Source organism: Hevea brasiliensis, unplaced genomic scaffold (genome assembly GCF_030052815.1).
Source record: "Hevea brasiliensis isolate MT/VB/25A 57/8 unplaced genomic scaffold, ASM3005281v1 Scaf1, whole genome shotgun sequence".
In the NCBI taxonomy this organism is placed as follows: domain Eukaryota; kingdom Viridiplantae; phylum Streptophyta; class Magnoliopsida; order Malpighiales; family Euphorbiaceae; genus Hevea; species Hevea brasiliensis.
Genome location: NW_026614585.1, coordinates 10,045,544 through 10,117,632, shown reverse-complemented (window position 1 = coordinate 10,117,632; position 72,089 = coordinate 10,045,544). Strand labels below are relative to the sequence as shown.

Below are 72,089 nucleotides of genomic sequence, written 5' to 3'. Positions count from 1 at the left end.
TCTCCTGTGGGGTAGCTTGTTTAGCAGTAGTTCTCTATTGAGGGTTGTTGTTCCTTCCCTAATCGGGTCATGGTATTCAGGTTGAATACCCGTTGCAGTCTAGGGTTGTTGTTTCTAATCTTGGGCCTGCCCTTGGATGAGTTTAGTGAGGCTAATTGTATGTACACTTTTTACTGTAATAGGCCTCAGGCCCTTTTAATCAATGAAATAGATCTACCTTCCAATAAAAAAAATTAAGAATACAAATCATATCTATTTAATAGTATAAATCCTATGCTAAATAGAAATATAACTAAATACAAATATTGACTTTTCATAACTCCCCCTTAAAATGAAGCAAGGAATCTCATCAATTCCAACACTCCCCCTTGATGAGATTATAAATTTGGTACAGGTCTTGTTTCTAAATTTTTTTTTTATGAGATTCTTCTTAGACGACTGTAGCAGGTCTAGTGATCCCTCAGGTTCAACCACAAAGTAACAGTACTGTACCAAATTTAGAAACACCAACATAAAGGCTCGAACACCCAAAAAAAAAAAAAACTCTCCAAAAGCAATGCCAGCAAGGAAACATCAACACAAAGCAGCTCATAGGGTTGCCCTTACCTCTCCAAAAGCGATAACGATGAGGAAACACCAAAACAATAGGTGAATCTTTACCCAAACAACCCATATGGCTGCAATACAGTAGCTGTCCAAACTTCAACAAACCTTCAAAGGGAGTTTCAAAATGGGGCAGTAGCTTACAGGGCTTGAATCCCTTCTTCAAGATGACCCAAAACTCTAGAAACTGTCTGAGAGACACCAGCTAGCCTCAATAACTAACAGAGCCCCAAAGTGAGCACTAATAAAATTCAAAAGCAAAACACAAACAGACTTGGGAATACACCCTCAAAATTACTCCAAATACACACTAGAACCTTCAAAGGATTACCGACAGAAGCTCACCTACACAAACGAGGATCAACAATTTCCTTAGAAGTTGCAGCAATAGGAAACAAAATACTGACCTCAATCAATAAACAAGCATAACTAAGACAGAGGCAATGATACCCAAAACAGCGCACAGGACTACAACACCCACTCCAACACCAACGCCAGTACCAAAACAACACAACAAAAACAAGTACCTGAAAACAAAAGTGTACCAATTCTCAAAGTACCAACAAAAGTGTAACCAACCAAAATAGAACTTAAATAGAGAGCTAGAAAGTCCCGAGGGAGAACCTGTGTTGGACCAGAAAATTCCAAAACTAGAAATTGGGCAATGCACCAATAGAACCCAAAAAAAAAATAAATAAATAAATATTGAAGCTTATCCAAGTCCCACAAATAGAAAATTGGAAATACCACCACTGAACCAAGAAATTATTACTGTAGCTGGCCAGACCCTTTAAAACAGGACCTTGTCGCAGCAAAGTAGAAAAAAACAGACCCAAGACTTAAAACCCTCACCAAACTGCACCAAATCAACCAGTAGCTTATAGGAATGCTGCACAAACTCCGAGGCGATGTCAGGAAGACAAGCCAAAGGACAGGAGGTGCATTACCCAATCTCAGTCGCCAGGGAGTGAAATAGTGAAGAAAAACAAAAGTGGCGTGTGAGGGCCACTCGCCGGACGTCCGATGACCAGATCTTGATGGCAGGCTGATCGACGGCCTAGAGGTCCTTTGGGACAGGCAGTGAGACAAACAACTAACCCTAGGTACGTGATATAAACAACCCAGTAGGTATGAACTCAAAAAATTGATGAGAAGACTTGAAACAGGGCAGAGACTTAAGGGGGAAATATGTGGATAACAGAATGCGGGGGAGAAAATTCAAAAATAAAATTTCCAAAATTTTATCTAGGCTCTGATACCATATTGAGAATTATGGACCCATGAGTGTGAACATCAAATTGGTAGGCTATATGTTTAACTGGGCTTGAAATTGGGCTCCCCATCACCAAAATGACCTAAGCCATTTTGGTTTGGTTTGCCAACACTTATATGACCTTTAGTTTTCTTGTACATTGCCGATGTGGGACTTATTGCCACAATTGATATTCCAACACAAAATAACAATTCTCCTAGTACTAGGTGTTGAAAACTTTTATGAATGAGGGGGAAAAAAAAGCTGGCAGCCAGTAAGAACTAAGAATGAATCAGTCCATAAGTTGGCAAGAGAGATACAGACAATGACAATGAAAATTGTTTGAAGATGGCCATATAAACCACAACTAACTCAACCAAATGCCCTAGGATGAAAGTAGTAACCTAGAAAGAAGTAGATCTTCTCTCCTTTAACCTTGAACCATCTTTTGAGTATATGGAACCATGAGCTGTTGGCCCTAAAAACAGCATAATTAATAGGGCATATTTCCCACAGAACTTGTGGAGACATGGAGCAATTTTAAGAGCCCAATGACAGATTTAAGAAAGCTCAATGAAAGCAGAAAGCACTAACCTTTGGAAACAGAAGGCCTCTGGACGGATGATTGCTTTTTCCAACCACCATCAACAGCTTTGTCAACCATAGGAACATATTCATCATACCCTGAGAATTTACCAACATAGCTTGCCTTTCCAACCACCTTACCCTGGAAATGCAAGAAAGCAGAGTAAAATGAAAAACTTCCACAAAAAAAAGGGACTGACTGAACTGACTTGGTTAGTTAATTACTGTAATTTAAATACTTATTTTACACAATTCTCTTTCCTTCTTTCTTTCTTTTTTTTTTTTTTAATTTTTTTAGTATTGTCACTGTATCCATATATATATATATATATTGCAAATATGCTTTGTCAATTTGCAACTGACTGAAGTAGAAATGTCTAAAAGAGAGTGCACCAGCTATTAGCAAGAAAAAATAGTGCATGAGAAATTTTACTAAATAATTGTTCTCATATTAGTTGAATTCATTCAAAAAGTGAAATTTAAGGAGCAAAAGGGAAGGGATGCATCTTTTTTCAGATAATTCAATATTTGATCCTTCAAATTACTAATGCAAATTAAATTTTGAATCACAACAGCATAAATGGCTAACACATTTAGCATAAAGAATGTATTAAGAATTTAAAACATCAAACATACTTCTTCACGAACAGGAGTCAGTCGAAGATGAGAAAAACTCTTCAGTGCTTTTGGGGAGGCAATATCTTCGGCTTCAGATCCTGACTCAGCAGTGGATGTATCACTACCTCTGACATGCTACAAAATATCCAGTGAAGCTAATCATAAGGAAACAGAAGATTTCCACGTCCATATGAAACTGATGAACATGGAGAATGTCTTACCACAGGATAACGTGGCTTAGCATAAGCAATGACCTTCCCCTCACTGTTTAGAACTTTTACAACCTGATGAGCACGACGTGCTTCACCATTAAGAACCATCTACAACAAAATAAAAGCAAGCAACTGACTGTTTCTTGATTTCAAAGGTATAAATCATGTTATAAAATAAAATAAAATAAATAGAGTGCAGAGCATGTAACACATCACGTATAGAAAATATCAGGCTAATAACCTTCAATACTTCTGGGTTTTTCCATGGTCCCTTATCTGACCGAAGGCAACCTCCCTGATCTGCACACGCACAGGTACCACCAAGAAATTCTGGCAACTCACTGCAGGAATTGTAAACTTCTTGTAATATTTGAATAATTAGAAAGTCTGACCACTGGAAGCAGGGGGAAAAGTTGAAGAAGAATTTTACAGATGTATTTATATTAAAACGCATGTATGATGTATTATCGCCATATCTAGCTCCTTTTACCTGGCATCAATTATCTCAAGCAATTTACTCTGATACTTGTTCCCAAGAACCTAAATGAATTCCACCAAAAAGAATATTTAATAAATTATCAACAAGCAGACAACAGCAATGCTTTCAATTTACAGAAAAGAAAAATTTTACATACATGAATCTTGGAGGTGGTTTTGGGATCTAGAAAAGTCTTTACAGTGTTCCATAGCAGTCTAAATCCAGGACCAGCATTGATAATGAACATTTGGTGGAGTGTCTGCATTGATTAAAGAAGAACAAAAATTCAGATTGATAATGTTCCATGATTATCTCTCTCCCTGATAATGATACCAGAATTTGTGCCTGCACAACTTTAAGAATTTATCACTTCGTGTAAAATGAGATATCAAACCTCAGGGTAATTGTCACCATCAATTTTCTGCAGTCGCATAATGAGGTCCCGTGCGTTCTTGGTGAAGTTCTTAAGACCCTGAACGATTAATGATGAAAAAAAGAGAAATGAAGAATCATATATTTTGAAAACCCAGCTATGCACTCTGTAATAAGATATGCTACATACCACTCCTTGAACGTCTAAAATTGTTGTGCTTGAATCTATATGCCTCTTTGCAGCAATGGTACAAGCAGGAAACTTTATTGCAAAGCTTTTCTCAAACTCCCGCACATGGTATTTTATATACCGATCCATAGTTGTAGCATGCATAAGTTTATGCGGATCAACTTTTCCCAATCTTTCAATGTAAACAGGTCTCCCTTCTTTATCCACACCATGATTACCATGGGGGTAATACATCAAAACTTCATTTAACTCTTTAAATTCAAAATCCTGAAAACAACAAACACAATGAAATAAGAAAAAGGTTCGAGAGGATCAAGGGCCACAGCAATTCAATGAAATGGTCAAGTATATAACCTCCATAATAGTATCAGCACCAAATTCCTTCCTCCATTGAAGCATGTCGGCCCACATGTGTTTTGCTTTTTCAATGTCAAACTTCCTTGCTTTCAAGAACCTGCGACATTAGAAGACTTGAAGTTGTTACTATCTACTGACAAGAAGTAATACAAGGCAGGGGTCTCATATCTGCTTACCTCAACAACATATGATAATTGTCATGTCTTTCTGGTAGTAATTCTTCCATGATCAATGTCTGACGGAATTCATCAACAGCCCGCAGTTCCTCAACATCCCGAACATCCTCAATTGAAACAGAGCTGACTCTACCATCACTCTTTCTTCTACTGCTCTTTTTCTTCAGAGAATGCCTGAATTTAGTGGATGCATTAATTGCTTTCTTTTTCAATGATCCAATTCTAGTTCGCCTCTCATCCTCAGAGTTTTCAAAATCAGATTTTCTCTCTCTTCTTTCATCACTTCCTGAGAATCCCTCAAAGCCTGGCATATAAAAATTAAACAAATAACATAGTGTTATCATCAGAACTGAATCAACAAACTACAACAAAATACAAAGTGCATTGATATAGACAGTTTATGGTGATTGAAACTTGGAAGACAAACACCAGTAGTAACTACCAAGTCCCAACACATTAAAAATTTTCGACTTTTTCTATGCCATATCAAAATTGATGGCAATAAAGTTTACAAAAGTTCTAGTTCTACTTAGTATAGTAACCAAAATTTCCTTTGGGAATTGAATCAATTAACCAAAAAAAAAAAAAAAGGACAGCACTAAAATTTTTATTAAAAAAATCCCAAATTGAGCTAAAAATGGTGATAATCCCAACATTCTAAAAAAAACCTACGAAAATACAGTTCAGTTTTTTTTTTTTTGAAAAAAAAAACTTAAAAAAAAAGGAGAACCAAACTGAGGTTCTTATTTCTTTCTGCAAACTTTCTCAGCAACCGAACAGTAACAGAGTACAGTGAAACCCTAGTATGAGCCAAATTAGCGAATAAACAAACAAAATCTCAATTACAAATGACCAAAACAGAATAAACAATGAGTCATGAAAAGTAAAACGCATCACTCACAAGGTCTCGCGAAGCGATCCAGTGGGCCCGACATCTCCCCGGCTTCAGCACGCAATTGGAGGCACCAAACTACTTCTCTCTGTCTATCCGTTCAATTCCACTCGAACAAACACTCAATTGCGCCTCAACAACAACAATGCACCCTACAAAAACACCACATTTCTCATGAAAAACCCGAATTCAACTCAAAATCAATAGAACTAAAAATAAACAAAATTTAAGAAAAAGAAAAAAAAGGGACCTGGCGGGTAAGATAAAAGTCGACGCGAATCACGAGGGAGATCGGATGATCAGAAATGCATATCGTCGGGAATATTAAGAGAGGTCGAAGCAACGGAAATAGAGTAGAGCCAGAGATGATTGTTGAAATTAAATTAAAATAGAATAAATTAAATTCGCAGAGGAAACGACGGCTAACGCGATCGTTTCTGGGGAGAGAAGTAGACAGAGGCAGTGAGAGCGGGTTTATAGAAGGAGACCTAATTGGGTGGATGTGGGGTCCAGAATTTTTTCGGGTTTTGGGCCGGAAGTTCCACGTGGCGAATGGACGTATTAGATGAAGAATTCGCCGGCGGTAGATTTTGAAATGGATATACTACAATAAATACATTTTCCTATGAACACAAGATGACGTTGTTAGAAAGAATAAAAATTATTATCCACCACAGTAATAGTCTTTTAAAGTAAGCAATACCCCCAACATGAGCCACGGACACGTAATCTCTCATGTAGATGGATGATCTTTCCATATCTCATGTCAATTATATATAAATAATTTATATTAATAAATATATTTTAATAATTTTAAATACATTATAATATTATTACATATAAATATATAATTAATTATATAATATTTTAAAAAAAAAAATAATTAATATAAATATCCATCTAATTAATTAATATATTAATATTTCTCTTTTATTAATGCAAGATATTGCTTTATAGGCAGTATAAAGTTAGTTATATGGTAGAAATTTTTAAAAAGGTCATAATTATAAAATAAAAGTAAAATATAGATTTACATGGAAATAAATTAAAATTTAGATTTAGTTGTGATTAATGATTTTTCTTAGTGTTGATATGCAATAAAAATTACCTAAAATCCCTTATATGTTGTACATTTACTTAGTTTTTAAAATTAATATTTATCAATTATTTTTTTTATTGAAGATAAATACATATACACAGAATTCAGAAAAGGGACATATTTTTCAATTAATTTATATTACTCATCTTTTTTTTTTCATAATTCAGTTGTTAAAAAAATTAATTTTATTTAACATTTGTCTGATGTTGTAATTGATTTCTTTAATTTATTCATATTTTAATTATACTTTTTGTCACGACCCAAAATTCTGAATCGTGACCGGCGCATAATTTAAGTATTCTTAAATCATGCAAGCCTTATCAGAGTATCTTGAATGAATATATTGTCACTTACTAATATCAAAAATAGACAAAATGCTGAATAAACATCATAAATATCCCATAAGTAAACTGCGAAGTCTCTACAGATTTCAAATAAAAACTTAAACTGTTCAATAAACTAAACTAATTATTAGCCCGAGAAAATATGAATTCGGGCATACCATGAGAACAAATCAAAGTTGTCCCTCTCCAGAAAATGGACTGCATATTTGGATCACCGCAGAATTCAACCGATCCAAAACAGGATGCATGACAGAAAACGTGGTTTGAGCTAGATGCTCAGTGAATGATAATTATAACACACAACGAAATAGGAACAGGCAGACGCTTGATTAATTTCACAATAAATTTTCTATTCAATAAAATCATGCTCATGCTGTCAAAATCATTAATAAAATAACTTCATAAAACATATATATAAAATAAATTCATTCAATAAAAATTTTATGGTATAGTGCACCAGGGTGATGATACCCCACATCACCAAAGGCCAGATGGTAAGCGCTACCAGATATCAGATACCTTCCTCCTCCTTCACAGATATCAATGCATATGATACTAATGCAAACCATAAACTGCAATGATGCATGACTCGACAATGCAACCTAATACCGTGATAGTCCACACGGCGGGGCCAGATAACAGAAACAGATACTGGGCACAGGTACCAATTCAAAACAGAAAATCAATTTATACAAATCAATCAAAATCAATAAAAAATTTCAAATAGCAAATAATAACTGATAGTGCAATTCCAATAGTGTATTTCAATAGTTTCAGAGAGTTAATAAAATCAAATCAATCTCAAATCAATTCAATAAAATCAAATCAATCTCAAATCAATTTAGTAACACATCGATAAATTTTATAGTCAAATATCAATCAATATAAATACATTAAAGGCCTGTTCCCGGAATCCTAATGGGTCTAATGCAGAGATAGTTGGCAAAATCAATTATTTAATCACAATCGAGATAAAATTCAATAACAAAATAAAATTCTAGAAAATCACATATAAAATCATTGTTAAAATATTGATTTAAAATTTCATTTAATAACAACTTAATGCTAAGAAATTTTAAAAGGGACAAAAACGGTGCCATGTACTATAATTGCCACTCACCTGGATCCTTCAAGACAATAATTATTTTCAATGGAAGAGAGACAATTTTAACTGACTGATTGAATATTTGAATCTCCTACATACCCAAAATATAAAAGAAAAATATTAAATAATAATAAAATAAAATAACTTATATATATATATAATCTAAATTTAAAGATATTATCTCACAGTAATTATGATCAATCCAATTCAATACTAATGATCAAAGAAAAAAAAAATAAATTTCTAGGGTAGTTGTAACAAATCAATGAAAGAAAATAAAATCAAATCCATCCATTATTGAATAAAAATGAGAATTTTTACCTTGAAAACAGAATCGAATGTGATAAATAGAGAAGGAAAAACTTAGGGATTCTTTGTTTGAGAGTATTTGATAGAAAAAAGGGGTGACAAACAGGTTTTGAGAGCAAAGTTTACCAGAAGAGATGATTAGGGTATATATATATTTCAAGAGTTCTATTAGGTGTAGAATGGGATAAGAGTTATTATTGAACTGGGTTGTTCAGATTGCAGGTATATATTTAATTTCAAAAATAATATATATATCTAAAAATAAATAAGCAGACCATCTAATAAAATATATATATTTTTATAAATATATTAAATTATTGTTAGCTAATTAAAATAAAATAATAATAAATAATAAATATATATGGGTTTTCACATACTTCTCCCCTTAAAAAAAATTCGGTCCCCGAATTTGAATAGACAAAATTCTAACCTGAAGAATCAAATAAGTGAGGATATTTGGCTTGCATTTTAGATTCTGCCTCTCATGTGGCGTCACTACTTGAATGATTATGCCACAAGACTTTGACCAAAGCCACTTCTTTATACATGAGTTTCCTAATTAGTCGATCTAAAATCTTTACTGGTTGCTCCTCATATGACATATCATCCCTAAATTGCATGGTTTGAGGTTGTAAAACATGAGATGGGTCTGGTACATACTTCCTAAGCATCGAAATATGGAAAACTGGATGTACATGTGCAAAACCAGGTGGAAGGGCTAAACGGTAAGCAACTGCTCCAATTCTCTCCAAAATTTCAAATGGACCAACAAAACGAGGGCTAAGCTTCCCTTTCTTCCCAAACCTCATGATTCCTTTCATAGGGGAAACTCTCAGAAATACATGATCACCAATCATAAATTCTACATCTTTACGCTTAGGGTCAGCATAACTTCTCTGTCGACTTTGAGCAGTCAAAAGTCGATCACGAATTAGTCGAACCTTCTCTGAAGTTAATTGTATCAACTTTGGTCTAGTAAGCCTTTTTTCTCCAGCTTCATCCCAACAAACCGGTGACCTACACTTTCGACCATATAATGCCTCATATGGAGCCATCTCTATACTTGCCTGATAACTGTTATTATAAGCAAACTCCACTAAAGGCAAGTGATGATCCCAACAGCCACCAAAATCCATAACGCATGCACGAAGCATGTCCTCTAATGTCTGTATGGTCTTTTCTGACTGTCCATCCGTCTGAGGTAAAAAGCAGTACTAAAGTCTACTCGTGTTCCTAAACCTTCTTGGAATTTCTTCCAAAATCGAGAAGTAAACTGAGTACTACGATCAGAGACAATGGAAACTGGAACTCCATGAAGACTAACAATCTTGTTTATATACAACTGTGCAAGTTTAGCAAAGTCATATGTAGTCTTCACAGGAAGGAAATGAGCAGATTTTGTCAATCTGTCCACTATCACCCAAATTGCATTGTAACCACCTCGTGTACTAGGTAAACCCACAACAAAGTCCATGGCAATATGCTCCCACTTCCACTCGGGAATAGGCAATGGTTGAAGTAACCTGATGGTCTCGATGTTCGCCTTAACTCACGACAAGTCAAACATTTAGCAACAAATTCTGCAATATCCCTCTTCATGCCACCCCACCAATAATGCTCCCTTAAATCACGGTACATCTTAGTTGAACCTGGGTGTACTGTGTAAGCAGAATGGTGTGCCTCCTCCATGATTTCTCTTCTCAACTTATCAACATTGGGGACACAAAGTCTAGTGCCATAACTAAGAACTCCATCATTATTCAACATGAACCCTTGAGCTTGGCCTTGATGAATACTATCTATAATCACACACAGCTGAGAATCCCTCTTCTGGGCAGCCTTAATTTGATCAATCAAGATAGGCCTAACTCGAAAATGTGCTAAGAATGATCCAGCTATGATTTTAAACTCTACTCCCTGATCTAGCAACCCATGTAATTCACCAATCAGAGGACTCATCTTGGTAGATATATGGGCTAAACTACCAGAAGACTTCCTGCTTAGAGCATCAGCCACTACATTAGCTTTTCCAGGATGATACTGTATGGTGCAATCATAATCCTTCAGCAATTCTACCCATCTCCTTTGCCTAAGATTAAGATCACGTTGGTCAAATATGTATTTGAGACTTTTGTGGTCAGTGAAGATTTCACAAGTCTCACCATACAGATAGTGCCTCTAGATTTTCAAAGCAAAAATTACTGCAGCCATTTCCAAATCATGAGTTGGATAATTCTGCTCGTGCCTTTTCAACTGACGAGAAGCATATGCAATAACCCGTCCATGTTGCATCAAAACACATCCTAAACCAATCCTAGAAGCATCACAATATACTACATAACCCCCTGATCCAGACGGAAGGGCTAACACTGGTGTTGTAGTTAAACGAGTCTTAAGCTCCTAAAAACTCTTTCCACAAGCCTTAGACCACTGAAATTTCACATTCTTCTGTGTCAACTTAGTTAAAGATGCTGTAATAAGAGAGAAGTCTTGAATAAACCATCTATAATACCCTGCTAAATCCAAGAAACTAGGAATCTCTGACACAATTGTGGGTCTAAGCCAATGAAGCACTGCTTCAATTTTTTTCTTATCAACGCACGCCCCATCCTTAGATACTGTATGACCTAGGAAGGCCACACTATCTAACCAAAATATACATTTTGAGAACTTGGCATATCGCTTGTGTTCCTATAAGGTCTGAAGGATAATTCTTAAATGCTGCTCATGCTCCTCTTTACTCTTTGAGTACACTAGAATGTCATCGATGAACACTATAACAAATTGATCTAAGAAAGGCTTGAAAACTCTATTCATGAGATCTATAAATGCAACCAGAGCATTGGTAAGACCAAAAGACACTACATGAAATTCATAGTATCCATACCTAGTCCTAAAGGCCGTCTTGAGTATGTCTTCTTTCTTGACCCTTAATTGATGATACCCAGATCGAAGATCAATCTTGGAAAAATACGTTGCACCTTGAAGTTGGTCAAACAGGTCATCTATGCGTGGAAGAGGATACTTATTACACACAGTTACCTTATTCAATTATCTATAATTAATGCACATTCTCAAAGACCCATCCTTCTTCCGTACAAATAACACAGGAGCACCCCATGGAGAAACACTAGGGCAAATAAACCCCTTATCTAGTAGGTCCTGTAGTTGCTCCTTCAACTCCTTAAGTTCTGCGGGTGCCATACGATAAGGTGGCATAGATATGGGCTCAGTTCCAGGAACTAAGTCTATATCAAACTCTACCTCTCGCTCCGGGGGTAAACCTGATAAATCTTCTGGAAACACATCAGGAAACTCCTTAACCACTGTAACATTCTCCAAACCTGCACCTTCTACCTGAACATCTCTAACATAAGCTAGATACTCCTTACACCTCTTTTGCAATAATCGTCTAGCACTCACTACTGAGATAAGATTACTAGAGGCTATACTGCGATCTCCCTGAAATTGAAATTCTGCCTCCCCAGGAATTTTAAAGAGTACAACTTTATTATGACAATCCAATGAAACGTGATAAGTGGCTAACCAATCCATGCCCAAAATCACATCAAACTCAAATATATCTAAAGAAACAAGATCTGTAGCTAATTTCCTATCTCCAATGTGAACTATACATCCCCTATACACCATATCAGTGTCTATTGCATTCCTCATAGGTGTTGATACAGATAAAGGATACTCTAACAAATTAGGTGGTGTACTAAATATCATGGAAAAGTATGGGGAAACAAAGGAATGGTTGTGTCCTAGTCTTAGCCATAAGCGTATGTTCAGATGTCTGATTAATAGTTTGAAGTGGTACCTACCTTGTTGGATCAAGGTTTGCACCATTAAGACCCTTGGCCCTAGCTCTCCTCTTACGTTTAACAGACTCAGGCACCTATTCATTTTAATAAACAAGTATTAAATATGAAAATGTGAGCCAAATTAAGACAGGTGAAAAAGTACGAAGGACGCAGACATCTAAAGCAATGATAAACTGAAAAGACGTTAAGGATCCTATGCTCCGCAAGTTTACTAGACCTCAACCGAGCTCTGATACCAACTTTGTCACGGCCCAAAAATTCTGAATCGTGACCGGCGCATAATTTAAGTATTCTTAAATCATGCAAGCCTTATCAGAGTATCTTGAATAAATATATTGTCACTTATTAATCCCAAAAATAGACAAAATGCTGAATAAACATCATAAATATCCCATAAATAAACTGCGAAGTCTCTACAGATTTCAAATAAAAACTTAAACTGTTCAATAAACTAAACTAATTATTAGCCCGAGAAAATATGAATTCGGGCATACCATGAGAACAAATCAAAGTTGTCCCTCTCCAGAAAATGGACTGAATATTTGGATCAGCTGCAGAATTCAACTGATCTGAAACAGATAACAGACAGAGAAAACGTAGTTTGAGCTAGATGCTCAGTGAATGATAATTATAGCACACAACGAAATAGGAACAGGCAGACGCTTGATTAATTTCACAATAAATTTTCTATTCAATAAAATCATGCTCATGCTGTCAAAATCATTAATAAAATAACTTCATAAAACATATATATAAAATAAATTCATTCAATAAAAATTTTATGGTATAGTGCACCAGGGTGATGATACCCCACATCACCAAAGGCTAGATGGTAAGCGCGCTACCAGATATCAGATACCTTCCTCCTCCTTCACAGATATCAATGCATATGATACTAATGCAAACCATAAACTGCAATGATGCATGACTCGACAATGCAACCTAATACCGTGATAGTCCACACGGCGGGGCCAGATAACAGAAACAAATACTGGGCACAGGTACCAATTCAAAACAGAAAATCAATTTATACAAATCAATCAAAATCAATAAAAAATTTCAAATAGCAAATAATAACTGATAGTGCAATTCCAATAGTGTATTTCAATAGTTTCAGAGAGTCAATAAAATCAAATCAATCTCAAATCAATTCAATAAAATCAAATCAATCTCAAATCAATTTAGTAACACATCGATAAATTTTATAGTCAAATATCAATCAATATAAATACATTAAAGGCCTGTTCCCGGAATCCTAATGGGTCTAATGCAGAGATAGTTGGCAAAATCAATTATTTAATCACAATCGAGATAAAATTCAATAACAAAATAAAATTCTAGAAAATCACATATAAAATCATTGTTAAAATATTGATTTAAAATTTCATTTAATAACAACTTAATGCTAAGAAATTTTAAAAGGGACAAAAACGGTGCCATGTACTATAATTGCCACTCACCTGGATCCTTCAAGACAATAATTATTTTCAATGGAAGAGAGACAATTTTAACTGACTGATTGAATATTTGAATCTCCTACATACCCAAAATATAAAAGAAAAATATTAAATAATAATAAAATAAAATAACTTATATATATATATATATATATAAAATCTATATTTAAAGATATTATCTCACAATAATTATGATCAATCCAATTCAATACTAATGATCAAAGAAAAAAATAAATAAATTTCTAGGGTAGTTGTAACAAATCAATGAAAGAAAATAAAATAAAATCCATCTATTATTGAATAAAAATGAGAATTTTTACCTTGAAAACAGAATCGAATGTGATGAATAGAGAAGGAAAAACTTAGGGATTCTCTGTTTGAGATTATTTGATAGAAAAAGGGGGTGACAAACAGGTTTTGAGAGCAAAGTTTAGCAGAAGAGATGATTAGGGTATATATATATTTCAAGAGTTCTATTAGGTGTAGAATGGGATAAGAGTTATTATTGAACTGGGTTGTTCAGATTGCAGGTATATATTTAATTTCAAAAATAATATATATATCTAAAAATAAATAAGCAGACCATCTAATAAAATATATATATTTTTATAAATATATTAAATTATTGTTAGCTAATTAAAATAAAATAATAATAAATAATAAATGTATATGGGTTTTCACACTTTTGCATTTATTTATTTACAAACTTTCATATTATCTCCTCTATTATTTTTTTTTTTATCCCAAAAGTTTTTATTCTTATATATTTATCACTTCTATTATAAGAAAATATATTAATATTTTAATAATTTTAAGAATTTGAGTTTTAATTGGTTTTTACCTTTTTATACTTACTTAATAAAATTGTCCAAATTTTAACGAAAATTGAACTAAAAATATTATTTTTTTGAGAGAGGACTAATAATGATATAATAGTTTGAGAAGAATTTGGTAAGAATTGTGTAATAATCATTTTATAATATTATATTATTATTTTTGTAATAGTTATACCTTATAACTATTAAATTAAAATAAAATAAAAATTTTATAAAAAAAATTATTAAAATCAAAATATACTTATTAAATTTGAATTAGAATATGATTTTTTTTAACATTTATTAAATAAAGTGTAGTATTCATGCTTATTCAAAAAATTAAGTTTAATATTCCAATTTTAAAAACGATTTATACTTTCTTTTTCGTCAATAATTGATCATCTTTTTTTTAATTTATAAATAAAAAAATAGTTAACTTTTGCTTTTTTTTATAATCAAATTAAATTTTTATAATCTTAATTTTATTAAAATTTTAGAACTAGGGGTGCAAGTGAGGGCCTTAGGACCCTTAATCATTTATAAAATTTTTTTAGTAGGGGTAAAAGATTTTTTTTTTTATTAATTGATCTCTTAAATTTTTTATTAGCCTCTCTAAATATTTATAATAAAGATTTTAATATATATAATAAATTTTATTTATTCATTAATCGGCCCCTCAAATTTTGTATTGATCTTTAATAATTTTATAATTTATTATGATTTAAATTAAAAAATTTATTATTAAATTAGTTCAAAATTTATATATATTTTATTGACGTATTATTATTGGCCTCTAATAAAAATTTTATGGTTCTGCCTCTACTAATACTATTCAACATTCATTTTTTTTTTTTAAATTAGTAAAAATCTAAGTAAAATTTATGGAAAGGAGATAATCTCTTTTAATTATAAAGTTGTTTGCTCGATTTTTATTTTATTTTTATTTTTGTAATTTTTAAATTTAAATTACAAAAAATTATAGAGAGTTAGGAATATTTTATATTATTATTAATAGATTACTTTATGAGTATTAATATGTCTAAATTCTCTCATTATTTATATTTTTATATATTACAATGATAATATAACATTATAAATTAAATAAAGAAATAATATATTAATAAAAAAAATAAAGTATGTAATTAGTTTATTAATTTTATAAATAATTACAAGAATCATATATTATTTTTTTCTACTAATATGCACTCTTATAATTTATGTAGTTTATATATTATAATAAAGTAATAAATTTTAATAATTAATTAAAAAAATATCATAAAAGAAAAAGGGCCATTGAAAAATAAAATTCAATCACTTAATTAATGGTCCTTAAATTTAGGGTAAATTACATTAATGGTCCTTAAATTTTAGTAATTATTTTATTTCAATCACTTAATTTTAATTTATTAAAATAAAATATTTCAATTTTAAAGTTATTTCAGAAAAAAATTCCTTTAACTTTCAATAGCAAATTTTCAGGTTGATTTTTCTTTTTTTTAATTAACACTAAATTAGTATTTAACTAAAATAAATCTATTGTTTATTATTTTTTTATTTTATGTATAAAAGCTAAAATAATGAAAAATATCATATACTAATAAAATATTATTTTAAAATTATTTATTTATTATTATTAATTTTCCAAATTATTACAAATTAAATTTTAATGAATAATAAATAATATATATATATATATAATTAATAATTTTATCAATAAATTTAATTAAAATAAAATAATTTTATTGGTAACAATTATTAATTAATTTAATTATAAAATTAAGAAAAAAATAATAAAAGAGCAATTTTTTTTACTTTAGAAACTTATTATTGAAATTCAAAAAATTTCTTTTTAAATAAAATTAAAATTAAAAAATTTTACTTTAACAAATTAATTAAAATAAAATAATCTAACAAGTAAAGAGATGACTGGTGTAATTTACCTAAACAGCGTGTCATCTTATTATTGTTAACAATAGCCCACATTTATATTTCGAGCTGTATAAAAAAATTTTGTTTTACAGCAAAGTATAGTTCCTAATTAGTTTGTTTTTTAAAATAATTTAAAATATTCAATTTATAAAATAATTCTTTGATAATAAAAAAATATATAATATAATTTAATAAAATAATGTAAGGCTAATGGACGACAAGTGGAGCATTTAATTAATAATAGCACAAAAGCACCGAAAAATGATCACCATAGCCGACCTCAAGAAAAGGGTCTGTGTCTTCCTTGCAAAACAATCACTCATTATTGTGAATAGAAACAATTTTGTGGATCCCATTTGATAACATACTTTATAGTTTTAAAATGGTTGGCAATGGCAAATCTTAACTGAGAGATTAGAATTCTAAAGTAAATTTGCACAGGAGATAACATAGTAAACTAATGTCTTGTAGAGTTGGCAAAAAAATATTCCCAATTAATTTGGTATCAAAATTTAGGGTCTGCTCATTGTTATTGAAGTTATTGTTGAGAAAATTATATTTTAAAATATATTAATGATATTACAATTTTATATTTTAACTCTCAAACCACAATGTCAAATAGTCATGATATTGTTGTTTATGGCAGGAAGTAAAATTCATTGCAGCTACTTCCCAGAAGTCCATGATAAATGAGAAAAATCTGGCTCTATAGTCAAAGACAGGCTTGCCATGGAATAGAAAAGCTTCTTAATCATTGCCAACCAGAGAGGCAACTGCTTGACAAAATGAATGGTCGGAACTAAGAAATGATTAGGTCACTTGCCAAGTTATAAATGAAGATAAAGATAACAGACAATATAGATGCCACCCTTTCTATATTTTATAATGATAAACTATTCAATATTGAAGGGTGCTTGCTTTTTCAATTGCAAGATGATATCCCGATGTGCATGCTTCCACCAAAATCCCAACACAACATATCTTTTAATTCATTTCTAAAATATATTCAAAGAGGCAGTTATGGGCAGAGTCCAATGATAGTTGCACACATGTTGAATCTGAAAGATCCAGGTTTATTACCACTTCCCTTTACATATGTAACAAAAAAAAAGGCATTTTCAAAGATAAACCGTTAATAATGAATTTGGAAAATATTTACAAGAGCCAGTAAAATTTGACTATGCACTAATTAAATAAGTAAAAAATCTCTACAACCAGTGAAAAATATGGAATTTTTCCCTCACATTAAGGGAAAACAAGGGCAATATACACAAAAATGCCCTCTTCAATCTGATAATTAAAATTCACTTTTGTATGAGCTCCATATATCGTAGTCATCATCATCTTCATCATACTTCAGAGGGTCTCCACCCTGATCTTCAACTGTTGCATCCTTATCCCGTTAATCAGATTTTGCCACTTCTTCCTGCCAGCACAGTGCAAATGGATTAGTAAATGTTATTTTTTACTCTTTTTATAAAGCAGGAAAATTCAAATATAGCATATATGAATCCTAGTCCCTAGTGGCTGCATCTCTCCTCTCCTTGGCGGCACCCACCGGTTTCAAATTAGACTGCCAATAGCAGTAAATGATGTATAGATTTAATCAAAGAAGGTTGTTACCTTCAAAAGCTAATCACTACGGCCATATCCAGGCATTGCATTTGAACTATCCTAAGCTTCTAAATCAAGTTTTGTTACTTGCTTGTCTGGCTTAAATTAGTATAAAAGGTTAATATAATAATATTAAGGTTCTATATTTTCACAGTATATCATTACTAACAACAATAAGCTGTGACCTTATTTGAGTTATGTAGAATTTCTGTGACCTTATTTGAGTTATGTAGAATTTTATCAAGAAAATGCAGAAGTCAGTGAGACAGTTGAAAAGATTCAATTAAATATTGCCATATAATTGACATGTGCGCAAACATTTTAATGTAGAAACTACATAATCATGGACATGAGGATACAGTCAGAGGCCATGAATGTACAGTAATCAATCAAATACCACATCAATACTTCAAAAGTTAGAGCATATTAAAAGATTAAGACCAAAACTTAAGAAGACTAGATCTTTTGGAACAGTTAATACAATTTCTTCTGACATTTTTCCCAAGTGATTTGAATACTCCATGTAAACGCATAGACTGGTGGATATATAATTTTTCTCCAGAAATATAATAGTAAATAGCATATATATCATCCCTTAGGAATGTAGGGGAAGGAACAAGATGTTTACATTAGTTTCAGGATTCAACTCAGCCTCCTCATCTGTCAAACTGACTGAGTTGCCTCTGTTAGACTCCTGCTCTGCCAGGGCAGCAACTTGTTGCAGCTGCTCAATCACTTTTTCAAAATATGAATGATCTGCAACAGAAAATCAGGTCACAACACCATAACTTTCAACATGCCACATTTCACAACAATCAACTTGATTGTAACTTAAATTTTCCAATAACTTGCTTTAAAACAAAGTCCAACATAAGCCACAAACATTAGTGCACTTTATGTTCCCAACTTTTGCTATATGTGTGGATGCACTGATGAGACTGAGTTTACCCAGTTAGTGCATACTGAAAAGGACAACACTTTCAGGAAATCTAATTCCAATATCAAATCATATCAATAAAGTTAGAAACATTAGTTTGAGATGCACTAGAAAATATGACACAAGGCCCATGGCGTGTCAACAACCACCATTGATGACAAAGCCAAAAACCTCTCTAGAGAAAGAAACCCCATTCCAGAATTTTACTTCTACTTCTCACTTCACTAAACCTCCACTAATGCAGGAAAATAAGGCATAAAGAACTACATGTACATTTATCCAAACTAAAGCTGAATGTGTTCATCTTTGAAGAATACAGAAATAATTATGTTCAACTAAACTTTGATAATAAATTAGAAAGGGTAAGAATAAGAATGGTTTTACCTTTAGCACGACTGCTCAGAGCTTCAGAGAGCCTTAATGGATGTTGACGCTCCTCCTTCTTAAACTTCAACTTGATTTGATGACGCGTTCGTCCAGGGAATAGTTGTTGTATCATTGATAGATCAGTCCCAAATTGCCAAATTCCCTAAAAAAAACGATGCATATTTCAATTCAATTCTTAAACATGCGTAATGGATTATATGAAGAGGAAAAAATATACACAGATCAGTAACTCTTCAACTTCAACCCCTAAATATGCCAATTTCCTTTATTATCTAAGACATAAAATAGATAAAGCATTTTGTGAAATAATTTTTTTATCTGATCTCTTCGATGATAATAATAATAATAATAATAATAATAATAATAATAATAAAGGATCCATATAGCTGACCTCAACTAATTTGAAATTAAGGCTTAGTTGTTGTTGTTGTTGACCTGTTCCATAATCTATAATTTAGAAATTCTTAGGAAAAAGGAAAAACAATATTCAAAATTTATATCTTTCCTCCTACAGTCTTTCTCAAATGCTTCAATTTTAACTCAACAGCAAGGTTTCTATTTCCCAGTAAATCTCTGCATTTTGTATTTAACCAAATTATGTGTGATACAAAGAAAGGATTCAAGGCCCACCGTAACTGTAAGTCATACCAAACAGTAAAGACACAAATTCAGTTCAATCAACTTTGCCACAAGTAGACATGGAAAATGCAATTCCTCAAATAAATTAAAAAGCATTGGCATTTAAATTTGTATAATGAAAGTTGCTTAGCAACAGGTAGTTAATCTCGAGTTAGTGATGCAGCCAAGGAATTCAAGAAAATTCATAGTCAAATACTCAAGAAGCTTAGGATTATAATTCAGTTTTAATATAGAGTTTATAGGGAAAATTATAGAATACTTTCTAGTTCTTTTAGAGTTTTAGTTAAGTGTCTATTTAAATATATTTCATATTCACTGGAAAGAACTAGATTTCTATTGGAGTCTTTATTTAGAGTCCTTGTTGGTTAAGGATTAATTTTTGAAATTACTTAAAAGTCGAGGTTTACTTTTAGGGTCCAAAACCTTCAGGATTAATGATTCTTTTCCAAGTTCATAAATACCTATGCTTGTAATGTTGTTTCAAAGTTTTGATTGATACAAATTCTTGCAATTACGCTTCGAGCAGTGTGATGCAATTCAACCATAGGCGTGATGCATAAGGAACCATGGGTGTGATGCTTAAGTAAGTTTATTAAGCCTAAAAATTTTATTTTACTGTTCATAGCCCACGCGTCTTCTCTTCTTGTTTAAATTTGCTTTTCAATTCAATCCTTTCACAAACCTTAATTCTCCAAAATTCCTGCTCTCTTTAGCCTTCACAAATCCTCAAATTTCAACACTAATTCTAAGACCTGCAGGCTGTCCTGCATCAGTTAGATCTAAATGTTTGAAGGTGACAGCTACTAAATAGAATGGTGTTAAATAAACAAAATTATTAGAAGCAATTTGATTATCATATATCTTCAGAATAACAAAAGGACAGAAAATTACTGAGATAGTCTTTCAATATCCGGAACAAAACAAAGCCTTTACCAAACTGGTCACATCTATCCATAGTCATGTACTGTGTCTCTTCAGAGCTGCAGTTATTAACAATCAATAACATGTATCCGACTCTAGAAACGGGTACATATCCTTTTCCTTTCTCCTACCACACAGTACCTTGTTTTAATTGAGACATTATCAATATGGAGAATTAGAAAATTATCTAAAATCCCCAAAATAATTAGAACCGCAAGTTGTGAAAATTTTCCATTTAACTGGAGAAAGAAAAAAGGTATAGACACAAATGAACCCAGTCACTTGACCAATGTAGGAGCCCACCAACATCTCCCTTGCACCACACCTGTACTTGTATATGCATCTATGGATGGACAGCCCCCACCACTTGTTTTGCTATTATATATCATAGCACAAAATATAACTTGCCTATAGTATATAAATATAATAAATGAAATGCAGAATTAGAGCCACAGATACCTCATAAAACAACTCTGTCTCTGGTTTTGACCATCTAGCAGTTGGTGTTTTATCCATGAAAGAATGGTAATTAAATAAGGAATTTGATTGATTTTCGGCGCAGCCTCCATCTTGCTCTGACGTAATGGTATCCTCTTTATTATGAGAATCTTCCCCAAAGGACAGAATTGTTAGCGCTGCATGGCAACCAAAATATAAATTGATTGTACATATATACCAGAGGAATGACAGCTAATAAGGGCCATTCAGAAGCAAGCAAGTGCTACCTTATTCTAAACTAAAGGCTCATTTGTAGGGTGGACCAGTTTGATTAGATTCTCCCAAAATGCTTTTGCCTTATTTTTGTTATTTTTCATTTCTTTTTAACCTTCTGCTGCTGGACCATGGCTTTGAGAAAGCTTCAAAATGAAGCTTTCCCAAGAACATGGTTGGGAGGAACCATGGGGCAGAAAATTGCAGGTGCCAAAAGCAGACCACCCACTGTCCCAAACACGACTTAACTAGATGGAAGAAATTTATGAACATTACCGGCAACAAAGGCATATACTTTTACAGATAACAGTTTCGTCTGATGCACTGAATTCTTCAAATTCCACAGATCAACTTCCATAAAAACTAAATTAGTTTACTGGTGATTTGTGAAAAAATAAATAAATAAATAAAACCAACCTAACCTGTATATTTCCCATCCACACGTACAATTACACAGAAAACAGGCATTTCTTTGGTGGAACACTTTTCTGTCCACATAAGTCATAAGATGACAAAAGTGCACAATCCATGGGGAAATATATAAGAAAAAAGAAGGCAATTTATTTTCCTTTCCTCTTTTAATCAAATCCAAAATTCTGAACTAAAAACTAGAGTTCAACTAAAAGAATCATGCTTTATCATTTATTAGGTACATCTTTTTATTTTAGTTTTCATCACTTTATCAACAGTAATTTTGTGCCTGAAGTTGATGTTGAGATATATAAGCTAATATCTCAACACTGCATTCATATATCGTAGAAGGGGTTTTCCTCCTTTTACTTCTTTTGTTGGTGAATGGGACAAGAACTGAAAGATACTGACACTTGCAAAACATGAATCTGTATTGAGATCTGAAAGCTCTATAAGGCCTTCCTCCAGTTCCACTAGCTATCTAGATTCTAGAAGCAGTTCATAAATTATTGAGTAATAAAAGATAGATATACATCATTATTAATATATCATGTTAACTGTGCATAAAGCCAAAGAAACTGTGGCTTTCATTTATACCCAGATTGGTGCATGTATATATGTTAATTCACATGCAGCAATTGCTCAAGAACATAAAAGTCAGCTATATATGCCTCTTGCTATTAAATTCATACCTTTTATTGGTTGAGGCATTCTTTGAAGCTTGTGCCTCTTTAATCAGCAAGAAAGAAGAAATGAAGGTCAAGCAGAAATGGCCAGTGTGTAGCATTCCGCAAACATAAAATGAATAATGCTATACAAAATGTTATTATAAACCAAACCACAGCAACTACATTAAAAATATCATCACAAGAGCTAGTAAACAGAGTGCATACAGCTAACTTCTCCTTGTACCCTGCAAGCAAAATAATATCTTTGAGAGGCATCTTCTGGAAATCAATTTCATCCTCTGGTATGCTAAGCAAATCTTTTACTGCATAAAAGAATGAAATTTAAGTAACATGAAGATAAAAATACATAATATTTCAAGTTAACTGATGTATAGCATTGAATCTACATCTGTTTTTCTGACGAGTGGAATGAGAAAACTTCTTGTGTGACTGTTGATTTGACTGTTCTGGTGCACCATTGTCCCTCTTACATCTACTAACAGGTTTCTTTTCCTGTTCAGCCGAAGGTTTTTTTGACTTTTTTGAAGCTCTTTTATTGCTAGATGCATTTTCCACTCTATCTTCATCCACTCCATAGTCATAATCAATGTGTCCTTCATCTGCAATAGAATTACTAGGAGATTCAGGAGGGAAGCCATCAGTATCATGAGCTTCATCCTCCAGCCCATCAACAAGTTGTGGAGCAGCAATCCGCTTCCTCAGCTGCCTTGCCGATTTGCCACTTTCATTCATCTCACCAACTAAAGAATATTGTTTGGAATTCTGAGCAAGATTTGATACTGAAGCAGACTTTCTTTTCCTATCCTTAGAACTCTGAGAAGAAACCATAATGAAGTTAGGACCAGATCAACACAGCTCAGAACATTTTGTTTACTTCAAAAACTACCTCTTTTACAGGCACTCCAGGTACATCTTCTTGGTGCAAAATATTTACGTCACCAGAGCAAGAAGCTTCAGCAAGGTTTATTTGTTCTTCATTCATTGGAAACTCAGACGTAGTAGGATCTGTGGGAATAAAATTGCTAAAGCTCATGGATGAATTATCAAGAACATCCTCTGATGGGAAGGTAGGAATTGTGCCCTCATCAATGTACACAGTTTCAGAGGGATCAATTTGAGCATTTGATAGAGGCACAATAGACTCCACTGCATCTGGAAGGATGCTAGTACTAGGTTTCTCTTGGCCATTTTGTAACACGGTTTTTGGCTGGATTTTTCTGGTACAGCATTCTAAAGTCAACAAAGACTGAGCAGAAAGCGCAAAAAACAAAAAGAGGAAAAAAGAAGAAGAAGAAGAAGAAGAAGAAGAAGAAGAATGTATCAATAATGCAGGCAGCAGCTAGTTTTGAACATACCCAATGCAATGGCAGACGGAGGCAAAATGCCTGGACTTTCCAAGTTCGGGAAGGATCCTGGTTCCTGAAACTAACCAAATGATGACCCAATCAAACTAAATGCTGTCAAACAAGAACTGGAATTAATAGATGTACAGATCCTTACGTCTGACTTCAGCTTTCCATTATCAGTCTGAACAGCAGGTTCATTACAAGTTACAGGATTTTGAGTTGCCTCACTGCCTGCACTGAGTAGTGAAGAACTAACAGAAATTAAAGCTGGAAATCTAGAATGTTCTTCTGTTCCCTCCTCATTTGAAGCAGGAAGTGGAGTTTCCAGAGAAAAAAATGTTTCACCATCATTATGCAAGACTCAAATGAAATGGTTAAAGATGTTATAGGAACTTTTCACAACTCACCTGTACTTCTTGGGGACTGGGTAACAAAATCAAGAATATATTCCAACCCTGAAAATATGTCTGCACTCTGAAAAATAGGATTTGTCAAAATATTATGAAAAACACAAGCATAAGAAACAGAAGCACAATTTTCTTACTTCTCCAGTTGATTTTCCCAACCCAGAATGTGAATCTCTGTCAATAACACGTGAATGCAGAGCATCAGAGGCAACTAAATGGGAAGAATTCGCTAATCCTGAACTTCTTTCAACATTGAATAATAGAACTCCGGAATTTGTGCAGTCATCATTTCTCAACGCCTCTTTGCTTTCCATGCTCTCCAAGGTAGTTAAAGATGAATAAACTGAATCCATCAATCTACAATCTCCAACATCAATAAATTTAGCAGACTGCAGGTTATCTGAGACCGTGGAAACTACACTAGCATGCCCTCCCACTGTAGCACCAGAAACAGAAAAAGCATTTAACTCAGATGTTCCCTTCCTAGGCCAGGCCTTTCCCCTTGGTTGAAATTTGCCACCAGCCCTCACTGCAACAGAAATTAATATTGACAACTACTCTCCTTGAATATGAAGGCTGTTAAAAAAACAGAAGCTGGTAAGTTACCATTGCTTATAGCAGGAGGGAGAAGAATATCAGTGTTACGGAAAGCCAATCACTATGTTATGGAAAGTCAATCACCATATTATTTCTCTGTATGTTATGTATTCTGTCTTCCTATTTAGGATTTCTTATTTAGGATTTCTTCCTAATTAGTAGAACACAATTATAGGAATCAATTGTATATATATACCCATGTACAGATTAATTGAAATCAATGAGAATCATCTCTTTCTACATGGTAGCAGAGCAGGTCATCAATCTAGGGTGACTATTTGTTCTCACTACCCAGCTCAGGAGAGACCTTGGCCGCCGACCGGCCGTTTCAACCCCCTCATTCCACCACTGTGTGCTGTTGCCTGATCCAGTATACCATTAAAGGACTTCTGAGGTTTGGCTCTCAGATCCTATTTCGGTATTTGCTTGATTTTGGGTTATTTTGTTGCTATAAGCACTTTGGATTAGCGTTTCGGTTAGTTTTCTTTGTCTCAACAAATGGCAGACAATAAGAATGTTATTTCTGATGAGATTCCGGTGATGACTAAGATCACGGAACACAAACTTAATAGTTCGAATTACCTGGAGCGGAGTAAGACTGTTAGGGTCTATTTGCGTAGCATTGATAAGGATGATCACCTTACTAAAGATCCACCCACTGATGATACACGACAAACTTGGCTAAGGGAGGATGCTCGGTTGTTTTTGCAGCTTCGGAACTCGATTCATAGTGAGGTAATTAGTTTAATTAATCACTGTGAATTTGTTAAGGAATTGATGGATTACTTAGATTTTCTGTATTTTGGTAAAGGAAATATCTCCCGTATTTATGATGTTTGTAAGTCATTCTATCGTGCTGAGAAAGAGGATAAGTCTCTCACGGCTTATTTTATGGATTTTGAACGGGTATATGAGGAACTTAATGTATTGTTGCCTTTTAGTCCTGATGTGAAAGTTCAGCAGGCCCAACGGGAACAACTGGCTGTTATGAGTTTTCTTGCAGGCCTTCCCTCAGAATATGAGACTGCTAAATCTCAGATTCTCTCCAGTTCTGAGATTTCCTCTTTGTATGAAACGTTCACACGAGTCCTTCGTACAGAGAGTACTCAATCTTCATAGCCTGCCAGTAGTGCTCTTATTAGCCTTAATCCAAATGGACAACAGGGTAATAGAAGAGGAAGTAGAGGAGGAATTACAGGCAATGTATAATCAGAATGGAGAGGCTAGTTCTAATCAGGACTCAAGAGGAGTCATTTGTTATTATTGCCATGAGCCTGGCCATACAAAATATAATTGTCCGTAACTTCAGAGGAAAAATCAGCGATCACAGATGGCAAATATGGCAGCAGAGAATTCTACAGTATCGTCCTCTGAGAAAACTATTTTGGCATCTGCAGAGGATTTTGCACAATTTTCCCAGTATTAGGCATCTCTAAAGCCTACCAGTTCCCCTGTCACTGCGATCGCTGAGTCAGGTAAATCCACTACATGCCTTGTGTCTTCTTCATCCAAATGAGTTATTGATTCTGGTGCGACAGATCACATGACAGGTAATTCTAGTCTTCTATTTGCTTTTCAGTCTAATCTCACTTCCTCTACTGTTACTTTAGCTGATGGTTCTACTTCTTGTGTCATGGGTTCTGGAACTGCAAACCCGACTTCGTCAATTTCTTTGTCTTCTGTTTTGTGTCTACCAAAATTCTCTTTTAATCTACTTTCTGTTAGTAAACTTACTCGTACCTTAAATTGTTCTGTTTCCTTTTTTCCTGACCAGTGTTTGTTTCAGGATCTTACGACGAAGCAGATTATTGGTAGAGAACGCGAGTCAGGTGGTCTCTACATTCTGGAAAATCATGTACCGCGGTCGCTTGTTTGCTCCAGTACCTTAACACCTCTTGAAGCTCATTGTAGATTGGGTCATCCTTCTTTGTCTACCATGAAGAAGCTGTGTCCTCAATTTCAGTCTTTATCAGTACTAGAATGTGAGTCGTGTCAGTTTGCAAAATATCATCGTTTGCCTTCTGTGTCTAGAGTCAATAAACGGGCTTCATCCCCTTTTGAGTTAGTTCATTCTGATGTTTGGGGTCCTTGTTCTGTTACATCTAAAACTGGATTTCGTTATTTTGTTACTTTTGTTGATGATTACTCTCGTGTTACCTGGTTATATTTAATGAAGAATCGTTCTGAGTTATTTTATATCTTTTGTGCCTTTTGTAATGAAATCAAAACTCAATTTAATATTTCTGTGCGCATATTAAGAAGTGACAATGCCAAAGAATACTTTTCAGCACAATTTCAGCCTTATATGACACAAAATGGCATTCTTCATCAGTCTTCCTTTGTGGATACCCCATCCCAAAATGGCGTGGCCGAAAGAAAAAATCGTCATCTTCTTGAGGTAACTCGTGCTCTTCTTTTTCAAATGAAAGTACCTAAACACTTTTGGGCGGATGCAGTTTCTACGACATGTTTTTTGATCAATCGTATGCCGTCTTCTGTCCTTAATGGGGATATTCCTTATACTACTTTGTTTCCTACAAAATCTTTGTTCCCTATTGAACCCCGTATTTTTTATTGTACCTGTTTTGTGCGTGATGTTCGTCCACAGGTTGCTAAATTGGATCCAAAATCTCTCAAATGTGTCTTCCTTGGGTACTCCCGGCTCCAAAAAGGATACCGTTGTTTCTCTCCTACTCTTAATCGTTATCTTGTTTCTGCAGATGTCACATTTTTTGAGTCCACTCCATTTTTTCCTCCATCTGTGTATGAGAGTCAGGGGGAGGAGGATGATCTCTTAATACATCTTGTCAACCAATGTCTAGTCCTCTCCCACACTGTTCTTCCGTCTCTAGACCTACTCGACCTCCGTTGTTCATGTTTATTCCAGAGATTGGAGATTCCCGACTCGGATCCTCCACCAGCCTACTTCGTTGGGAGATCCTGCACTCATCATCGACCATGATTCTGATCTAGACTTACCCATTGCTCTTCGTAAAGGTAAACGTTCATGTACTTACCCTATCTCTTCTTTTGTTTCTTATAATCAATTGTCTTCTTGTTCTCGGTGTTTTGTTACTTCTTTAGACTCTGTTCCTATCCCTAATCATTGATGAGGCAATCGTCTCATCCTGGGTGTGATGCTATGAAAGAGGAAATGGAGGCTTTAGATGCTAATGGTACATGGGAACTATTGCCTTTACTCTGGTAAGAAAGCTATTGGTTGCAAATGGGTATTTCTGATGAGGTAAATCCTGATGGTTCTGTGGCTAGGTTAAAAGCACGCCTTGTAGCAAAATGATATGCTCAGACATATGGGGTTGATTACTCTGATACTTTTTCTCCTGTAGCTAAACTTACTTCTATTAGCTTGTTTATCTCTTTAGCAGCTACATATGATTGGCCCCTGCATCAATTGGATATCAAGAATGCTTTCCTTCATGGTGATCTTCAGGAGTAGGTGTATATGGAGCAACTACCTGGGTTTGTTGCTCAGGGGAGTTGGATAAAGTTTGTAGGCTTCGGAAGTCTCTTTATGGCTTGAAACAAAGTCCTAGGGCATGGTTTGGGAGATTCAGTGAAGCAGTACAGGAATTTGGTATGCAAAAGAGTAAGTGTGATCACTCAGTATTTTATAGGCAATCTGAGGCTGATCTAATTCTCTTGGTAGTCTATGTGGATGACATTGTCATCACTGGGAGTGACTCTGCAGGTATTTCATCTTTTAAAACCTTCCTCCAAACTCATTTCAGACCAAAGACTTGGGATTGTTAAAGTATTTCTTGGGTATCGAAGTTATGAGAAGTAAGAAGGGTATTTTCTTATCTCAAAGAAAATATGTCCTCGATCTATTGACAGAGACAGGAAAATTAGGTGCTAAGCCTTATAGCGCACCAATGACTCCAACTTTACAATCAAGTTGCGAGGATAGTGAGTTGTTTGAAGATCCAGAGAGATACAGGAGATTAGTAGGAAAATTGAACTACCTTACAGTCACTCGTCCTGATATTGCTTATGCCGTTAGTGTGGTAAGTCAGTTTATGTCTTCCCCAACTGTTGCTCATTGGGAAGCCTTGGAACAAATCTTGTGTTATTTGAAGGGCGCTCCAGGAAGAGGTTTGCTATATGGTAATCATGGGCATTTGAATGTTAAATGTTTTTCAGATCTTGGCCGATTTGGATCTAAGGTTGACAGGAGGTCAACTACTGGATATTGCGTTTTTATTGGAGGAAATTTGGTGTCTTGGAGAAGCAAGAAGCAGAGTGTAGTTTCTCGATCTAGTGCTGAATCCGAATACAGAGCCATGGCACAATCAGTATGTGAGGTAATGTGGATACTTCAATTACTAGATGAGACAGGTTTTAAGACCTCCCTGCCTGAGAAATTGTGGTGTGATAATCAAGCTGCTCTTCATATTGCTTCTAATCCGGTGTTTCATGAGCGAACTAAACATATTGAGATTGATTGTCACTTTATTCGTGAAAAGATTCAACAACAGATCATCTTAATAGGACACATCAAAACTGGAGAGCAGTTAGGAGATATTTTCACAAAAGCTCTGAATGGAGCTAGGATTGACTACATTTGTAACAAGTTGGGCATGATTAACATCTATGCTCCAACTTTGAGGGGGAGTGTTATGGAAAGTCAATCACTATGTTATGGAAAGTCAATCACTGTATTCCTATTTAGGATTTCTTATTTAGGATTTCTTCCTAATTAGTAAAACACAATTATAGGAATCAATTGTATATATATACGCATGTACAGATTAATTGAAATCAATGAGAATCATCTCTTTCTACAATCAGCAAAAGGGTCCAAATCAAGCCCTATCGAATTGACCTATAATCAACATAATTCCCTCCTAAATACACCCCATAAATCTTCTAAATGCAATATGAAACGAAATAGCTGCAGATTCTCCAAAGCTAGAAGGCTTTTGACCACAGTTGTCAGAATTTACCTCTGCAAGCTGAGCATCTTTAGAGCTCATATCCTCTTTGGGCACGAGTTCTTTTGATGAGGAGTTGACTAATTCCATGTTTCTGTTGTCATTAGGAAATAAGACTTCATTTTCTTTCAATGGCTCTTTACTCTCATTATCCAGGTGAGGTAAGGATAGACCGACTCCACAGTTTTATCCATGACAACAACAGAATGTACAGATTGTATTGTATGAGAGTCAACTAAGGCAATTGTAGTCAAGGACAAAGATATTAGTACCCTAGATCTATTACCTGTAACATCTACAGAATGAAGAGATTCTGTTGTATCAAAGCCAGTGGGGACTATTGCAATGAATTGGTCTGTTATGGAAAGTCAATCACTATGTTATGGAAAGTCAATCACAATATTATTTCTCTGTATATTTTGTATTCTGTATTCCTATTTAGGATTTCTTATTTAGGATTTCTTCCTAATTAGTAGAACACAATTATAGGAATCAATTGTATATATATACCCATGTACAGATTAATTGAAATCAATGAGAATCATCTCTTTCTACATGGTATCAGAGTAGGTCATCAATCTAGGGTGACTATTTGTTCTCACTACCCAGCTCAGGAGAGACCTTGGCCGCCGACCAGCCGTTTCAACCCCGATCAACATCGCCGGCGTCGTCTCAACCCCCTCATTCCACCATTGTGTGCTGTTGCCTGATCCAATATAACCATTAAAGGACTTCTGAGGTTTGGCTCTCAGATCCTATTTCGATATTTGCTTGATTTGTGATTTTGGGTTATTTTGCTGCTATAAGCACTTTAGATTAGCGTTTTGGTTAGTTTTTTTTGTCTCAACAAATGGCAGACAATAAGAATGTTATTTCTGATGTGATTCCGGTGATGACTAAGATCACGGAACACAAACTTAATAGTTCGAATTACCTGGAGTGGAGTAAGACTGTTAGGGTTTATTTGCGTAGCATTGATAAGGATGATCACCTTACTAAAGATCCACCCACTGATGACACACGACAAACTTGGCTAAGGGAGGATGCTCGGTTGTTTTTGCAGCTTCGGAACTCGATTCATAGTGAGTTAATTAGTTTAATTAATCACTGTGAATTTGTTAAGGAATTGATGGATTACTTAGATTTTTTGTATTCTGGTAAAGGGAATATCTCTCGTATTTATGATGTTTGTAAGGCATTCTACCCTGCTGAGAAAGATGATAAGTCTCTCATGGCTTATTTTATGGATTTTAAACGGGTATATGAGGAACTTAATGTATTGTTGCCTTTTAGTCCTGATGTGAAAGTTCAAAGAGCCCAACGGAGCAACTAGTCATTATGAGTTTTCTTGCGTGCCTTCCTTCGTAGTATGAGATCGCTAAATCTCGATTCTCTCCGCCTCGAGATTTCCTCTTTGCATGAAACGTTGACACGGGTCCTTCAGTGCAGAGTACTCAATCTTCACACCGCCAAGAGTGCTCTTATTAGCCGTAATCCAAATGGACAACAGGTAATAGAAGAGGAAGTAGAGGAGGAATTACAGCAAATGTATAATCAGCGTAATGGAGAGGCTAGTTCTAATCAGGACTCAAGAGGAGTCATTTGTTATTATTGCCATGAGCCTGGCCATACAAAATATAATTGTCCGCAACTTCAGAGAAAAAATCAGCGATCACAGATGGCAAATATGGCAGCAGAGAATTCTACAGTATCTTCCTCTGAGAAAACTATTTTGGTATCTGCAGAGGATTTTGCACAATTTTCCCAGTATCAGGCATCTCTAAAGCCTATCGGGCCTCTCACATCGCGATCGCTAAGTCGTAAATCCACTACATGCCTTGTTTCTTCTTCATCCAAATGTGTTATTGATTCTGGTGCGACATATCACATGACAGGTTATTCTAGTCTTCTATCCGCTTCACCTAATCTCACTTCCTCATCATACTTTAGCCGATGGTTCTACTTCTTGTGTCATGGGTTCTGAATCAGAACCCGACTTCACAATTTCTTTGTCTTCTGTTTTGTGTCTACCAAAATTCTCTTTGAATCTACTTTCTGTTAGTAAACTTACTCGCACCTTAAATTGTTCTCGCTTCCTTTTTCCGACCGGTGTTTGTTTCAGATCTTACGACGGCGTATTATTGGTAGAGGACGCAAGTCGTGGTCTCTACATTCGAAAATCATGTACCGCGGTCGCTTGTTTGCTCCAGTACCTTAACACCTCTTGAAGCTCATTGTAAATTGGGTCATCCTTCTTTGTCTACCATGAAGAAGCTGTGTCTTCAATTTCAGTCTTTATCAGTATTAGAATGTGAGTCGTGTCAGTTTGCAAAACATCATCGTTTTCCTTCTGTGTCTAGAGTCAATAAACGGGCTTCATCTCCTTTTGAGTTAGTTCATTCTGATGTTTGGGGTCCTTGTTCTGTTACATCTAAAACTGGATTTCGTTATTTTGTTACTTTTGTTGATGATTACTCTCGTGTTACCTGGTTATATTTAATGAAGAATCGTTCTGAGTTGTTTTCTATTTTTTGTGCCTTTTGTAATGAAATCAAAACTCAATTTAATATTTCTGTGCGCATATTAAGAAGTGACAATGCAAAAGAATACTTTTCAGCACAATTTCAGCCTTATATGACACAAAATGACATTCTTCATCAGTCTTCTTGTGTGGATACCCCATCCCAAAATGGCGTGGCCGAAAGAAAAAATCGTCATCTTCTGGAGGTAACTCGTGCTCTTCTTTTTCAGATGAAAGTACCTAAACACTTTTGGGCGGATGCAGTTTCTACGGCATGTTTTTTGATCAATCGTATGCCGTCTTCTGTCCTTAATGGGGATATTCCTTATACTACTTTGTTTTCTACAAAATCTTTGTTCCCTATTGAACTCCGTATTTTTTGTTGTACCTTTTTTGTGCGTGATGTTCGTCCACAGGTTACTAAATTGGATCCAAAATCTCTCAAATGTGTCTTCCTTGGGTACTCCCGGCTCCAAAAAGGATACCGTTGTTTCTCTCCTACTCTTAATCGTTATCTTATTTCTGCAGATGTCATATTTTTTGAGTCCACTCCATTTTTTCCTCCATCATCTGTGTATGAGAGTCAGGGGGAGGAGGATGATCTCTTAATATATACTGTCCAACCAATGTCTAGTCCTCTTCCACAGCCTGTTCCTTCTGTCTCTAGACCTACTCGACCTCCCGTTGTTCATGTTTATTCCAGGAGATTGGAGATTCCTGACTCATCCTCCACCACTACTTCGCGTTGGGAGATCCTGCACTTCATCGATCGTGATTCTGATCTAGACTTACCCATTGCTCTTCGTAAAGGTAAACGTTCATGTACTTACCCTATCTCTTCTTTTGTTTCTTATAATCAATTGTCTTCTTGTTCTCGGTGTTTTGTTACTTCTTTAGACTCTGTTCCTATCCCTAATGCTGTTGATGAGGCACTGTCTCATCCTGACTGATGTGATGCTATGAAAGAGGAAATGGAAGCTTTAGATGCTAATGGTACATGGGAACTATTGCCTTTGCCCACTGGTAAGAAAGTTATTGGTTGCAAATGGGTATATGCAGTAAAGGTAAATCCTGATGGTTCTGTGGCTAGGTTAAAAGCACGCCTTGTAGCAAAAGGATATGCTCAGACATATGGGGTTGATTACGCTGATACTTTTTCTCCTGTAGCTAAACTTACTTCTATTCGCTTGTTTATCTCTTTAGCAGCTACATATGATTGGCCCCTGCATCGATTGGATATCAAGAATGCTTTCCTTCATGGTGATCTTCAGGAGGAGGTGTATATGGAGCAACCACCTGAGTTTGTTGCTCAGGGGGAGTTGGGTAAAGTTTGTAGGCTTCGGAAGTCTCTTTATGGCTTGAAACAAAGTCCCAGGGCATGGTTTGGGAGATTCAGTGAAGCAGTACAGGAATTTGGTATGCAAAAGAGTAAGTGTGATCACTCAGTATTTTATAGACAATCTGAGGCTGGTCTAATTCTCTTGGTAGTCTATGTGGATGACATTGTCATCACTGGGAGTGACTCTGCAGGTATTTCATCTCTTAAAACCTTCCTCCAAACTCAGTTTCAGACCAAAGACTTGGGATTGTTAAAGTATTTCTTAGGTATCGAAGTTATGAGAAGTAAGAAGGGTATTTTCTTGTCTCAAATAAAATATGTCCTCGATCTATTGACAGAGATAGGAAAATTAGGTGCTAAGCCTTGTAGCGCACCAATAACTCCAACTTTACAATTGTTAGCAGGGGATAGTGAATTGTTTGAAGATCCAGAGAGATACAGGAGATTGGTAGGAAAATTGAACTACCTTACAGTCACTCGTCCTGACATTGCTTATGCCGTTAGTGCGGTAAGTCAATTTATGTCTTCCCCAACTGTTGCTCATTGGAAAGCCTTAGAACAAATCTTGTGTTATCTGAAGAGCGCTCCAGGAAGAGGTTTGCTATATGGTAATCATGAGCATTTGAATGTTGAATGTTTTTCAGATGCCGACTGGGCTGGATCTAAGGTTGACAGGAGGTCAACTACTGGATATTGCGTTTTTATTGGAGGAAATTTGGTGTCTTGGAGAAGCAAGAAGCAGAGTGTAGTTTCTTGATCTAGTGCTGAATCCGAATACAGAGCCATGGCTCAATCAATATGTGAGGTAATGTGGATACTTCAATTACTAGATGAGACAGGTTTTAAGACCTCCTTGCCTGCGAAATTGTGGTGTGATAATCAAGCTGCTCTTCATATTGCTTCATGAGCGGACCAAACATATTGAGATTGATTGTCACTTTATTCGTGAAAAGATTCAACAATAGATCATCTCAACAGGACACATCAAAACTGGAGAGCAGTTAGGAGATATTTTCACAAAAGCTCTGAATGGAGCTAGGATTGACTACATTTGTAACAAGTTGGGCATGATTAACATCTATGCTCCAACTTGAGGGGGAGTGTTATGGAAAGTCAATCACTATGTTATGGAAAGTCAATCACTATATTATTTCTCTGTATATTTTGTATTCTGTATTCCTATTTAGGATTTCTTATTTAGGATTTCTTTCTAATTAGTAGAACACAATTATAGGAATCAATTGTATATATATACCCATGTACAGATTAATTGAAATCAATGAGAATCATCTCTTTCTACATGGTCATTTGAATCATCAGGAAGTTTCAAATTTATTGAGGCAAAAGTTTCTTTTGTAATTTTGTGTAAAAACCATTATTATCACTATATCTCATTAAGCAAGGGTGGAATTTCGTATGCATCATGCATGATGACAGTAGTACACACAACAACTTACCTTTACTTAGAGTAGTATTAGGAAAAATGACAGCAAAAGGGTCCAAATCAAGCCCCAAGGGATCTGCCTAAAATGAATAGAATTTCAGTATACTAATCAAACTCATCAATTATTCATCTACACTAGAATGGTACAAGGAGAGGTAAAATATAAACGTTTACCTCTCTTATCAAGAGGTTAGAATCTCCATTCTTGTTGCTATTAGTCACCACAAATTCTGAAGGCAGAGCATCTGGAGAAGCTAGATCCTCTCTTCTTTCAACAGTTTGGGTTGAAGATTTCACTGGTTCACATTTCAGGTTATTGTCATTGTCTTCCAAGTGTTCTTCACTCCCAGGTAATCCTGATGATGAAACCAAAGAACCACCTCTATCATCCACAGGATGAACAGACTGAACAGGTTTTGTTGTGTCAAAGGTAGTTGGGAATGATGAAACAGATTTTTCCCTGGCATTGCTTGGAAGCACAGAAGGAAATGATGTGGATGTTACCTTCCTTGCTTGTGATTTAGCCCTTGGTTGAAACTTCCCACCAGCCCTAGCAGCTGAAAAATTTAATGTCAATGCAAGTCAAATAGAGCAATAATGCAATGATTTCCAGGGCATCACTTACCATGGGCAACGGCTGGTTCAGGAAGCATATCGTCAAAAGGGTCACAGAAACCTTGAAATAAACAAACCTATGCCATCACTTCAGAAATTTTAATTTTCTCGTGAGTTCCCTTTCTAAACTCACTCTTTATCTCTCTACTCCCATTATCAAATCAAGAATAATGAAGTCTTTTCTTTGTAGGGGAGGCCAACATAGTCCATCGAACAAAGATACCAACCAGGACAGTATAAAACAGTGGCAATGTGGCGACTTTGTGGTCCGTTTTTAAAACTTTTCAGGTTTATAGTTATCTTGGGAAAAATTTAGATAAACCACGCAAAGAAATCACCACATACGATTTACTAAACTAACAATGAAGTCCAAATTCAAACGAAAAGATGAAATTATAGCAAAAACTGAGAAAACCAAGAGACTTAAGAAGATTACAAAAAGGAAAAGGGAGAAAAAAAAATAAATCTAACCTTTTCTGATGTTGCCTGTAATGGCCTTTATCGTTTTCTCAGCTACAGAAACCTCCCTCCTTCCTCCAATATGACCGTGATTTATTTTTTTACTCTTTATTTTTTATTTTAATTATATTTTTGGTAAAAAGTTAAAAAAATTAAGACTTATAAGTTTTAACTTTAAAAAAATATATTTTTTAAAATTAATATTTAATTTTAACAAATTATAAATATTAATAAAATAAAAGGTTAATATTTTTATTATTTTTAAAATATATTATATATTTTTAATATAATTTTATATATTAATAGGTAATTAAGATTATAATAAATATATTATAATTATTATATTATATATACATTATAATTATGGATAATATAGAATCAATTACTATTATCTTTCATTCATATAGTTTTTCTTAATAATTTTGATTATAATTAAATATAAAATTACCTTATAATTCTTAATTATAATTTTTTTTAAACATAATTATAAGTGTTTTAATACATTAAATAATATGATTATTAATACATGTATTTTATAAATAAAAATTAAATAATTAAGAATAGTTAAAATATATATAATATGATCACAAATACTAACAACTTACTTTAATTTCTAAAAAGAGAAAAATATATCTTTACAATAATTATATAAAATTATTTCAATAATCAAAATTAGATCAAACAAAATCAAAATACAAACTGAAATTGGATCGTATGGAACCAAAATTAAAGTAATGAAAATCAAAACATTAAAAAATTGAACAAAAACTATACCAAAATTTTAATTTGATTTTGATTTATGAACAACCCTGAATTAAAATGTTGGAATTAGTGACTTGAATTTATGGGGTAGATGAAACGTTTGTTTCTATAATAGTGGCATTTGATCAAATTTTTTGAAACAGATTAAATTAGCTTATAAGTTATAAAATTAAATTTATCTATTTATTTATAATATTTTTTAAATTTATAAATTAATTTACTAAATATTTTACTATATTATTCTCATTTAATTTTTAAAATTTTATTATAAATTTTAGTTAATATTTTTTTAATTATTTTAATAATAAATATATTTATAAATTATTTTTATCAAGCATATTAATTATTTATCAGTCACTTATAAATATTTTATTATAACTATTTAAAATTTTAAATATTTATAAACTTAAATTAATAAATATTTATAAGCTAATTTTTATAAATTAAACTAAATACACTCTTAACTTTCATTAACTTCAGCTAAAAGAATTAGCTTTCTTTGGCCAACTCTTATGTAATACACAGAAATTTTTCACCATTCCCTCTGTAGTCCTTCCATTACGCATAAAGAGACTGCATTTTCCCTGTCTTTCTCTCTATAAAATCCTCTCTCTCGAGAAAATATATGGTAATATTGTGATTTCGTGTAGGATGAATATATGGTATGACAAGCCGATGAATATTTAATACATTAAAAAATATAGTTATTTTCTAAAACAAAGCAGATTGGAAGTTTTATTTTTAGGGTTCACTGTAATACACATGTCTCATATTTATTGGCTTGTTATTCCATGCAGAATTACCTACGTAGAATCACCGATTTAGCATGGAATTTTTCCTCTCACAACGATATTTTTTCATGGCTCTAACCTATTAAACTTTTTTTTTTTTCCAAATTTAGCAAATTCAATTTCTTTTTTCATTTCTTTGCTATAAACCCCGATTTTCTTTATTTTTTTATTCTGCATAAATTATTTGTCACAACACAAAAATTGAAATTATACTATTTTGGATTTGTTTGAAAAAAATATTAGAGGAAAAAAAATAACAATATGATTTTTCTTAAAGAACTATATTTATTTGATCTAATTACCTTTGAAATAAATAGTAAATAATGCAAGGAAAAATTAAAATAAAATTTTTTAATTGATTAATTAAATTGAAACAACAAAAAAATTGAGTTTACAAATAAGGAAAAGTTTTATCCAGACTCAATTTTTTATAAAATTAAAAATATATTAAAAAATATTTTTTATGTGAGAATTATTAATTTTGTGTGTAAACTTATAGTTTTAAATTGAATCAGTACAAGAGTCACTAAGCCAGCAAAGCCCATAATAAAATGATGAATAGAGACCCTATGTGGCATAAAATAAGGCTTTTGCAAAACTTATATTTTAAAATAGGGATAGCCACGAGTAGAATACTCAAAAAAATTATCTTATCTGAATTCATTCTAAATTTAATTAAAATTTATTTTTAATTATTTGAATTCGTCCCAAACCCAATTATTATTATTCAGTACCCAAATCTGTTTAATTTTATATATTTTAATTAATAATCTATATAAAAATTATTTTTATTAATAATTTATATTTTAAAAATTTAATAATTTCATAAAATATTTCAATTTTATTTTATATGAAATAAAATATGCAAAAATTTATAAATATTATTATAAAAAATATATATTTTATATTTAATTAAATATTTATATAAATAAGATTAGATAACGGATACCCAACATATAAAATTCAAACCCAATCCAAATCCGTCACAGGTATTAAATTTCAAATCCAAACTTGTCCCAAGCCCAATTATATATTATCCAAATACATCCTATTAAAGTTTGATTGGATTGGATACTCATGAAAATTTGATTCGTTGCCATCTCTATTATAAAACCCAAAACTAAAGCCTAAAAGCAGGTCTTAGTCTTCCAAAATCTATCCATCCATCTGCTCTAGTAGAGGTTTTTTTTTTTTTTCTTTTTTCTTTTAATAGTTATCATATGGACATATTTCCTTTTAATATTGTCAACCCAAACCCGTCACAGTATTAAATTTTAAACCCAAACTTACCCCAAGCCCGATTATATATTACCCAAATACGTCATATTAAAGTTTAATCAGATCGGGTACCTACGAAAATCTGACTCGTTGCCATCTCTATTATAAAACTCAAAACTAAAGCCTAAAAGCAGGTTTTGGTCTTCCAAAATCTATCCATCCATATGCCCTAGTAGAGTTATTTTTTTTTTTTTTTTCTAATCGTTATCATATGGACATATTTCCTTTTAATATTGTCATGCAACACTTATTAGATAAAAAATTATTATGCTGTAATTATTATTTTTATGTTAGATATTTAATTCTCTTTTTATATTCCTTTTAAATATTATTATTATTTTTACCTCAATTTTTATGATTAAATAATTGAAAATATTAGATATATTAAATTAATGTTTCTTAATTGTTAAAATTTTATAAATTTCCTATTTAATTTTTAAAATTTTTAATATTTCATTTTATTATAAAATTTTAATAATTATATATTTAAAATTAATAACATGATTTAAAATCTATTTTTTATCTATATAAAACAAGCATATCTTTATTTAGTGTTGCCATGTAAGCAAACTTTTTATTGGTCCAAGTGGCACTTAGCATATAAAAATTATCATGCTTTATAATTATAATAATTGTCTATATTAAGTATGTAACTCTCTTTTTATTTTCTTTTAAATATGAAGTATCTTTATTATTACTATCTCAATTTTTATGATTAAATGATTATTTTATTTAATTAATAATTATTAAATTTAAAAGTCTCATAATTAAATTTATTAAATTTTTTTAATTTACCAATAACGATAATAATATTATTGTTTTTTAATGCCCATGCATCTCATAATATGCACATATTTTTATCATAGATATTTTTTTTATAGTATATGCATAGGAACAATCAAAGTTATAAAAAAATAAAAACTGGTTTGATCAGAATTTCTTTCTTATATTTTTTAATTTTTTTAATGTATTTTTTTTTTCAAATTAAAACATTTAATAAGTTTCAAATATAATTAATTATCGGGTTTTGATTATGAAATCAACGTCTGGTTTTGATTATAAATCTATTATATGCATTTGTATGATAACAAGAATTATTTTTTCCCAAAAAAAAAGAAAGAAAAGAAAATGGCAATGGAATGAAAGGTAAAAATAATTAGGATTCTAATTATCGCAGGTTTGAGCTTCCAGGTTGCTGCTTATGTTTAAAGTTTGCTTTACGTCATGAATTCTCTGATTAGGCGATTTAGCCCGCCGCGTTGTCCCCAACATTGCGTTTCAGTTTGCGGTGATCTCCCTTCTAATGATCAATGGTCGAACATGAGCGATGGCGTTTGTCCCTCCCGAGTCTTTTTCGGGTTTTGGACTTGGATATACCAGCCTCAACTAGGGCTTTTACTGATGAGTTGGACTGTAATATAGGTCTGTGTCGTTAAAATCATGAGTTTAATTGATGGGTCCAAGTTCATTAAAGCCTGTCTTGAGAATTCATTTATACTGAACTTTAAGCCCTTTGATAAAGAAGATGGATCCATCTGCCTCTCGATAAAAAAAAAAAATAAAAATAATTTTATCTATGCACTTTCCATTCTTTTGGTGGATCAATATTTACCTTATATAGACAATTGTAATTTTTTTTTAATTTTTTAAACATTAAAAACATGATTATTTATATTAATTACTGCTCTATTGGCTATGTGGTTGTAGAAGGAAAATTCTTATTTAAATTTAATTCATTGTAAATACGTGAATCTCAAAATTCATTTATTATAATATATAACGTATTTTGAGTTTATAAAAATTAAATTCATAGTATTTATGATCAATCAATGAGTTGTTCAGGACATTAACTAGTCCTACAAGATTACAGCAAGTATTCATATCAATAGAGTTCATGTTTAGACATCATATATGATAAATTATAGATAATAAGGATTAAACCTAAATCATGGAGGTAGATAAACGTATCCTTATTAGGAGTGGGCATTCGATTAACCAAACCGAATTGAATTTTCAATTAATCAAATTATTAACCGACTCTAAAAATATTAACCAAACCGAATCGAAATTGAGAGAAAACAGAAATTAACTGAAACCGAAAATATTTTGTTGATTATCGGTTATAATCGAATTAATCGAAATAATAAAATATATATTTTATATTATTAATAATTTAATAAAACATTAATAAAAATAAATATATTCTTTTTATTTATAAAAAACAATAAATATAATTTAATATTAATAAGATAATAATTATAAGTTAAATATTATTATAAAATCATAAAAGTAATAATTATAAATAATATAATATTAATAAAATTATAATTAATTTATTAATTAATTAAAATTTGATTATTTTGGTTAATTTGGTTACCAAATTAAAGGTAACCAAACCGATAATCGAAAACAAAAAATTTTCATTATTACTAACAAAAAATCTAATCGAACTAAATTTACTCTTGTCAAAATAATCAAATTTCATCAGTTCGATTCGGTTATTCGGTTATAATCGATACTCCTAATACTACCATGCCCGTCACCATTGTATTCTCACATACAAATGAAATCAATATAATGTAACTCTTCATATTTTTTTTTTCCTTTTTATTCTCTAATATTACACATCATATTAGATTAATCTCATGACTCGGTTTTTTGTGCTCTACATTTAGGGGTGAGTAATTTTCGATTATAATTAAGAAACTAGATCGAATCAAAATGAATTCGAATTCATCTATTTTTTTTTAATTCAATTCTGTTTGATTACTTAAAATAAGAATTTCAGTTTTACCAATTCAATTCACTTTAAAACCGAATCAATCAATTGTTCAGGCCTACCAATATTAATTTCCTCTCCTTCCTTGCAGTTGGCGTTTTATCTTGGTAAGGGTCTGCCCAGAAAGCTAAAGCACTCGTTTCCTTCAAGTTGACTATCACAAAATGCAAATGTACATGGACATATGAAAGCGAAAAACAAAAGGGTCTCTTTGGAGAAAATTAATCTTGATTAATTTGGGAAATTAATCTTAGTAAAAATTTGATAATTTTGACGTAGTCAAACTTTGATATTTTGACTTGGTCAAATGTTGTCTTGGTCAAATATGGAGGCTAAATTAATTAGTATTAAGAATACTAATTAATCAAAATTACATTTGTCACGACCCAACCTATGGGCCGGACCGGTACTAGGAGCTAGGCAAGCCTAAAGCCCCCGAGGCTCGTAGTAAGCCTAACTATTCCTCAATCCAACTCTAAGGCCCATTTGGGCCTAATTTCAAGAATTCAATCGAACAGAGTCCGACTATAAAATGGACCATTCAATGGAGAGTTTTTGACTCGCCCGACCTGTAAACACAATATATAATAAATTGGAGAGCTCAGCTCACCCTCCACATAATCAAAATGTCATAACTCAAATAGAAGCTCAGCTCCCTCATCCAATCCCATCATGCATACAGTTAATAATTTTACAAGTCCAACATAACTTTTATAATACAGGCCCAAAATAAAAATAAGTGCTTCTAACACATGCGGAGTCTAAAATTTAACTCAATTATACAAATAAATTAAATACTATTAATGAACATGCGAAAAAAAAGAGCAAATTAGCCATAACAAATAATCCTTCTGTAGCCTGGAAAAATAGATGATCAGGAGTGAAATGTAACATCGTTATAATTTTCATATCATAACAGTAAAAAGGCAATTTGGATCATTTACACACCCAACACTATCAAGCAATACATATATGGGAGCTGATCCCCTATACAGCCCTATTAATCCAACCTCTGCCAGCGAGTGTCTCTCAAGCCGGACTTTCACTTAATAAACCAAATGCAGGGTCCTAGCGAGTGTCTTTCAAGCCGTATCTATCTCGAAGGACAGGGTCCCAGCGAGTGTCTCTCAAGCCGTGTCTATCCATCCTGTCCATATCTAATACTATACCACATGCACGCCACGCACACACACTACTTCAAATTACCACAAACAGTATCTATGACACTTCAACAATTATGAATAAAATATAAAACGTGTTTAGTATTTAACTACATAGATACATATTTATAAGTGATGCATGGACATGCTTGAACATAAAATAATATCGAAATTACAATTAAAATTAATATTTTACTCACAAACTTGAACCGAGGTCATTGCGGCGGTTGTGCGGAGGAGGAAGGCTGTCCCGGCTCACTTGACAATTTCATTACAATTATTTAATATATTTTACTCGATACAAGTTTAGAAAAGACCAAAGACACCCTAAGTTGTGCTGAAAATCTAACAGAGTCTCCCCTATACCTATAACCTACCCAACCTGCAAAATGGTTCAAATAATACTTCTAAACTCAACCCATATCTCATCATCATTATATGGCCCCTCCTGGTCCCTCCAAACCAAGCAATAATCATAACATAAGACAACTCAATTATAAGACTTCAAAACTAATATTTTTCAAAAACTATCCAAACTAACTTTAAAAATTTTATAAACCTGCCCCGCGGTCCTTAACAATATTATAAGGCTATTGCAATAGGAATCGTAATTTTTTTATCATCTACGAATATTTTATAAATTTTATTCTACATCAATACAAGGTAAAAATTGAGTAATATAGAGTTCGAGTTTACCTATGTCAAATCTGACAACTGGAATGCGTCCAGAACGTCTAAAAAATGGTGGGGTAGTCTATAATCTTGACTCAGTTTTGAAATGGTTCTAGCAGCTTATCTGCTCAGCCTGAAATTGCAAATCCGGGCGACAATCGAATTTCCACAAAATAAAAGTACATACACGAAGTTCACAATACCAGGGTTAGAATAATATATATATAATAATTATTTAAAAATTAGGGGTGTTACATTCTTCCTCCTTTATAGAAAATTCGTTCTCGAATTTTATACAAGGTAGAACAATAACATATAGTTGCATATCAAACTTATTAGTACTTGCTGCGCATATCCCGCTCTAACTTCCAAGTGCATTCCTCCATAGATTAACTCCTCCACAGGACTAACCATAGGGATTTGCCTTGACCAAAGTTGTCTCATCTGATAGTTTACTATAGCTATTAGTTGCTCCTCAAAGATCAAATTCTCATTTAACTCCACTGTGTCTAGTCACAGCACATGAGAAGGATCGGGAACATACTTTCTAAGTATGAAAATGTGGAATACTGGGTGGACATGAGAAAGGTTTGGTGGCAACTCTAACTAATAGGCAACTGCTCCCACTCTGTCCATGATCTTAAAAGGTCCTATATAATGGAGTGTCAATTTGCCTTTTCTTTCTTAAATCTCATATCCCTTTTCATAAGAGAAACCTTCAAGAACACGGTCACCCATTGCAAATTTTACATCTTTCTGCCTTGGATCTGCATGGATGGTTAAAAATTTTTATGTCTATCTGCCGTTATCGTAGTATGCCAGCTACCATCCTCCTTCTGAGTCTAAACCATCACATCTGACTACTCGTTGACCCCTTTTTTTTTTGTCATCTCTAGTACTTATTATAACTCCACTACTCTCGACTTGATATCTGATAACTTTAATCAACTTTAGCGCTTACCTCACTTTTATTATGCCCTAACGTGTCTCTTGGTGACTTCAGTCCTCGTTCCTTTGTTTCAATAATCTCTGTTCCCTAAAAATATGACTTATGTTCCTTACCCTATAATATCCTATGAAATGCTTTCCTGTAGCACCTATCATATACATCTCGTTTGAAACCTTTACTTGTCCTATGACCTCAGTGGTCAATACCTATAAATCTTCTCACTCTCATGACACTTCAAATTTTCAATCTCTTTTGTGTCATTACTAAGGTCCTTAGACCAGCTCCTGTGCATCTTATGTAACTAGTTATGTAGAGCTCCATCCAAGTGTCAAGCGTACCCTACACCACTTATCAATATTGGAAAGTGAACTGGGTATCTTCTCTTATAGGACAAATGTATTTATATTCCCTGATGACCCAGTTAATGCAACTTTATCGTTTTCCACTCCTTCTCTGGAATAGAAATATCTAGACTTCTTCCTAAAGCTTCTTAGTATGTGGCCTACTTCTGACACATTGGCACTTAGATCGAGGCTCTACTACTCCTTTAATCTATCATCTCATAATAACTTGTTTCAAACATCTCTTAGTGTATTCCTAGCATACATATTCCTTCTTATTCTCATCATTATAACTAGCTCTACCGAGCTTTCTTCCTGTCCTTTGGATCTTATCCACTTTCTTTTCCTATTTCTGCTATTGTTGATATCTTTTCAACATACTGTACTTATTCCTTAATCTTAGTCCTATCTCACCCTTACACCTTTTCCTTCAAGGATGTCCATCCCATTATCAACTTTAACTTTTTTTTAAAAAAAATTTCTTAGTCTTATCTTGATTACTATTTCCATTACTTCGAGAATTCTAACTTTACGATTGACTCCTACCAGCACATTCTTTACATTACGTAATACTTGTAATTAACTATAGAAAATTCTTTTTGTATCCCCTTTCCCAACTTACCTATCAGAACATTATCATTCCCTACCAGCCTTAGTAGGAAATTGCTCATCCTGGATGGATAGGAGCCCCAGAAATTATAAGTTTCATATGAACTAACACGGCTGTGGGAAATATGTGCCATGCCTTAATTCTGAACAAGATACTTCACGTGTTCATTCTCCTTAACATAATCACATATATTGCCCATAACTTTCCAAACTTTAGCCTCAACTTTTCCCATTAGCAACAATTTCATTCGCTGTAACTCATTAGCAAATAACACTTCCTCTAGCTTATAGTTTAAAAGGGTTATAAGCCCTAGTAACTAGCTCGATTTAACTCCTGTCAGCTTTCTGATCATTCTTTTATACTTAACATTAGGTACACCATTATCGTCATTTTTGCCTCAAAAGATTGGATATGTACTAATGCCCATCAAATTTTTAATTAATTGAGTCACTTTGATAAGACCTCTCTTCTTAACATAATATCCTAGAATCGAAACACGAGCCAATTTGAAAAGAATGAGAAATGTTATTCCACCATTTATGGTATACCATTGTTTGATAAACAAGATTTAGCTCATACCCCTTAGTCTCCCTTTTCAGTTTCATTATTTCTTTGTAATTATTGTGCGTTATTACAAGATATCAGTTGTATCTACCATTTGTTATACTATTGTCTTGCCTGACATATCATCTTAGAATTTACTATTTCCTTTTTACTCTTCATTTTGTTAGTAGTATGCCCTAGAGCATATCATTTAGTATGTATCTTGTACATATTTTTATTAATAAAAGGCATTTCCACTTTTCCGTTTACATAGTATATTTATGTGTAATAGAAAAGGTCCATTGATATTTTGTTAGAAATATTATTCTTAAGTTGTTAAGAATATGAGTGACAATATTTCTAGCACAAAGTATCATAAATAGGTTCACAATCAAGGATACTTCATAATAAGGACATGACTTATCCAGAAAGATTGTATTCATGTTTGTTCCCAAGTTATTTATATGAGATATAAATAAGATGGAATGGTGAGTCTCATGCCATATAACAAACATGATAGGCACTTATAAATGATAAGTAGGCCGAACCAGTGACACTTATGACAAGCACATGGAGTTTACTCTTGTCAATGTTTTGTCATAAATCATATCAGTGCATATAATCTTTAGACCTGAGATAGCACAGTTATCTTGTATATAGGTAGTTTGAGTTTGATACTGCTTTCATACTTGTACTGTGTATGGGTATATGGGCATGTGTTGGCTCCTACTAGTTATATATGGAGGTAGGTGTTGATCAAGATGGAATCTGTTCCTCTAAGTAAATAGAGATAAAATCCTATGTTCATTTAATTGTTCTTGATGTTTCAAGTTCCTGGCCAGAACAGATAGATTTATTCATAAAAGAGTTTCTGATGAGAAAATCTTTTAATCAAGAACTGGAATTAAAAGAGAACATAATATTCATAGCAAATGGAGTTTGACATAAACCATGACTCCAACTTGAGTTGGGATTTTATAACAGAGAGATTCTAGTGCATGGTAACATATGATTATAGGTTCATTTAAGGTAAACCTTATTACTAATTGGGTGGCCATGGCATGCTATGCTAGGTGTTAACCATGGTCTATGAGGTTCATAAAATGATTTAGAGAAATCATTTATGGTAAGAAAGAGTTCTGATGATATTAAGAGTTGATATCATGTCTCATTGCCAATTAGTGATGAGCCTAGTAAGTCACACACATACACAAGTTATCACCTATTTAAATATGATTTAATTAATTAATTAAAGAGTTTAATTGATTAATTAAATAGGTTTGGTTTGCAATTAGATTGCAAAGTCCCTAGCATGACTTGAAACCAAATCTAGATTATTGGATGTATAATATAAGTTAAATTTATATTTAAAGTGTTTAAATATGAATTTAATTAATGAGAAATTAATTAATAGAGATTAATTAATTAATTTATATTTGATATAAATTAATTAGAAGAAGAAAATAATTATTTTGGGTTGAGAACTCAAAATTAAGACACAGGGGCATTTTTGTCATTTCACAGTGTGACACGTGGCACCATGACATGGTGACACATGGGATTACACATAAGCTTGCCAAATGTTTTTTTTTTTAATCATGTAAGATGATTAAAATCAAGATTAAATATAGGTTTGACACTTGGCACAATGTGATTGGGTCACTTAAACCTAGAGCTAATCAAAGGGTGACATGTGGCAAGGGTTTAATGTGTTAACCTAGCTATTTAAGTGTTGTTATGAGAAAATAAAACACAACCAGCAGCCACACTCCTTTGTCACGCCACTTTGAGGGTTTTCTTCTCTTCTTCTTCATCTCTCATCAATTCAAAGAGATTAGCCATCAATCTCTTGAATTAAGAACACTAGAAATTGTTTCTAGTGTCCTGTTTACATCTTTAATCTCTTAAAAGGCAGAACTTGATTTTCTAATTAATAGAAAAAGCTTTAGAAGCTATTCAAGGGCTTCCATAGGTGTTCTTGGTGTGGACAAGCTAGAGGGACAACATCTGGTGTCCTGAAGACGAATCTCAAAGGCGCAGACACGCTGCAGTGCATCAAGAGGTTAGTGTAATCGTTCTTGATTTAATCTAGGGTTCTAAAATTAATCTGATTAATTTTAATATCTTAAATGGCAAATACAGATCCAAAAACATATTAAAAGAGTTTTAATATGTTGTTTATCATTGAAATCAAATAGATAAAAATAAATCTTGCATGATGCATGTGACCCTAGGTGAAAATTTTTGAATTCAATGGTATAAACTTGTGTTTTTCGCGCTTCCGTTCCTTCAATTGGTATCAGAGCCACTATATTTGCCATTTAGATTGTTGATTATATGATTTAATTGTGTGTTTGATCATGAGATCAAAAGTTCATTGCTGGTTGCAAAGCAAGTTGGCGGCATACTTGAAAAAACACCATCAATGGTGCGCATGGTTTGGCTTCCATGGGTGGTTTAAGGTTTGGCTTTTAATTCTGCAATTGTTGTATGATCTAAGGCCTATTCTTTGACTAATTAAAGTGTTTAATTAGTAGTTTTTATCACACAATTAAATTATGATTCAAATCAGAATTTTAAAAATTGTTTGAATGTGATTCAAATTTGAATTTTAAAAGTTGTTTGAATGTGATTCAAATCTGAATTTTTAAAGTTGTTTGAATCATATTTAAATATGATTTTTAAAAATTGATTAAATAAAATTCAGATCTGATTTTTTAAAAAATGTTTGAATGTGATTCAAATATGATTTTTTAAAAAATGTTTGAATGTGATTCAAATCTGAATTTTTAAAGTTGTTTGAATGTGATTCAAATCTGAATTTTTAAATTTGTTTGAATGAGATTCAAATCTGAATTTTTAAATTTATTTGAATCATATTCAAATCTGAATTTTTAAGTTGAATATGAGATATTCAATTTAATTTAAGTATGTATGTTTTATTTAATTGTTAAATAGTGATATGCATGATGGATGATCATGGACTATAAAAGACCAATGTGATTGGATTTATTTCTTTTATGTTTCTTTGGGATTGTAAATTAATTAATTTATTTTAATTTATTTTGGGCATGTATTATTAAGTTTGTAATAATTTTTGTGTTGTAATTTCATTTATTTAAGTTCTTGTAAATTCGCCTTGGTATGCCAAGGATTACTATGTAATATTGGATTGCAAGAAGTTCAAGGAGGTCAAGAGCATTGGTGGGACTAGTGGGAGGAATTCAAGATCAAGTGTTGATTATGTACTCATTCAGCAACACTTGTAAAATGAATGAATGAAATAGACCTAGGAATGCCCTGATTCAATTCTTGGTGGCTCAGAATTGAATCCCTTAAAAAGTCCATGATCATACCATATTTACTGCTTATCCATGAATGCATGAGATGTATGGGAATGTATGCAATTATATGATATATGCATGCTAAATGGATAATGGTTAAAGTGAGACCTTAATAGTAAATAGAATGACCATAAAATCTTCCAAACAAATGATTAAGTTGGAAATGCTATAATTAAAGTAATTATAACATAGGCCCTCCTTTGGGGCAATTATTTTAAGAAATTTTAAATAGTTGCATAAGATGTAATTTATTTAAGAGATTTTCTTAAGAATAATTGTTAAGCATGAGATGTTGTAAATATGTAAATGGTTTAGTGGCCAATATTGGATGTACCTGAGGACATTAAAATTATTTGCATAATTACTGGCTCAATGGGATCAACTTAACTAATGCAAGATAAGTCAATAATGGATGTACCTGAGATTTTGAGCATTAGGGGCTAGGTAAAGGATTGAACCTCACATGAGATGTGATGGGCAAAGAGTTGCTCACTTATAGTTTATTGTAATTCCAATAATGGATGTACCTGAGGATGATCAATAGAATTATAAGAATTCAATCACCCACTAGAAATCCATCCAACTAGGATTTCCGTTTTCTACTTTGGAAGTGTAGGATTCGCTAAGTTAGTGGGAGGACCAATTTGATTAAAAGACCATAATAATTTTGGTTAATTACATGATACATTTACTAATTAATCTGGTTATTTTCTGCAGTTAATTTTCTGATAAAAATGAGCACAAAACAACCACCACCATCCAATATCCTTGCAAGCAATCTTGATCACAATAGGTTGACAGGACCTAATCTGTCTGATTGGCTAAGAAATTTGAAACTTGTCCTGAACCTTGAACATATAGGATATGTTCTAGATTCAAATGTTCCTGGTCCCTTACCTCCAGAGGCCACACAAGAGGAACATGAAACTTTGGACAAGTGGAAGGAGCATGATATGAGAGCTAAGTGTTACATGCTTGCTTCCATGAGTAATGAGTTACAGAAGCAACATGAGAACATGCAGAGTGCGAGTGAGATCCTCCTTCACCTACAAGAGTTGTATGGTGAGCACAGCAGGAATGCTAGGTATGAGATATCTAGACAGCCTATTCCGTATGCGGATGTCTGAGGGACAGAATGTTGGGGATCATGTCCACAAGATGATTTGGCTGATTGAGCAGTTGGAACATCTTGACTTCAACATGGATTTCCAACTACAGACAGATTTGATCCTTCAGTCCCTTCCTGAGTCTTTTGGAAATTTTGTGACAAATTTCCATATGACTAAACAGGAATGCACCTTAGCTGGTTTACTCAACATGCTGGTTATTGCCCAAAAGAATATGCCGGGCAATAAAGGAAAAGAGGTAGCTTTATTGCATCTTCTTCTCACTGGAAAGTCCAACAAGAAGAAGGGCAATAAGAAAAAGAAACCTCAGATTCCTGGTCCTTCTAAGAAAATAGCTAAACAGAAAAGGAAGACTAAAGCTTATGAAGGCAAAGGAAAGTGTTTCCACTGCCAACAGGAAAGTGTTTCCATTGCCAGTAAGAAAGTGTTTCCACTGGCCAGAGTATAGCAATCTAAATGAATGCAATGCCATGGTGAAAACCAACTCAAGTTCAAAATATATTTGGCACTTAAGGTTATGTCATGTTGCAGAAGATAGGATTGCAAAATTAAAGAAAATGGAGATTCTATCCTCATTGGGCTCTGAGCCTACTCCAACTTGTGAATTTTGCCTTCAGGGCAAAATGACTAGATCACCCTTTGTTGGATAAGGGCTAAGAGCTGAAAATATTTTGGAGCTAATACATAGTGATGTATGTGGTCCATTTAAAGAAATGGCTAGAGGGGGCTTTCATTATTTTATTGCCTTTACTGATGATAAATCAAGATTTGGGTATTTGTATTTGATGAAATACAAACATGAATCCTTTGAAAAGTTCAAAGAATTTAAATATGAAGTAGAAAATCAAACAGGAAAGAGTATTAAAGCTCTTCGATCAGATCGTGGAGGTGAATATTTGAGTACTGAATTTGATGAATACTTGAGAGAGCATGGCATTGTTTCTCAGCTGACTCCTCCAGGAACGCCACAGCTAAATGGTGTATCTGAAAGGAGAAATCATACCCTATTGGATATGGTACGTAGTATGATGAGCTATACTGATATGTCAATCTTCTTTTGGGGATTTGCATTAGAATCAGCTTTGTATATTCTGAATAGGATTCCATCAAAATCAGTTTCTTCCACACCTTATGAGATATGGCATGGAAGAAAACCAAGTCTTAAGCATGTTAAGATTTGGGGTTGTCCAGCTTATATCAAAAAGCTGAACACTGATAAATTAGAGACCAGATCAGAAAAAGGTCGATTTGTTGGATATCCAAAAGATAGTTTTGGATATTATTTTTATTTGCCTACTTCACAAAAGATTGTGATAAGTAGAGATGCCACATTTCTTGAACAACAGTTTGTTCAAGAAGGAGGCAAAGGAAGGCAAATAGAGTTAGAATTGGAGAATTCTGACCAACCAACAGATTAGATGGATATAGATCCATCTAGTCAACCAATACCCGTTGATGAAACATCTACAGCTGTTCCTCGTAGAACAACCAGGGTATCTCACCCACCAATGAGATATGGTTTTCTTCTTGAAGAAGAACAAGAGTTGTCTACTCATGAAGAAGTAGATCATGAGGATGATCCACTTACCTATGAAGAAGCTATATCAGATATAGACTCTTCAAAATGGATTAAAGCTATGAAATCCGAGATTGATTCCATGTATAAGAATCAAGTTTGGGATCTTGTTGACCCACCTGAAGGTATTGTACCTATAGGGAACAAATGGGTTTTCAAGAAGAAAATTGGTTCTGATGGAAAGGTAGAGACCTATAAGGCAAGACTAGTAGCGAAAGGGTTTCGCCAAAGGCAAGGAATCGACTATGAGGAGACTTTCTCGCCTGTTGCCATGCTTAAATCAATTAGGATTTTATTAGCAATAACTGCATACTATGATTATGAGATTTGGCATATGGATGTCAAAACAGCTTTTCTCAATGGATACATTGAAGAAAACATTTTCATGGAACAACCTAAGGGATTTGAATCCCAAGATGGTTCCTAGGTATGCAAGCTAAAGCGATCTATTTATGGGTTGAAATAAGCTTCGAGGAGTTGGAACATCCGTTTTGATGAAGCCATTAAATCCTTTGGTTTTATCAAAAATGAGGATAAGCCATGTATATATAAGAAGGTTAGTGACAGTGCTATCACTTTCCTTGTCTTATATGTGGATGACATACTATTGATGGGTAATGACACAGATATGTTGACGACTATAAAGGTATGGTTGTCAAATATATTCTCCATGAAAAACTTAGGGGAGGCAACCTATATTCTTGGGATTCGCATCTATAGAGATAGAGCGAAAAGAATAATTGGTTTATCCCAAAGTCTATACTTGGAAAAGGTGTTAAAGAGGTTTAACATGCTTGATTCCAAGAGAGGATTGTTACCAGTGAGACATGGTATCCATCTTTCTAAAGAGATGTCTCCAAAGACACCTGAAGAAAGAGATAAGATGGTCAGGATTCCATATGCTTCTGCTATTGGAAGTTTAATGTATGCAATGTTGTGTACTAGGCCGGATATCGCATATGCTGTTAGTTTGACTAGCAGGTATCAATCCAATCCAGGTTTGGAACACTGGATAGCTGTCAAGAATATTCTTAAGTACTTGAGAAGAACTATGGATTTATTCTTGATTTATGGAGGTGGAGACTTGCAATTGGATGGTTATACTGATTCTGATTTCCAATCAGATATCGATGATAGAAAGTCTACCTCTGGATATGTGTTCATTTGTAATGGAGGTGCAGTAAGTTGGAAGAGTTCCAAACAGAGCACGACTGCAGATTCCACTACAGAGGCTGAGTATATTGTCGCATCGAGATCTTTGCAAAGGAAGCTGTTTGGATAAAGAAGTTCATGACAGAACTTACAGTAGTTCCTTCCATTGAGTCAGCAGTTCCACTACACTGTGACAATAATGGAGTAGTCATGCAGGCTAAGGAACTAAGGTCTCACCCAAAATCCAAACACATAGAAAGGCACTACCACATTATCAGAGATATAGTTGGGCAAGGCGATATAGCCATACAGAAAAAATAACATCAGCTGAAAAAATCCAGCTGATCCATTCACTAAGCCTATGCCACAGACTCAGTTAGACCGACATCTTGAGAAGATAGGTCTAAGATATTGTAATGAATGGCTCTAGTGCTAGTGGGAGATTGTTAGTAGTATGCCCTAGAGCATATCATTTAGTATGTATCTTGTACATATTTTTATTAATAAAAGGCATTTCCACTTTTCCGTTTACATAATATATTTATGTGTAATAGAAAAGGTCCATTGATATTTTGTTAGAAATATTATTCTTAAGTTGTTAAGAATATGAGTGACAATATTTCTAGCACAAAGTATCATAAATAGGTTCACAATCAAGGATACTTCATAATAAGGACATGACTTATCCAGAAAGATTGTATTCATGTTTGTTCCCAAGTTATTTATATGAGATATAAATAAGATGGAATGGTGAGTCTCATGCCATATAACAAACATGATAGGCACTTATAAATGATAAGTAGGCCGAACCAGTGACACTTATGACAAGCACATGGAGTTTACTCTTGTCAATGTTTTGTCATAAATCATATCAGTGCATATAATCTTTAGACTGAGATATAGCACAGTTATCTTGTATATAGGTAGTTTGAGTTTGATACTGCTTTCATACTTGTACTGTGTATGGGTATATGGGCATGTGTTGGCTCCTACTAGTTATATATGGAGGTAGGTGTTGATCAAGATGGAATCTGTTCCTCTAAGTAAATAGAGATAAAATCCTATGTTCATTTAATTGTTCTTGATGTTTCAAGTTCTGGCCAGACAGATAGATTTATTCGTAAAAGAGTTTCGATGAGAAAATCTTTTAATCAAGAACTGGAATTAAAAGAGAACATAATATTCATAGCAAATGGAGTTTGACATAAACCATGACTCGGCTTGAGTTGGGATTTTGTAATGAGAGATTCTAGTGCATGGTAACATATGATTATAGGTTCATTTAAGGTAAACCTTATTACTAATTGGGTGGCCATGGCATGCTATGCTAGGTGTTAACCATGGTCTATGAGGTTCATAAAATGATTTAGAGAAATCATTTATGGTAAGAAAGAGTTCTGATGATATTAAGAGTTGATATCATGTCTCATTGCCAATTAGTGATGAGCCTAGTAAGTCACACACATACACAAGTTATCACCTATTTAAATATGATTTAATTAATTAATTAAAGAGTTTAATTGATTAATTAAATAGGTTTGGTTTGCAATTAGATTGCAAAGTCCCTAGCATGACTTGAAACCAAATCTAGATTATTGGATGTATAATATAAGTTAAATTTATATTTAAAGTATTTAAATATGAATTTAATTAATGAGAAATTAATTAATAGAGATTAATTAATTAATTTATATTTGATATAAATTAATTAGAAGAAGAAAATAATTATTTTGGGTTGAGAACTCAAAATTAAGACACAGGGGCATTTTGGTCATTTCATAGTGTGACACGTGGCACCATGAGATGGTGACACATGGGATTACACATAAGCTTGCCAAATGTTTTTTTAATCATGTAAGATGATTAAAATCAAGATTAAATATAGGTTTGACACTTGGCACAATGTGATTGGGTCACTTAAACCTAGAGCTAATCAAAGGGTGACATGTGGCAAGGGTTTAATGTGTTAACCTAGCTATTTAAGTGTTGTTATGAGAAAATAAAACACAACCAGCAGCCACACTCCTTTGTCACGCCACTTTGAGGGCTTTCTTCTCTTCTTCTTCATCTCTCATCAATTCAAAGAGATTAGCCATCAATCTATTGAATTAAGAACACTAGAAATTGTTTCTAGTGTCCTGTTTACATCTTTAATCTCTTAAAAGGCAGAACTTGATTTTCTAATTAATAGAAAAAGCTTTAGAAGCTATTCAAGGGCTGCCATAGGTGTTCTTAGTGTGGACAAGCTAGAGGGATAACATCTGGTGTCCTGAAGACGAATCTCAAAGGCGCAGACACGCTGCAGTACATCAAGAGATTAGTGTAATCGTTCTTGATTTAATCTAGGGTTTTAAAATTAATCTGATTAATTTTAATATCTTAAATGGCAAATACAGATCCAAAAACATATTAAAAGAGTTTTAATATGTTGTTTATCATTGAAATCAAATAGATAAAAATAAATCTTGCATGATGCGTGTGACTCTAGGTGAAAATTTTTGAATTCAATGGTATAAACTTGTGTTTTTCGCTCTTCCGTTCCTTCATATTTATCTTCCATACTTATAATTATTTGTCCATTGCTCCTTGTACTTAGTTATATTCTAGAAGATAAAAGCTCTCACAGATTCTTTCAGATCTACTCCAATCTTACTAACAATCACTCCTCTAATCCATGTACTTCTCAATATCTTGTAATTACATTTGTACCTATCTTATCCTATTCTGACCGTTATTAGCGTTCTGCTACATATTATCATACTATTATTTATTTATTTATTTATTTATTATTACTCCTTTTTTTTTTACATAATTATTCTATCGATCACACTGAAAATATATGTCTAACTCTAATTTTTGACTCTATGTCTCACCACTCTAAATTTTAATATCAAGCCTCTGTGACATTATCCCTCATCTTGCATATTTGTATCCCTTATGTTGACTTTTATCCAACTTACTCCTACTGATATTGCTTCTTTATCTAACAATACAATTCAAGTTACCACAGCACGCTTAACAGTTACTACCTACTTTGGTCTCACACCTCACCTAATTTTCATTATACTGTCAACAAACAAAAGGGTTCTTATATCATTGCCCCATTATCCTACCTTGGGGGTAGAAAACAGATAAGGTCTAATCCAGATCTTGCAACTCTAAGCTCTAGGCTCAGGCTCCTAACACTACATCAATTATGACCTGCTTTAAGTCCTGTACTTCTGGGTTCCATAACTTAACAATGTTCTTCCTAATGTCATCCTTTTCTAAGCTCTCTATCCTTTTTTTTTTTTATCTCGTTTACCCTTCCTAAAACCACATTCACCTCCTCGGTATTTTGGCTCTATTCTTCCTAATATTATCCTAATTTGTTTTTCCAGTTTATTCTTTAGGCAACTCTTTTTATCTTACCCAAATCCGAACTTTCACTCTTCCATGCTTTAGCTCTATTTTCTTTTTGAACCTGATTGTCATATAAGAAACTTATACCTTTCCACTATCCTTACCACGTCATCTATACCTCAATGTTACTCAGAATTGATCCTCTAACTACCCTAGCTAGACTTCTACTGACATTCAGGCTATCTCTCCTACTGTATTTGAACCACACTCCATCTATATATATTTGTATACATATTCTATGATTTATCAATGCTAACTTTTGTCCTTTTTCTTTTACTTTATTTGGATACTTTAGTCTTAAGCATTAAGAAGCTAAGGATGAACTTAGGGAATAGCAGTCATACTTCTCCTGCGTGATCTCTATTCTTACCCTTTTGGACTACATACTACCCCCTACTACCTTAGGGAGGGGATCTGTAGCAACTCTAATTTTTCATATCCATTTAATTAGCTGAAACTTAAAATACTAGATATTCAAACCCTTCATTCAATTTAAAGGCTTACATACATCTTGATCTTACATCTCATAATTCCTACATGGAACTTGTACCCTCTCCAGAACACCTGAGCTAAAACTCTCTATCTCACGCTACAATCCCATCTGGAACACTACTCCATAAGTCATCATTATCAGTAATAACCTTCGATCCCTTCTAAAAAGATAGGACTATACCCTAACTTACTACAACAAAGGTACTACATTTACCACCTTGCCAAAACCATGTCAAATTAATGACTCTCTTATCATATCATAGCTCTGTAAATCATCAATTCATGGTTCCGACCTTTCCTAGGTAGTAGGGTTGTACTTTACACCTTGCTGATACACACAATATATACTATTCTCACTAAGCTCTAAGCAAAACGTCTGTCGTACTGCAAAAACCATCCAAAATTCCATACCGAAGACTAGATGGTCTCACTCTATAGATGTCACATTTACTTTGCAACTAATCCACAACCTCTGGTCTGATGGCAACTCTTGATGTAACTCGAGCTCATGCTAGGGTAACCGAGTTACTGATTCTAGTTACCACCCAACTGTGACCTTTCGATATTCTAGCTTTAGATCCCTAACCAGGAGTTCCCAACTCCTCTGCATATATAGAACTCTATTCTAGCATAATTGCACCAAAACAGAGGCCATCCGCAAACACCCTCATTATGGAGCACCATAGGGATGCACGCAGCTCTACACAATAATCTTATGTCGGTACTATAATTTGCATCTTACAGAGCAGACATCGAGAATGTTGTATAGTTACTACGATACGTCCTGACAGACTAGGTCTCCTAATCTCTTATCTTTCTTGAATCTACTATTATCATAAACTTATTCTGACTGGGTCATCCATTGACGACTGCCAGCAATGGTATCCTCACCCTTATCTAGTGCAGTTATACTATCAAAACTCACCTTTATGTACTTGTGCCTAGCACCAGATAGGCACAACACTTAGATCCATACTGATAGAAATATAGTGTTTCTTGGAGAACGTATTTCCATGGCAGACCTCAACATGTTTGCTAACTCTATTTCACACTTCTATGTACTTCATAAAACTAAGGTGCTAAACTAAAGCACTCTTATATTAACCGAGGAATAACGTAAAATCTAGAAATGAAGAATTACAGAAAAAAGACGAAACAAAATCCTATACTCCGCATGTGACAACTCTAGGTGCACACTTTTCATGAATCTAAAGCCTAAGCTCTGATGCCACTTTTGTCACGATCCAACCTATGGGCCGGACCGACACTAGGACTTGGGCTAGCCTAAAGTCCCTGAGGCCCATAGTAAGCTTAATTATTCCTCAACCCAACTCTAAGGCCCATTTGGGCCTAATTTCAAGAATTTAACCGGACAGAGTCCAACCATAAAATGGACCATTCAACGGAGAGTTTTTGACTCGCCCGACCTATAAATATAATATATAATAAATTGGGGAGCTTAGCTCATTCTCCACATAATCAAAATGTCATAACTCAAATAGGAGCTCAGCTCCCTCATCCAATCCCATAATACATATAGTTAATAATTTTACAGGTCCAACATAACTTTTATAATATGGGCCCAAAATAAAAATAAGTGCTTCTAATATATGCAGAGTCTAAAATTTAACTCAATTGTACAAAATACATTAAATACTATTAATGGACCTGCGAAGAAGAAGAGCAGGTTAGATACAACAAATAATCCTCCTGTAGCCTGGAAAAATAGATGAACAGGAGTGAAATGCAACATTGTTATAATTTTCATATCATAACAGTAAAAAGGCAATTTGGAGCACTCACACACCCAATACTGTCAAGCAATACATATATAGGAGCTGATCCCCTATATAGCCCTTTTAATCCAACCTTTGCCAGTGAGTGTCTCTCAAGTCGGACTTTCGCTTAATAAACCAAATGTGGGGTCCCAGCGAGTGTCTCTCAAGCCGTGTCTACCCGTCCTGTCCATATCCAATACTATATCACACACACGCCGTGCACACACACTGCTCCAAATTACTACAAACAAGATCCATGAAACTTCAATAATTATGAATGCAATATAAAACGTGCCTAGTGTTTAATTACATAGATACATATTTATAAGTGAGGCATGGGCATACTTGACTATATAATAATATCGAAATTACAATTAAAATTAATATTTTACTCACAAACTTGAATCGAGGTCACTGCGGCGGCTGGGCGGAGGAGAAAGGCTGTCCTGGCTCACCTGACAATTTCATTGCAATTATTTAATATATTTGACTCGATACAAGTTTAGAAAAGACCAAAGACACCCTAAGTTGTGTTGAAAATCCAGCAGAGTCTCTCCTATACCTATGACCTACCCAAGCTACAAAATGGTTCAAATAACACTTCTAAACTCAACCCATATCTCATCATCATTATATGGCCCATCCTGGGCCCTCCAAACTAAGCAATAATCACAATATAAGATAACTCAATTATAAGATTTCAAAACTAATATTTTTCAAAAACTATCCAAACTAACTTTAAAAATTCTATAAACCTGTCCCACGGTGCTTAACAATATTATAAGGCTATTGCAATAGGAATCGTAATTTTTTTATCATCCATGAATATTTTATAAATTTTATTCTAACCCAATACAAGGCAAAAATTGAGTAATATAGAGTTCGAGTTTACTTATGCCAAATCTGACAACTGGAACGCGTCCAGAACGTCTGAAAACGGTGGGGTAGCCTATAATCTTGACCCGGTTCTGAAATGGTTCCAGCAGCTTATCTGTTCGGCCTGAAATTACAGATCCGGACGACGATCGAATCTCTACAAAATGAAAGTACATTGACTTGGTCATAATACGTTGATTAGAATCAAATATAGAGGTTAAATTAATTAGTATTAAGAATACTAATTAATCAAAATTAATTTTCTTAATTAAGATTAAATTTTGACAAGCGTACCAATTATGTTTAGAAAACTAATTCAATGGTTGAATGAGAAATGGACACTTATTAATTAATTTTAATTGAAGAAATTTGATATATAAAAGATGAGATAAAGAGAAATAAAAGTTATCTTTTTCCTTCATCTTCTTGGCCAAATCACTTTCCACCGTAACTAAAGAATTTCTTCCTTTCCTTATTGCTTGATTCTAAAGAATTAAGAGTTAATACTTTCGAAATAATAATTGAGAAAGTGTTTCTCACTACTTCCACTTATTTAGAATTAAGAAAAACTTCTCTTCTCCTTTCTTTCCAATTTAGCTAAACCATAAGAAAATTGAATCAAGAGTTATAGCTTGGATCAAGATGTTTTGATTATGAGGCATATTAAGGGGCAGTTTTCTTTCAGTTTTATATTTGATTAAATGCATGAGGTGAGACCATTAGTTTCGGTTTACCAAGAAAACTTATATATAAGAAATGAAGTTGATGAAACAAGGTGTGTGTGTGTATATATATTACTTTTAGTTTTTTTTTATAATATATGCATAGGAATAATCAAAGTTATTAAAAAAGAAAAATTTAAAACTGGTTTGATCAGAATTTCTTTCTTATATTTGTTTATTCTTTTTAATGTATTTTTTTTTTCAAATTAAAACTTTTAATAAGTTTCAAATATAATTAATTGTCTGGTTTTGATTATGAAATCAACTGTCTGGTTTTGATTATAAATCAATTATACGCATTTGTACGATAACAAGAATTATTTTTCCCAAAAAAAATTAAATAAAAAGGAAAAAAAAATGGTAATGGAATGAAAGGAAAAAAATAATTAGGATTCTAATTATTGCGGGTTTGAGCTTAAAGGTTGCTGCTTAAGTTCAAAGATTGCCTTGTGTCATGAATTCTCTGATTAGGTGATTTAGCGACGTTTTGGCCCCAACAATGCGTTTCAGTTTGCGATGATCTCTCTTCCGATGACAAGCGGTCGAAGTTGAGCGGTGGCGCTTGTCCCTCCCTAGTCTTTTTTGGGTTTTGGACTTGGGTATACCCGCCTCAACTAGTGCCTGTACAAATGAGTTGGACTATATAGGTTGGAGTTGATTTCTTCTTTTGAGCTCTGTTGTTAAATCATGGGTTTGGTTGATGAGTGGTTCTAAGTTCCTGTCTTGAGAAATCATTTATACTGGACTTTAAGCCCTTTCATAATGAGATTTCCATCTGCCTTTCGATTAAATAATAATAATAATAATAATTCTATCTATGCACTTTCCTTTCTTTTGGTGGATCAATATTTATCTATATAGAGAATTGTATTTTTTTTAAATGTTAAAAAATTTATTATGCATATTAATTACTGTTCTATTTGTTATGTGGTTGTAAAGAAAATTTTTTATTTAAATCTAATCTATCTTAAATATATAAATCTCAACCTGTATAATTATTTTGAGTTTATTATAAATCAAATTTAGTTTTGAATTTATATAAATCAAATTCACATAAGTCTTTCACGATGACATTTGAGTCACTTTCATAGTATTTATAACCAATCAACGAGTTGTTGAGAACATTAACTAATCCTACAAGATCACAGCAATTATTCATATCAATAGAGTTCGTGTTCAGACATCACATATAATAAATTATAGATGATAAGGATTAAACCTAAATCATAGTATTCTCACATACAAATGAAATCAATAAAATGTAACTCTTTCACATTTTTTTTTCTTTTTATTCTCTAATATTACACATCATACTACATTAATCTTATGACTCAATTTTTTATGCTTTACATTCAGGAGTGAGTAATTTTCGATTATAATTAAGAAATTAGATAGAATCAAAATAAATTTAATTTAATTATATTTAATTACTTAAAATAAAAATTTCAGTTTGACAAGTTCAATTCGCTTTAAAACCGAACCAATTGATTGTTCAATCCTACCTATATTAATTTCCTTCCCTTCCTTGCAGTTGGTGTTTTATCTTGGTAGGGTCTGCCCAGAAAGCTAAAGCACTCACTTCCTTCAAGTTGACTATCACAAAATGCAAGTGTATATGGACATACAAAAGCAAAAAACAAAAGGATCTCTTTGGAGAAAATTTTGATTCACACCCTGTTCAGTAAAGAAGAGCTAGGATATTTTGGTATTAAAAAACAAATTGTACATCAAGTGACCATTGCTGCCTCCAATTTCAACCAAGACTTTGCTTCACCAAGGGGAGAAGATGAAGAAAAAAGAAAGACAAAGAAAGCTACATGTTGACAATAATAATGTTACTGTGACTGTGAGAGATCACAGTTTTGTGCATAGGCTTTTTGGTGTTTATAATTGATACGTCTGCATCTTTGCCTGGCTTTGAAATCATAGTGTTATAGACAATAAACATTGTCGGTTGGTAAATCACATGCAAATTTACTGCTCTGGCCGTTGTACTTTAGTCGATCTCTATGGCTTGTTAGGTATTACTGTTTGAATTATTGTTAAAAGAATCATTTTTTTAAATATATTAATTAAAAATATTAAAAAATAATTTAAAATTAAATTTAATAAGTATTAATCATTAAAATACTAAAATGAGAAAAAAAATTTGTAAATTATTTTTTTCAATAGCATATAAAATAATAATTTTTCTTGAAAAATAATTTTGATTCTCAAATTATAATGCCAAATAAATACTATATATATATATGTTAATATTTAAACCTTTATTTGAAAGGAGATTTTTTAAAGTTGTGGAAGGTTTTTTTTTTTTTAAGGTTTAAAACTTTAAACTTATGTTCGGGAGAATAAAAAGTTTTTAAAGTATGATTTTTAGATTTTTTAAAAACTTTCAAAAAAAACTTCATTTCCCAACCTATTAAATTGGTAGATTTGTAAATTTTTTCTTTAAAATCTCCAAATAATTTAAAAAATCTTCAATTCTTTTTAAACACTAAAAAATTATAAAAGTTTGAAAATAATGAAAAATCTTATTTTAAAAAACTTTGTTTTATAAAATGAAAAATCTTATTTTAAAAAACTTTATTTTATAAAATCTTACTTTACTTTATAATTTATAATTATTTGCTTTTATAATTATTATAATTTATTTTTATATAATAAATGCAAAAATAAAAAAATTTAAAGTATTTAATAGATTGAAATAAAAATTTGAAGGGTCATCATACTATATATATATATATATATATATATATATATATATATGTATTCGAATATATTCGAAAAGTAATAAACTTAATAAATTTAAAAGGCTGGACTTGATGGCAACAAAAATCTAAAAATTTTCATGGTGAGAAACACAAATGTGTTAATACATATATACCATATGAAAATCCATATATGCATATTACCCTAAAAAAAAAAAAAAATCATAGGGAGATATTTAATGAGTTTTCAGAAATCGTATTTATCTTTTTTATTTATAAATCATCCATATGGAAAATTAAAAAGTTACAAATTATAGAGGAAGAAAATATATTTATTTTATGGTTAAACTGTAAAATTATAATTTTAATTAATTAAAAAAATAAATATTTAGTAGATTATATTGTAATATAATATAATCAACTTTTTATTAAATTATAATAAAAATTTAATTATATTACATCTTAAAATTTTTTAAAAGTGGGTCGAATTGCGTTGTTTGATTTGCGCTATTAAATTAAATTTTCAAAATATAAAAATTACATTACAATAAATCTTGGCTTTAATAATATTTTTTAGCCTTATTTTATATAATGTTAAAATAATAAGTAACATCAAGCTAACACATATTTAAACATCAAGATAATATATAAAGTAATAAATAATATTTATAATATCATGAATAATAGCGCTATAAATTAATATAAAAATATTATTAAAAACATTTACAAAATATACACAAGTGTTTGTTAATCATTTTTGTTAATGGTATATTTTAAATTTTTAACAATATATAAGATAATTTCACTAAATTTATTATGGTGATTAAATCCATTTAAGCAAGAGGAAAAAAAATGCCACCCATAAAAAAGTACACATTTAAGTCATATTTTTTGGAAAACAATATTTTAGGAAGTTATATTTTCTAGAGTAAAGCATTATATACTAAACAAGAACTTAATCTCATGTAAATGATCTCTTCTTAATTTAAAAAAAAAAAAAAATACTTGAGATGATGTGAAAAATTGTTTCATAATATAAACTTTAAAAAATAAACTTTTCCCTCCATAATAAAGCTATAATCTTAACAAATCCTTAGACTCAAATTGTTAATTTTGGAGAGAGTAATGCACAAATTACATTTTAATTAATTTTAGTATGAGCTTATATAAATAAATTAAATCATTTTACACATCAAAATTACTAACAAATTTTAATATTGTAATCCAACTATTTATATATAATATTTTCATTTTATAATCTTTTAATATAGATAAGTATTCCTAACACTCCCTCAAATGCAACTACGTGATTATCAATTGATAATTAGTTTATATTTTTAACCAAATACAAGCTAAATTATATAGTTTTATGATAGATTAAAACTCACAATCCAATCCAACCTTTAATATCATATTAAATTTGAAGAAAAATTATGAAAGTTTGAAAACAATAAAAAAATTTATTTTAAAAAATTTTAATTTATAAAACCTTTCTTTACTTTATAATTTATAATTATTTATTTTTATAATTATTTTAAATTGTTTTTATATAATAAATGCAAAAATAAAAAAATTTAAAGTATTTAATAGATTGAAATAATATATATATATATATATATATATATATATATATATATATATATATATATATATATATATATAATAAACTTAATAAATTTAAAAGGCTAGACTTGATTGCAATAAAAATCCAAAAAATTTTATGGCGAGGAGCGCAAATGTGCTAATACATAAATACCATATAAAAATCCATATATGCATACTACCCCCCCAAAAAAAAATTCATAGGGAGATATTTAATGAGTTTTCAGAAATCGTATTTATCTTTTTTATTTATAAATCATCCATAGAGAAAATTAAAAATTTACAATTTATACAGGAAGAAAATAAATTTATCTTATGGTTAAACTGTAAAATTAGAATTTTAATTAATTAAAAAATAAATATTTAGTAGATTATATTGTAATATAATATGATCAACTTTTTATTAAATTATAATAAAATTTTAATTATATTACATCTTAAAATTTTTGAAAAGTGGGTTGAGTTGCCTTGTTTTATTTGCACCACGAGTGATCGGTTCTAGTTCAGTTCGGGATTTATTTAGGAATTGAACCGAACCAGAATTTTAAAATTTCGGTACTGTTCCTGTTCGGTTATTCATTGTTTTGATTTCAATTTAGTACAGTTCTTGGTTCTTCGATTTCGATTCGACTCGGTATGATTTTAGTTCGGTTCTCAATTCTTAAAATAATTTTATATAATTATTTCCTTAAAATGTCATACTTGAATTAACATTTAAGTTTTGAATTGAGTTATTAATACATAATATATCATATAATATATCTTTTAGTTATACATAAATTATATAATATTTAATTATAAGGTGCATATATAACTTATAATTAAATATATTATATGAATATTATTCATATAATAATATATCATATAATATACATTTTAACTATTTATTACTCATATAATATTTAACTATAAGATACAAATATAATTAAGAATTAATATATATATATATATATATATATATATATATATATATATATATATATATATATATATATATAAGATAATAGTATATTTATAATTAAGAATGATAAGGTAATTTAATGTATTTATAACTAAAATTATTAAGAAGATATAGAAAAATGAAATGTAATATTAAATTATATTTAGTTCATAATTATATATACATACATAAGTATATATAATTATATTAAAAGTATATAATACATCTAAAAAAATATAAAAAAACATATATATAAATTTGGTTCTCGATTCGGTACCGGTTCGGTTTCAGTACAGTTCTGGTTTGGTTCTTAGTGAAAAATCAAAATCGAACTAAAATATCAAAATAAATTCGATTCGATATGATTTTTGTTGGTTCGGTACGGTTCCCCCAAGAACCGTGCACAACTCTAATTTGCACTATTAAATTAAGTTTTCGAAATATAGAAATTACATTACAATAAATCATAGCTTTAATAATATTTTTTAACCTTATCTTATATAATATTAAAGTAATAAGTAACATCAAGTTAACACATATTTAGAAATCAAGATAATATATAAAGTAATAAATAATATTTACAATATTATAAATAATAGCACTGCAAATTAATATAAAAATATTATTAAAAATATTAGATTACGAAATATGCGCATTATTAAGTGTTTATTAATAATTTGTATTAATAATATATTTTAAATTTTTAACAATATATCAGACATTTCCACTAAATTTATTATAGTGATTAAATCCATTTAAGTAAGAGGGAAAAAAAATGCCACCCATAAAAAAGTACACATTTAAGTCATATTTTTTGGAAAACAATATTTTATGATAAATTTTAACAACTAACCCTGAACTTATCTAGTTGTAACATTACAGTCCTTCAACTTAAAAATGTAACATAAAACCCCATTAATTTTTAAATTTTGCACAGTAAAATCTCTATAACCTTCAATTACCAGATTTTTAGTTAGACGCTGACCTGGAGAGTTTCAACATGGAGTTTAGTAAGTATTTCTCTTTTCTTTCCCAAGCCATGTATAAATTGAATTATTTTTCTCTCTATATAAATAATAATTTTTCATGCGTAAATAAAATAATTTTACACTTTATATAAGAGATGAGAGAAAGCGAATCCATATAACCGACCTCAAATTTTTTGGATAAAGGCTTAGTTGAGTTGAGTTGAGTTGTATATAAGAGATGAGAGAGAAATGCTGACTAAGTGCCACGCTGGAGCTATTTACATCAGTTTCTAACTGAAAAATCAGTAACTAAAAGTCAGATGGATTTTAGTATGCAAAATTTGAAAGTTTAGGGAGTTTTATGTTATATTTTAAAGTTAAATGACTGTAGTGTTACAATTATATAAATTCAGGGATAGTTGTTGAAATTTATCCTAATATTTTAGGAAGTTATTTTTTCTAGAGTAAAGCATTATATACTAAACAAGAACTTAATGTCATGTAAATGATCTTTTCTTAATTTAAAAAAAAAATACTTGAGATGATGTGTAAAATTGTTTCATAATACAAACTTTAAAAAAATAAACTTTTCCCTCCATAATAAAAGCTATAATCTTAATAAATCCTTAGACCCAAATTGTTAATTTTGAAGAGAGTGATGCAGAAATTACATTTTAATTAATTTTAATATAAACAAATTAAATTATTTTACACATTAAAATAATTAATTAATTTTAATATTGTAATCTAACTATTTATATATAAAACTTTCATTTTATAATCTTTCATTGTGGATAAGTATTCTCAACACTCCTTTAAATGTAACTACATGATTATTAATTGATAATTAATTTATATTTTTAACCTAATACGAATTTAATTATGTAATTTTATGAGAGATTAAAACTCACAATTCAATCTAATCTCTAATATCATATTAAATTTAAAAAAAATATCAAACATATTATATATTAATTTATTTTAATTTGATTTTTAAAAAGCCAAATCCCTACCAAATAGGTAACATCACATCCAAAGGCAAAAACAAAAGGGTAAAGTCGTAAAGAGTCAAGTAACAGAAATCCTTAAAATTGTGTTAGTGTTGTTACATCTGAATCATTATGACAAACCTTTGACAAAACAATCATAGTGTCACATTCTGTCACTGACTACCAACCCATTTTCCCCAATATCTTTATGGTACAGCTTCTTATTCAATGGGGCGATTATTATATATATATATATATATATATATATATATATATATTCATAATAATCTTTTTATCCATTTTGATATAACTTCATTCCGATCTATAATCTCTATTCTTGATAAACTTCTAAAACATATTTGTTAAGTGGCTGGTATATATAATCTTAAGGATACTTAAATTACTATTAGTTTTACAGTTACCATTATAATTATGAGAAACATGTTAAACAGATGCTCATCAAAATTATTATAATTAATAAAAAATGAAAATTATCTTTATTAATTAAAGTTTAATTTTATTGAAAAATATTTTAAGAGTAATTATTTGGAAAAAAAATATTCTAAATATACATATATTAATTTAAAAATATTCTAACACTAAATATTAAAAAAAGATATTGGATGGTGTAAAATTATCAAAACATGAAGACTCATAGAGGATAATTATAATTTTTTTTCTTCTTAAATTTTTATTAATCTAAAATAGTAGAAATATTTAATATTATTAGCTACTTTATTGATTTTAATTTTTCGCTATAATTCTTTTTATTTTTATAAAAAATCAAAATTTTGCCTTTTTTTTTTAAATTCTGGATTCGCTCCTAATTAACGGATAAAATTTTTTACTTAACCCTAGTTTTTTTAGAATCAAATCAAATTGGTTAGAGTGAAAGTATTTTTTTTTTAAATTTTATTTCAATTAAGATTTAAATTTTAAATATTATAATTTAAAAACTATTATAATATTATTGAATTAAAATCCGTCGAAGTCCATAATTCAAGTGTAACATAATATTTAAAATATTTAATCCCATAGTTTTCCATCTTATAATTAAACTTATAGTTAAATAAACAATAGGTAATTTAAGACGTAATAATTGAAATTTATCAAAAATAATGTTAAGTAGTTGTATATATATTACACATAGTTTCACATGTTTAAAAATTTAAAATCATTAGGATTCAATTTTTTTAATTAAAAAAGATAATTTAAAAGAAATAAATTCATAGTAAAAACGACTTAATTTTATAAGGATTCAATCTGTAATATTCCTAATTTTCAATTAATTATTATATATATATATATATTTTATTCTAACCCTGGTATTGTGGACTTCACGTATGTACTTTCATTTCGTGGAAATTCGATCGTTGCTCGGATCTACAATTTCGGACTGAGCAGATAAGCTGCTGGAACCATTTCAGAACCGAGTCAAGATTATAGGCTATTCCACCGTTTTCAGATGTTCTGGATGCGTTCCAGTTATCAGATTTGGCAAAGGTAAACTCGAACTTTATATTACTCAATTTTTGCCTTGTACTGGGTTAGAATAAAATTTATAAAATATTCGTGTATAATAAGAAAATTACGATTCCTATTGCAATAGCCTTATAATATTGTTAAGGACCGCGATGCAAGTTTATAGAATTTTTAAAGTTAGTTTGGATAGCTTTTGAAAAATATTAGTTTTGAAGTCTTATAATTGAGTTGTCTGATATTGTGATTATTGCTTGGTTTGGAGGGCCCAAGAGGGGCCATAAAATGATGATGAAATATGGATTAAGTTTAGAAGTATTATTTGAACCATTTGCAAGTTGGGTAAGTCATAGGTATAGGGAGACTTTGTCAGATTTTCAACACAACTTAGGGTATCTTTGGTATTTTCTAAACTTGTATTGAGTCAAATATATTAAATAATTGCAATGAAATTGTCAGGTGAGCCGAGACAGCCTTCCTCCTCCGCCCAGCCGCCGCAGTGACATCAGTTTAAATTTGTGAGTAAAATATTAATTTTAATTGTAATTTCGATATTATTATATGTTCAAGCATGCCCATGCATCACTTATAAATATGTATCTATATAGTTAAACAATAGGCACGATTTATATTGCATTCATAATTGTTGAAGTGCCATGGATGTTGTTTGTGGTAATTTGAATCAGTGTGTGTGTGTGGCGTGCGTGTGGTATTGTATTGGATATAGACAGGACGGGTAGATACGGCTTGAGAGACACTCGCTGGGACCTAGTCCTTCGGGATAGACACGGCTTGAGAGACACTCACTGGGACCCCGCATTTGGTTTATTAAACGAAAGTCTGGCTTGAGAGACACTCACTGACAGAGGTTGGATTAAGAAGGCTGTATAGGGGATTAGCTCCCATATATGTATTGCTTGATAGTGTTGGGTGTGTGAGTGCTCCAAATTGCCTTTTTGTTGTTATGATGTGAAAATTATGACGATATTGCATTTCACTCCACAGGGTACATTAGCTTTAGATAGTTATAGAGATTATAATTAAAATTAGTATTTTACTCTCTGAGTTAAACGCTCACTCCTGTTCATCTATTTTTCCAAGCTACAGGAGGATTATTTGTTGTGGCTAACCTGCTTTTCTTCTTCGCAGGTCCATTAATAGTATTTAATGTATTTTGTACAATTGAGTTAAATTTTAGACTCCGCATGTGTTTGAAGCACTTATTTTTATTTTGGGCCTGTATTATAAAAGTTATGTTGGACTTGTAAAATTATTAACTGTATGCATGATGGGATTGGATGAGGGAGCTGAGCTCCTATTTGAGTTATGACATTTTGATTATGTGGAGGGTGAGCTGAGCTCCCCAATTTATTATATATTGTGTCTACAGGTCGGGCGAGTCAAAAACTCTCCGTTGAATGGTCCATTTTATGGTTGGACTCTGTCCGATTGAATTTTTGAAATTGGGCCCAAATGGGCCTTAAAGTTGGGTTGAGGAATAGTTAGGCTTACTACGAGCTTCGAGGGCTTTGGGCTGGCCCAGGTCCTAGTGCCGGTCTGGCCCATAAGTTGGGTCATGACAAAAGTGGTATCAGAGCTTAAGCTTTAGATTCATGGGAAAGTGTGCATCTAGAGTTGTCACATGCGGAGTATAGGATTCTGTTTCGTCTTTTTTCTATAATTCTTCGTTTCTAGATTCTGTGTTATTCCTCGGTTAATATAAGAGTGCTTCAGTTTAGCACCTCAATTTTGTGAAATACATAGAAGTGTGAAATAGAGTTAGCAGACATGTTGAGGTCTGCCATAGAAATACGTTCTCCAAGAAACACTATATTTCTATCAGTATGGGTCTAAGTGTTGTGCTTATCTGGTGCCAGGCACGAGTACATAAAGGTGAGTTTTGATAGTATAATTGCACTAGATAAGGGTGAGGATACCACTGCTGGCAGTCGTCAGTGGATGACCCAGTCAGAGTAAGTTTATGATAATAGTATATTCAAGAGAGATAAGAGATTAGGAGACCTAGTCTGTCAGGACGTATCATAGTAACTATATAATGTTCTCGATGTCTGCTCTGTAAGCTACAGATTACAGTACCGACATGAGATTATTGTGCAGAGCTACATGCATCCCCATGGTACTCTATAATGAGGGTGTTTGTGGATGGCCTCTGTTTTGCTACAATTATGCCAGAACAAAGTTCTATATCTACAGAGGAGTTGGGAACTCCTGGTTAGGGATCTAGAGCTAGAATATCAAAAGGTCACAGTTGGGTGGTAACTAGAGTTAGTAACTCGGTTACCCTAGCATGAGCTCGAGTTACATCAAGAGTTGCCATCAGACCAGAGGTTGCAAATTAGTTGCAAAGTAAAGGCGACATTTATAGAGTGAGGCCATCTGGTCTTCGGTATGGAATTTTGGGTGGTTTTTGCAGTACGAC

General features: G+C 32.2%; 2 protein-coding genes and 1 long non-coding RNA gene across 10 annotated transcripts in view; 1 reads left to right on the top strand and 2 right to left on the bottom strand.

Moving 5' to 3' along the window:
• The window catches only part of LOC110651272 (phosphatidylinositol/phosphatidylcholine transfer protein SFH8), an 8,451-nt gene extending 2,214 nt beyond the window's left edge, over positions 1 to 6,237 (bottom strand). Inside the window, exons 1-12 of the mRNA XM_058141431.1 lie at positions 5,986 to 6,237; positions 5,745 to 5,887; positions 4,844 to 5,147; positions 4,665 to 4,764; positions 4,311 to 4,577; positions 4,143 to 4,220; positions 3,906 to 4,007; positions 3,761 to 3,810; positions 3,512 to 3,611; positions 3,280 to 3,378; positions 3,077 to 3,193; positions 2,450 to 2,582 (exon numbers count right to left, since the gene is read on the bottom strand). Of these exons, the coding sequence (XP_057997414.1) occupies positions 2,450 to 2,582; positions 3,077 to 3,193; positions 3,280 to 3,378; positions 3,512 to 3,611; positions 3,761 to 3,810; positions 3,906 to 4,007; positions 4,143 to 4,220; positions 4,311 to 4,577; positions 4,665 to 4,764; positions 4,844 to 5,147; positions 5,745 to 5,778 (1,384 nt within the window). The 5' untranslated portion in view covers positions 5,779 to 5,887; positions 5,986 to 6,237. The remainder of the gene's footprint in view (positions 1 to 2,449; positions 2,583 to 3,076; positions 3,194 to 3,279; positions 3,379 to 3,511; positions 3,612 to 3,760; positions 3,811 to 3,905; positions 4,008 to 4,142; positions 4,221 to 4,310; positions 4,578 to 4,664; positions 4,765 to 4,843; positions 5,148 to 5,744; positions 5,888 to 5,985) is intronic.
• Positions 6,238 to 17,788: 11,551 nt separating this feature from the next.
• LOC110652485 (uncharacterized) lies at positions 17,789 to 36,606 on the bottom strand. Of its 8 annotated transcripts, none has more exons than XM_058141282.1 (15): positions 36,161 to 36,605; positions 35,710 to 36,092; positions 35,549 to 35,615; positions 24,820 to 25,211; positions 24,683 to 24,749; positions 24,430 to 24,563; positions 24,285 to 24,354; positions 23,816 to 24,159; positions 23,316 to 23,742; positions 23,134 to 23,231; positions 22,933 to 22,969; positions 21,578 to 21,753; positions 19,556 to 19,700; positions 18,863 to 18,990; positions 17,789 to 18,046 (listed from the first exon to the last, which is right to left on the bottom strand). In XM_058141282.1, exons 1-15 carry the CDS (start codon positions 36,186 to 36,188, stop codon positions 18,023 to 18,025), a joined length of 2,520 nt encoding a protein of 839 aa, XP_057997265.1. In that variant the 5' UTR covers positions 36,189 to 36,605; the 3' UTR covers positions 17,789 to 18,022. The 8 variants fall into 8 exon arrangements, 6 of the variants coding, with proteins under 6 accessions (XP_057997265.1, XP_057997266.1, XP_057997268.1 ...); XM_058141283.1 differs by having other exon boundaries at positions 24,285 to 24,348; XM_058141285.1 differs by having other exon boundaries at positions 24,285 to 24,348; positions 24,430 to 24,506.
• LOC131176292 (uncharacterized) lies at positions 26,508 to 27,470 on the top strand. The gene is made up of 2 exons (XR_009146415.1): positions 26,508 to 26,754; positions 27,066 to 27,470. It is a non-coding gene; the product is annotated as an uncharacterized LOC131176292 (long non-coding RNA).
• Positions 36,607 to 72,089: the final 35,483 nt, after the last annotated feature.

Bases quoted from the DNA above. Each gene is read 5' to 3' on its own strand.
- LOC110652485 (XM_058141282.1), bottom strand. From the start codon at position 36,188: ATGCTTCCTGAACCAGCCGTTGCCCATG. The intron at 18,991-19,555 runs GTAAAACCATTC...TTTCTGTTGCAG, and splicing joins TCTGAGCAGTCGTGCTAAAG to ATCATTCATATTTTGAAAAA. The intron at 18,047-18,862 runs GTAAACATCTTG...CTGTGCTGGCAG, and splicing joins AGTTGAATCCTGAAACTAAT to GAAGAAGTGGCAAAATCTGA.